Source organism: Nansenia antarctica (genome assembly GCF_963989245.1).
Source record: "Nansenia antarctica genome assembly, chromosome: 3".
Lineage (NCBI taxonomy): Eukaryota > Metazoa > Chordata > Actinopteri > Argentiniformes > Microstomatidae > Nansenia > Nansenia antarctica.
In genome coordinates, this window is record NC_137688.1 from 41010868 (window position 1) to 41082956 (window position 72089).

General features: G+C 45.9%; 2 protein-coding genes across 3 annotated transcripts; one reads left to right on the forward strand and one right to left on the reverse strand.

Annotated features, from left to right (window-relative positions):
* Positions 1 to 6738: 6738 nt before the first annotated feature.
* synrg (synergin, gamma) lies at positions 6739 to 44399 on the forward strand (the record flags this gene model as incomplete). Of its 2 annotated transcripts, XM_080526505.1 has the most annotated exons (22): positions 6739 to 6773; positions 11317 to 11357; positions 12431 to 12561; positions 13486 to 13613; positions 13766 to 13871; positions 14392 to 14503; positions 15418 to 15765; positions 16922 to 17203; positions 18718 to 18798; positions 18967 to 19163; positions 20013 to 20264; positions 20385 to 20524; positions 21642 to 21757; positions 21938 to 22000; positions 23229 to 24170; positions 30157 to 30714; positions 31723 to 31886; positions 32214 to 32267; positions 32497 to 32593; positions 32809 to 32957; positions 37129 to 37239; positions 42566 to 44399. In XM_080526505.1, the coding sequence occupies 22 exons, from the start codon at positions 6739 to 6741 to the stop codon at positions 42695 to 42697; spliced, it is 4239 nt and encodes a 1412-aa protein (XP_080382631.1). In that variant the 3' UTR covers positions 42698 to 44399. The 2 variants fall into 2 exon arrangements, with proteins under 2 accessions (XP_080382631.1, XP_080382632.1); XM_080526506.1 differs by lacking the exons at positions 15418 to 15765; positions 16922 to 17203 and having other exon boundaries at positions 18721 to 18798.
* Positions 44400 to 49537: 5138 nt separating this feature from the next.
* dusp14 (dual specificity phosphatase 14) lies at positions 49538 to 50173 on the reverse strand (the record flags this gene model as incomplete). Its single annotated transcript, XM_080526773.1, has 1 exon — positions 49538 to 50173. The coding sequence occupies one exon, from the start codon at positions 50171 to 50173 to the stop codon at positions 49538 to 49540; it is 636 nt and encodes a 211-aa protein (XP_080382899.1).
* Positions 50174 to 72089: the final 21916 nt, after the last annotated feature.

A 72089-nucleotide genomic window follows, 5' to 3' on the forward strand; every position in this document is an offset into this window, starting at 1 on the left:
TTTCAAGTAAAGATTTTTTTCAAAATGAATGAATGGTGGTCAGTGTTTTCTGTTTTGCTTTCGGATGTATGATATTTCTTTGTAAAGATTATTATTTTTTAATTCCTTCCCTTCCAGGAAGTTAAAATGACTGACCCTCATGTTACCTTTTCTCCTGACTGTGTCCTTATGACACATGTGATGGGAATTTCTATTCTTCAGCAAATAATGTTTATTCAAGCTACGTATCTGATGGAAAAGTGAATTCCCTAGCCCACACCGCGTGACATGTTGTCCCAGTGTGTGTGTGTGTGTGTGTGTGTGTGTGTGTGTGTGTGTAGGTATGTGTGTTGTATGTCTCTCTCTCTGTGTGTGTGTGTGTGTGTGTGTGTGTGTGGGTGTGTGTGTGTGTGTGTGTGTGTGTGTGTGTGTCTGTATCTGAGTGTTTGTGTGTGTCTGTGTGTGTATAAGTCTGTGTGTTTGTTTGTTTGTGTTCTTTGCCAGTCGGATACATTGGTAAAATTATGATTAAAATTAACATTGTTACTCGAATATCAAAAGTCTTATCTACATGGAAATGTAACAAAAATGGAAAATGGGTAGGATACTGTGGGGAATAAATATAAGAATTAGGATAACTTCTCATTTTCAGTTGTCTGCACAGCCATAGTCAGCCAGGGTCAGACAAAATGTGACACGGTCTGGTGAAAATGTCTGCATGCCAGCAAAAAAAAAAAAGCTTCTTTTTGGTCTTTTTTTTTTTCATACTACGAAAGTTTAAGTGTTGAAGAGCCCACTCAATATAACAAACAACAGTTTTAGGATCACTTAATACTTATAAAATGTGAATTGGATTCACTGTATCGTCTACCGTCCTGCTTTGTGGCTACTGGGCTAGTGATACATGGCTTGTAAACAAACTTACGTTTTAGGACGTGTTCAAAGGCAATGACTGTTTGATCATCTAATTATGTGTTTTATCACGTTGTTGCTCGCTCTATCAGCATGTTGTGATATGCTAAACATGCAGTTAGATAATAATTGGGGACTTTTTCCACCAGACCCTGTCACAAATTAATTCAGCTAACGGCCAGGCAAGGAGGCCATGTTGGCACTTTTGAGCACACAAACTGTACAAATTATACAGCAGTCTGGACTTCAACTACCTGATCCCATCCTCTTTGAATCACTGAAGTAATGTAATTGTGTTGTAGCTAGATCCATGTAGCTATGAGGAGCCCATTTTGTTGTCAGAAAAACAATACAAAATAAGCTACAGTATGATTTTCATTGCAATGCTTTTGAGAAAACAGCGATTATTCAACCAGAGTTTAAGTAGACAGCATGAATGTATTGCACGCCATGCAATAGCTGCAGTAGGTGTAGTATTTAAAACTCCTATTGGATTATTATGGTTTAAGTTTATTATGTACAACTTTGCTTACTTCTTAGGACTCTTTTGCTCAAGCAAAATGGCCCCTTTTTAGTGTGCAACTCAAATTCAATTCTCTCAATGAAAGTTTTGTATATAATTTGTTAATGGTGGAAACTTAAATTGCAATCTTTTGCTTTCTCAAATTGGTACTGCTTTTCAGTGGGCATTTGGAGTGAATTATAAGCCATATTACATAATAGACCACTTAACATAAGTGTTAAAACTAAGTACAAGCCATTTCACATGATAGGGGGTTAGGTGCTATAGAGGCTTTACACACTACAGGACCGACACGAATCAAACTGTGCTCCCTTCGATGTCTTCCTTTCACATGGTCCTTTTCAGCACTTACAGCAACTATGGTAGATGCGTAACCATAGCTCGTTTCGGCTCTGTAGTGTAATGTGTGTAATATGTAATGTAATATGTAATATGGGTATTATGATTCACAAACTGAACCAATGTGTTGTGTATTATGTTGTAGAGGGGCCTGTTTTGGAATAGAAAGGAGCGATTGCTTCACAAGTATGACTGCAAATCTGCTTCCCTACCATTTTAAGAAAGATCTGATAAATCTGATTAAGATTACTGTAACAGTTGTGGACATCCATGTCTCTCAACAGGGGCACATTGACATTTCTTCATTGTAACTTTGGTCTGAGCAATTGCTGACAAGTATGGTTTGTGTGTGTGTGTGTGTGTGTGTGTGTGTGTGTGTGTGAGAGAGTGTGTGCGTGCCTGCGTGTGTGTGTGTGGGCGTGTGTGCGTGTGTGCATGTGTGTGTGTGTATGTGCGTGTGTGTGTGTGTGTGTGTGTGTGTGTGTGTGTGTGTGAAATAGCAACACAAATCATTTAGAGGGGTGAAAAAAGACACATGCATTGTGACTCTCTGTATTAGTTGATTTACTATCACAAAAATATAAATCAGCAAACTGCATCTATATCTAAACTTTATTGTTTGTCTCTAACACTGAATCCTTAACATGAGCCTGTGGTTTTGAGTAGTGTGAAAGGACAATCATTGTAATAGTCGTAATGGGACTGTTACTCAGAAGTAGCCTTTTCTGTCCCAAAGGACTGCCCTCCATAGCTACACGAGGAGGAGTCCTGCTGGGGACACCCTTGTAATCCAATGATGTTGCTCTGTTTGGTTATCAATGAGGCCTTTGATTCTAGACCCAGGGAGCCACTAAAGATCTGAACCACTGCTCTTTTATGACTTTTCACTCAAAGAAACACAGGTTAAGAAGAAAGAGTGCTACATTCTCATTTGCATCCATTTGGAAACAAGGAGTGATTCAATGCTATATAGCACTAATTCATCAACTGAATTAAAACGATTACATTAATTAAACTGTTTAATTCTGGGGGGACATTTTGGAGTGTACCATTTAGTGTTCCATATAACATTACCTTTTGTGTTAACTTATGACTCTACATTTGCAGGCGAAATCACAGATTATTTTTGCTCACAGTGCTGTGTGTGCTCATATTGACCATGCTATGGAATGCTGCACATCATCACTGTATGTTTTGCAATATCATTTCAGAGAAAGGAAAGATATACCTGTAAAAGTCTGACTGAAACGGTAGGACAATCTAACTAGCATTCATTTGTTAAACAAATGAAGCTCCATTCTCAGTCCGAGCTTCTATCCTCATTTGTCACCGTGTCTCTGTTATGGAATCTCCATCTAAAGAACACAGGTTAATGACTACCATGGTATTGTCCTATTGGTCGCATTGCTGTCTACAAAGTGGAAAATATACATAACAACATGAAAAGGAAAAGGAAGAGCTAGTGATAGAGGGATGAGAGGAGGAAGGAGAGGAGATTTATTTTAAAGGGGCAATCTGTAATTGGTACATCAATTTTGGGACTTTTAAATGAATGATAATATAGCCATTGACTCTTGAAGAATATACATTATATTATAACTTACCTCATGAGCTTAGATCAACTGTCTTACCCGACTAGAACCGAAAATATAAACTTGTTTTATGCCATTAATTGTAAACAAGGCAATTGTAAACAAACACTGTATAGCTTCAACACATGGCTAAAACTTTCATTTTGATCTCTTAGATGTCAGTCCTTGCATCCATAGCTCTGTCTATGAAAATGAGAGTTACATTTCTCCAGCCCCATCCCTCAGCTGTTTACCCCAAAAGTTGCGGGGAGCTCGCTTTGTTGTTGTATGAATTGCAGGTTGCATCTTTTATATAATGCAATTTTAGGGAACTAACTATGATATTTACAGTACATAAGAACGTGACAAAGAGATGCAGTGCACCAGAGAGTTTTTCATGACCTCCCCAGTAGGTAGTGAAGAGAAGAAGAAGAAGGAATGATTCTTCAGATCCAGTTGGACTCAGAGGTCAACATGAGGAGCGAGCTGGACACGCGAGGAACAGAGGACAACGACAAAGGGACAGAAAGTGGAAGCTGCAGGGTGAATGTGCTCGTGTGTTTAGCAGTCCCAGAAGAATGGGTACTACATCAACTCCAGCTGAGGCCCAAAGGGGTTAATGGATAAGACTGCCCAGCAGGGGTCAGAGGTCGCAAGGCCACGCTCTGCCAGGGCTAATTGGTCACTGCGAACAGAGTTCAAGCCAACCCCTCTGTGGAGAAATACATACACATGTATGCAGCAGCTTGGATAGAGGAGTCTTCCATCAAAAGCCCTTGATCTACGAAAGGCCCTCCATTGTGAACCTTGGACAGACATGGAGATCCAGGCTTTGGTTGTAACAATCAAAAGCCTTCACTTCATGTTACCACCTACACAGACACATTATTAGTATTTTACAGATGCATTTTTACTACAGTTGTTGATTTGTTTTACGTTCACATTTCACGTTTGAGCACTCTTGCTTTTTGTATTTTCTCTTGTTCAGCATCCATCAGAACACATTGGATTAAAAATGAGATTGGCAGACTTTACAGTTGTCCAGCAGGTGGATATACAGTATAATCTGTTCATTGCTGTGAGATTACTTTATTATCTTCAGTGTGCAAGTATATAAAGCAGTATGCCATACTGAATGAAAAAGTAGTTTAGCAGGGCAACACAAAAGGCTCAATTAGCATAGAAAAGTAGGACAAATCCGTCTGGAGAAAGGTCTATTTCAAGCCATAATTTAGCTGAGAGTCTGACAGTTGTCTATACTCTATATCATGAAAGAGGAGAGATAACACAATTGATGTGGAAAAACTAAAATAACTCAATATCAGTGCCATACTAATGAAAGTAGTAACAGTTCAAATTGCAGTACCATTGAAAATTATCAGTATTATCTAGTTGTTTTTTTTACAGAGAAATAACTGCAGATGTATTCATTAGATTAGGTCATAAACCATTAGATTTGATATGTTACATTGTTACGGGCTAAATGAGTCAAATGAGGAGTCCTTTCACAGCCTAAGGGAATCAATCTTACTAGCAGGCCATCAGAGGAATAAGGCTGAATAAGAATGAGAGCCTGTTTTGGCCATTGCTCCTAAATGGGAGTGTAATGAGATGTGGTTCTTCTCCTTGTTCTTTCATGTCAGAGACAGATCATATACAGTATAGAGGAGTCCTGACAGATTACGGTTGCCATGCTGATGCTGTCACAGGCCTAGTTGCTGAAGGGGTTAATGATTTATGGACAATAGGGGGATGCCCAGAGTGGGATGCCCTGGGTTAATGTTCACCTTTCTCACTGGGCCACCTCTGGGGTCTGCCCATTGCCAGCCCAACCCCAGCACCGGGGGACCTGACTGACTCTATTGGCCTCCAGCTAAACCCACCAAACCCAGCAGGGTGCCGGACCCACGGCGGATGTCTGGGGAGCTGCGGAACTCATCCCAGGAGGCCGTGTCCACCTGCGAGACCCACGTTCCAAAGAGCTAAGGAGGAAGGACAGAGTCTGAGAGACCCACACGTTTAGCTGCTCATTCCACGAATGCACGATCCTTACAAGTTGCACCTTGTTCTAAAGGTGACTAATCAGGCTTTCCAACGATATATAAAATACAATACCAATTGGCATTATTAAAGGGGAGGAATAATCGACTGAAATAACGTTTGCTTTTTTCCGTTGAGTTATTTAATGTAACGTATTGCTACATTTCAACTGACTTTGTTTCCAATGAATGTGTAGCCATGTGACTATATAGGTCAAGGTGGATGAGGAGTGCCACTATCTACAACCCACTATACCGCGTCTGGTGGAGGTATCACAGGCAGGGATATCAATGTGATGTATCAATGTGATATATCAACAGGGAGATATCAATGTGGTCATTCCTAGCTGGTGGGTTTGCTCCCTCTGTAGTGCATATGACCTTTCAATGTGTCCATTGAGTAGATTCGGGGCAGAAGATGGGTCTAGGGCAGACCAGATGATGGATCGCAGAGGGGTCTGTCATCCTATGTCTTACACTGCCCTCATTAAGCTGTAAATCTTTCACAACAACACCCACTGAACAATAGGAGAAGGGCTCTTCCCTGTTACTCCACCTTGTCACTGGTGCAACAATGGAGATGCCAGCTGAATCAGTTTATGTGTCTCTGGAACACAATGGCCTCAATACCTCTATCAGCCTGTAAAAATGTTGGACAAATCCTTAGGGGTATAAATGCAGTTGCAATTAAATTCAACAAGCTATAAAAAGATCAATGTATTTGACATGCTGCTAATGTTTTTACTAGGTAAATATAATCTACTAAAATGAGGACTGAATTCCCTTTTCCACTTAGTAAAAGAAGAGTTTGGGGTTTGAGAAAATACCATGTAGTTAACTAGTCAAGAGAACAGGATCAGTAAGAATGTAATAACACAAATACATGAATAATGTATGTTTTCTGACGCATTTTAATAGGCTATCATCTGCAATTGATTATGAGCGATTCTTACTTCCTTTATCTACCCTAGTCAAGTCAGTTTTTCCCATAAAAAAAATCACACACATTTCCCATCAAAAATAAAATACTGGACTGTGCCATTAACCAAATCCTAAAAATATTCCTAATCATAATGAAAGAAAAAATAAATAAAGAAAAAAGATGTAGTTCCTTCAAGCCACTTCTTGATGTGGCTTCCTTTCCTTAAAATGCAATTATCAGGAAAAATTGACAGGTGTAGTCAGTGCCTGCTTACACCTGTCGTCTTGTCTAATGTCTGGTGAAACCAGATCCACGGTAATAATCGGATGTTTGCTGGCAAAATACATTTGAGAGAAGCACAACAGCGACATCTGGTGGATAATAAATATAAATGATCTGGAATATACACACACCGTCACTGGCTTCCGACATCTTCCTGTCCGTGTTGTTACGATGGCTCTACGGCCAGGATCAGGGGGAGGTGGCAGGTATTTCATTGATTTAAAATTAACAATTTAAGAAAGAAGACTCACGATATTCTAGTTTTAACATTCCCATTTAATTGGTCAATATATATGTACTCCCTGGATAGTGAGAAGGGGAATGAGGGTTGCTTTGTAGGCGAGGCAGGGCTTCGTGACGGCTGTGTAGCTAGCTAGCTGGCTGTCAGCGGTGCTGTCAAAGGTGCTCGTTACTGTGGGACTGCTTTGTTGAATGTCGCAAATGATGACAGTTGGCCAACTGATAATTCCCAACGATGATAGCTTACTGTTGCTTACTATAATAGCTTACTAGTGGGCAATACTTATTATGCAGAACTAGCTAACAGTTGCTGGCTAGCTAGCTTTCAGATGCTCATTGCTCCAGTCTAGTCAGCTAGCCTAGCTGCCTGTCCATCGATCTATCTATCTATGTATCCAGCTGCTAACGTTACATCTATGAGATACATCTGTGAAAACAGCATTCCACATTGGGATGGTTAGAGTGATTTGCTTGTCGGTACATTGTTCTGATTAGATACTAATGAAGGGTTCATGATATCAGCCAGATAAGCTAGCTAATGTGGAATGTATGTCGTCATGTCAGCAGATTCAGATGAGCCCAGACTACCGACAGACACACTATTGTCAAGGGGACAATAGTGTGAAAGCTAGCTTAGCCTCCCATGATCTCTTATGACTGGTTATCTAGCTAGTCAAGTCATATGCTGGCTAGTGTCATTTTAGCAGCTGGACAGAGCTAGCTAACACACTCCCCACCTTGGTGACGTCAGGTGTGTGGGATGGATGACGTCAATAGCACTTGAAGGTAGCAGCTGGCAAACTAAATCCACTTCTCCTGAATGTACACTCTCCTCTCCTCTCTCTCATGATGTGAGCAGTGTGAGTGTTAGGCTGTTACAGTATCTCAACCCTCTCTGTTAACAGCACTTGCTTTTCTTAGCTTGTCCTCTCTGAGCTGTCATGTGTGTCCTCCTGACTTTACACTGCTCTGACTTGTGTTTAGAGACTGATGGAGAACCATGTGATTTAGCCAAGGCGGGTTATTTATAGGAGTGTCTAGTTATTTGTGTTGAGCTGTTGATGATGTTGGTGATGTCCAGCAGTGAAGATGAAAAAGGCTAGCCTCATGTTTTTTTAATCAGCGGAACCTCTGCCTGAGCTGAGCAGCTTGAATAATACATGTCTACCTGCTCCCACATCTCTGGTCCGAGCAGCCAATGATATTGATACCGTTTGTGAAACCAAAGAACCATGTATTTCAGATGAGTTTACCTGCCCCGAGCAGGACTAGGAACTTTGGTCGTTGCTGCCTCTTGGACTCATACTGTGTGTGACTTTGACCATTAAATAGTAGAAAGGGAGTTGACTACTGTATTTAGGCTAGGTGCTGTGTGCGTGAAGCCCTAGAGTAACTAGGCCGATATCCGCAAAATAATTCTAGCATTATTAATGCCAGTGGCCCCTGGCCCGAGCAGAGATTACTTTTCTTGCATTGACTGATGCATAGATGATTCACTTACTTAGACAAATGTATTTGTTGTAAGTCGCTTTGGATAAAGGCGTCTGCTAAATGCCAAAAATGTAAATGTAAAAATGTACATGAAATCTGTCATAGGAAACAAAATAGGGTTTGTTTCTTCACACAGCATTGCTGTTATGTATAGCTTAAATCATAATACTGTTCTACAGCATGTTCTTATGGAGCATAGAGGTTCAGTAAAAAGTGTAAGAATATTTAATGCAATCACAAGTCTAATATGTTGATTTGCTCAAGCATGCATGCATGATGACAGGCTCTGACACACAGTGTCAAGGGGATAGGAGCGGGCAGGCAGGAGCTGTGTTTGGCAGGCCGGCCTAGAAATAATGAAACCTATCCTAGACATCAGGAGCCAGAGGCATGCGTCTCCACTTCCCCACTGCTGTCTGGCATAGCACATGCTCAGTTTTCCCACACATGGGACTCTTACACATAAGCGGGAGCTGAGACAGGAGGGCTTTATCAACAGGTGTAGCCTTGCTAACGTTTCTACCGTTGTTCTTTGAGCCACAGGGAGAAACCTTGAATCTAGCATTAATCTTTATTAGAGGTGCATGGGTAGGTGACAATTTGCACTCTAAGATTAATTAACCAAGACAGGCTAAATTGTTATTTAATAGGTTTAGTAAAGTATGATATTAATTTTTCAAAGCCAAGCTGTTTAATCAGAGTTGGGGATTTTGAGCAGCCTCCATGTACACGACGAAGCATAACAACAACCCTAATAGGCCAACTGTTGCCTCCAGACTTTCACTTTTCAGGAATATAATTAATTGTGTCAAAAATGTCTGGATAATTCAAAGTAGAAGTTGAACGAGTTGTACAGAACCATGGTTTTAGCCTAAGTGAGGTGTCAGGTCACTGTGCACTTGAGTTATCCCACATTGAAACAGAGGGAGACTCACTCACAAATGCATTGAATAATTAAGGTTGATTAATCATAGGATCGTTGGAGCTCGTCAATGTTTAATGAGCACTGCTTTTGTTTACACTTGTTTCTAAAGTCTGTGAGAGAAGGCATCCAACATGGCTTAGTGCCACACACAAGTCCTGTTCAGAATAGCCTACATCCCATATCGTTCCATAGGCACTTGTATAGATGATTCTGATTCATAAGCAAGATGGTTTTATGCAACTGCAATGGAATCGTTGCTTTCCTGTTTATGGTTAGGGTCTATCCAATCCTTTTAGATTTACTAAACAGGGTTGTTTCTGGAGACAGAGCACCAGTGTTGAATATGAGAGGCTTCATGCTCTGCTCACTATCAATGGCCAGCCCCCAAGCCTTCCTACAGTATTAGCCCTTGCAATGTTGCTATTGTGAACACACAGGCCTTATACAATGTCCTAGACAGGCCCAACAGCTGGTATCGCTGTTTATCTCCATCGTGTTAATCTGCACTGCTAATCCAGGGCTGCATCTCACTCCAGAGAGCAGTCACCTCATTCACTCTCTTTCACAGATCTCGGCCTACACATGTACTGCCAGCCTAATCAGATCTGTGAAAGGGATTGATGGGAGGGAACAACTTTCTGGAATGAAATGCAGCCCAAGGGTAGTTGTTGTGGTAGTTCTGCCATGAAAACACACAAGAAACAATATACCCTTGTTTGGCAAGTTTAACAAACCATACAACTCTATGCACAAGGACTAGGCTACTCCTAACAATTCTCAGTGAAAAAAACGGATGTGTACGAAGTAGGCTATAATTCATGGTTTGGTAATGGAATTACGCTGAAATCTTTTTGATGTAACCACGTTTCCCAGACATTCTGTTTAAAAACTGTTAGGGGGTAGTGGTGCTTAATGGATAGTGAATTGGACTGGTGATGAGAAGGTCATGAGTTCAAATCCCACCTTGGAGCACCACTATAGTGTGCCCTTGAGTAAGGCACTGAGGCAAGGCAAGTTTATTTGTACAGAATGTCGCTTTGTGTGAAAGTGTCTGCTAAATGGTTAAAATGTATGTAAATGGTAAAAGAAAAAGGGGCATAGGAGGATAGGCCTAAATACACATTTAAAATGTCCAGTGTATACATGCATCAATAGTGTCAGTTTTACCATAGAGTGACCATGGAGACAGGGAGACGGGACTCTGCGTCACAGTCCCACCCCGGCCTTTGTCTCCTCTCCTCCTGACGTCCGCTTCCCTGTGTCTCTCGCCTCATTCACTGACACAGTCCGTTGCCCATGGATACCTCGGACGGTCTCCGTCGTCTCTTTCCCAAAAAGTGTTCTCACTTGGCTAATAGATTCCTAATGATCGGCCTCCATTTGGGCTACCAGGCCACCATCTATTAATTGCAGGGAATGGAAGGACCAATGATGTGAGCCAACTCCCATTGAAATGATAATGTCTTTGCGGAAGTTATTTATTAACCCTCTTGTTAAAACAGAAACACACTGTGTGTGAGAATGTCAAAGGAGCTCATTCCCTGATCAATACATTTTGTTTTGAGCAACAGCCGAGTGTTATTAGATCCATGTTTCTTCCCGCCTGTCAGATTCAGTGTCGGCTGTCAGTGCAGTGTATATATTCATGCATTCCTTGGAAAGCAGTGAGCCAGAACAATAAGGGGCACCCAGCATTCAGATGTGTCAGAACATAAATAAACAGGAATGAGACTGCCTAAGTATTTAGGTTGTCTTTGTGTTGAAATAAGACCAGGCCTAGGCCTAGAGCCCTAGACTCTCCATTCTTTTCAATGCGAGGTTAATGTGCATTACTCCAGTCCACAGTGAATTGATAGCTATTGTGTTGTAAAGGCATGACACATTAATTTCCCCTTACTGAATTATTATGTTACTAGCCCAATCCATACTAGTACCATAATATGGTAGTACCAGTAGTAATAATATCATAATTAATAATAATAATAATAATAATATAATTCATATTATGGGACTGACGGAGAGTGTTTTCACCATATACGATAGGCTACATAGCACTGAGACTTATGACCTGTGTTTTTTCTTTTCTCCTCTAGTTTTATCTATCCTGTTGGAGGGGGCCTGGGAGCGCCACAAGGTGAGTCATGCTTCAGTCAACATCCCCCCCCCCCCCCCCCCCCCCCCCAGGTCCTTCACTCTCCATGCAGTATGTGCTCTGGTTTCCTCAGCAGTTGGATTTAGGCCTAACCTACCAACTGACTGATCGCTATACACACACTCAAGAGACCCAGTTGAAATTCATGCTATGCGCGCTAGATCAAAGTTTCGCAGGTCATTGGAGCATTGTGTCATCCTACATTTTCAGTGCAGCACTGAGGAGATAATTCAACATATACGGTAGGTGATGTCATCACACATGGCCTCATATTCTTTGGAGTGACGCTGTACCAACAACAATACAGTACAGGGCTCTGCCTAACTCTCCGGCATCCTATAGCCTATGCTCTATGGTGTTTGTTTACTTTACAATGACACGCCAATGACAGTCCTGGTAAACAACACACACACGTTTGTAGCACGCCTCCCGTAGGGGTTCGTTAGGGGCATCACCGGTAGGTAGGCACACATATTTTAGTCACACGCTGCATCAGAATGCATGCAGAAGCACTTTGGATGACTGAGCCATTTTTATTCCACCTGGTTAAGGCCTATTATGGAGAATCATCTGGAAGCTCCAGGAGGACAGAACGCACGGAGGTGGTGCCGAGGATCTCTCGCTGTCAGCTAGAGCATCTGTTCATGTACACACATTTAAAAAATATATATAATACAGAGCTCTGAGCTGTCACAGCACTCACGCAAAAACATAACAGACTCCGTCGTCGCTGAGCTGATGTTTCCTCCCTGTCGCTGTTCAGGACATTTGTTTGCAGTAATATCTTACTGCAAATGAGGGAGTTCATACATCATCTCTCGCACTCCTGTGCCTCTTTGTTGGGGAGGCTTTCTCAGACACAGATTAAAACCTCTCAAGTCACACTTGAGATTCTCCCATTTGAGAATGATTGTATTCTATGACTATTGTTTAATCTAGATCTGTGAAACCAGACCACAATAGACTGTACCGTCTGTGCTCTCTCATGTGGACACTTCTCGTGATGCAATGGTCATATGGAATCTCACAAACCTCTGTTGTGTTTTTTTGCACAGGCATGCTACCCATGCAGCAACAGCAGCAGCAACAGGGCTTCCCTATGGTCCAGGTCATGCAGCCCAACATGCAGGGAATGATGGGAATGAACTTTGGAGGTCAGATGCCTCCTGGTGCCATGCCTATGCAGGTGGGTTTGTGTTTGTGTGCTTGTTTCTGTAGTACCCTCTTCTTAGGGGCCTTTAAACACTACAGGGCCGACCCAAACCCTACTGTGGTGGCTCAGATATTTTCCTTTCACGTTGGCTGGTTTAACAACTATGGATGTTTTAAGCACGATAGCCCAGTACAGCTCAGATTGTTTCAGCTTCTTTATTGTAATTAGGGTGTTACTACTCTGGTATACAATTTGCTCTCTTTTTACCTCACTGGGTCTTAGGTCCCCTGAGAATTAAGGACAGACAAAAAAAGAAGGGCAAGAAATAATCTTGCTCCTATTTTCTGTTTCTTGAGAGATTCTTAAGGTGAGTGGAAGCACTGGGCTGAGTGTGCCAGCTCCAAGCTCACCTGAAGAGTGTAGAAAAAGAACAGTTTGCAGGGCATTACCTCATACTTAGTAATCTATTATAAAGCACAACTCCAGCCAACATCTCTCTTTTATCTTGTCTTTCTTGTTTTTCTGCCTTCTACCACACAACATTACATCATCCCTTTTTCTTCTTTTTTGCACCCTTGACTTTGATTGTTTCACCTCCGGTACATAGTCGTATTGATATATTGTCTAGGTGCAGTCTGATGATTGTAGTTATGCCCCCAGACTTTGTTGGTGCAGTGTTGTATTTCTGAGTATTTTCAGAATGAGGGGTTTATCAAACCCTGGAGGCTTCCGAATTCACCTGTTTACAAGACGCTGCTGATGCATAAACAGTACAGCCCGCTAATGGCACTGTCGTCAAGTCTATTAAAATCACTTAGAAATGCATTGGTTTCCTGCTGCTGCTGCGACTGATCATTTAATATTGAATGAAGGGAATGCTGCACATGTTAATGAGTGTGCCGCTGTGTGTCTGTGTGTCGGGGTGTCTGTCTGTGTCTGTGTGTGCTGTCTGTGCAGGGGGGTATGGCTATGGGGATGCAGGCTCCAGGCATGCAGTTCATGGGCCAGCCGCAGTTCATGGGCATGAGGCCCCCGGGGCCCCAGTACACCGCCGACATGCAGAAACAGATGGCTGAGGAGCACCAGTAAGTCATATTTCTGTGTGTGTGTGTGTGTGTGTGTGTGTGTGTGTGTGTTTGTTTGTGTTTATGTACGTGTGTGTGTGTGTGTGTGTGTGTGTGTGTGTGCGCCTGCCTGCCTCTGCTAACTGTGTGTTGTGTGAACGTGTGGCCTGTAGGAAGCGTCTGGAGCAGCAGCAGAGGATGCTGGAGGAGGACCGTAAGAGAAGGCAGTTTGAGGAGCAGAAACAAAAGCTGAGGCTACTGAGCAGCGTGAAACCCAAGGTCAGCCTCATTCTGTCAGCCTTGTCTCCCTGGCTCACTACATATTACATTCAGAAGGAAGGAAGGAAGGAAGCTTCAGTTAAAAACTCACAGGGCCGATTTCACAGACAAGGCGTAAGCCTAATCCTAGACTAAAAAGCATCTTCAATGGACTAGGCATAAGCCTTGTCTGTGAAACCAGCCCGTTGTTTTCTTATCGAATTGACTTGAAGTCATGATGTTTTATTCGTCTATCGGAGGTATTTCAGCCATTTAACTGGTGCTCTTATCCAGAGCGACTTACAACATGTGCATTCATCCCAGTCTGAGTCACGACTGGCGTGTTCATGCATTGTGATAACAACACTGTCCGTCTCCTCCTCCTGAGCACTGATTTGTCCTGTATACCCGTGGTCCTAGCATAGATTTATTTTTCTTAGAATTACTGATGGATAGATGATTCACTTACTTAGACAAATGTATTTGTTGTAAGTCACGTTGGATAAATGTAAACGTGATGTGAATGTGAACGTACACACAGACCGGGGAGAAGAGCCGCGACGACGCGCTGGAGGCCATCAAAGGCAACCTGGACGGTTTCAGCCGAGACGCCAAGATGCACCCCACGCCGTCCTCACACCCCAAGAAGCCAGGTACAGTACTCACAGTACCCTGAACCCCAGCCTCCGCCCCCACCCAGGTACAGTACTCACAGTACCCTGAACCCCAGCCTCGGCTCCGCCCCCACCCCTATCCGAACGCTGCTCTGCTGCCCAACAGCCTGACTGGAAAGCCTTCCCTATGGGAATAACCAGGCAGCCACAGGGCTGCAAGGACAGACAGATGGACAGACCAGCAGCCAGGCAGCCAGGCAGCCAGGCAGCCAGGCAGGCAGACTGACGGACAGGGCAGACAGACGGACAGACGGACTGGTAGAGGGTGACAGCCAGGGGACGCACTCTGTGACATCAGCTGTTGCAATGAACACAACAGCTTGTTTTTTTTTGTCCCTGGGGTTTACTAAGAGTGTGTCACACAGATTTGTCCATTTACCATATTTAGAGAGCAACATAATCCTCTGCTTTCTTTTTTTTCTTTTTTCTTTTCTTTTCGCCTACTGTTGTGTTTGCTGCTTCCCTCATTTTGCCTTTTATTTCTATTTTACAAGCTCCAATATTTGTAATACCTTAACTGTCACAGGTTCTTGATGTGCTACCTACTGTATGTTTCACTTTGTTTTAGACCTTGAACGTTAAACGTGTACAGCCTTTCACTTTTCCTCTTGTCTTGTGCATTACAGAAATAAAATTTTAGCTTAAAACTAACTCAATATTTAAGTATTTAGGTTAGATTGATTATTTTGGTAATTAGTGGACACCATCATATTTATTGCTGCATATGATCCATTGTCCGATCATTTGCCTAGGACGCTATGTAGTCCATTTTCTGATCCTGCACAAAATAGTTGTTATGTTTCACTGTTGTGTTGTGGTGTACTTTATGCATCTTCCACCGTCGCCCTGTGTTGTGTGTCGTTGCCATCATCATTATTTCTCCATTTTTACAGAGTCATCGCCATCCCACTCCTCTGTCACCCCTCACTCCCTCCCCCCTCATCTCCCCCCCGTGGATGATGATGATGAGTTTAGTGACTTTATACAGGGTCCCGGTGTAGACCCCTCCTCCTTCCCCTCATCCTCCTCCTCCTCATCCTCTTCCACCCTTCCCCACCCCTTCCAGCCCCATGCCCAGCCATCGCCCCCCTCTCTCCGGGCAGGTGGTCTATCTGCCAAGCCTTTAGATTTGGCTCCCACACAGAGAACCCCCTCCTCTGCCTCCCTCCCCACTTCTGTGTCCATTCCTACTGCCACACAAAACTCTGCTGTCAACTCCAGCTCCCAATCTGCATTTCAAGGTAACTCCTTCCTTTTCTTTTGCATCAACCTCATAAGTCAGTCTTCATAACCAAGCGTTAACACCAACCGCCACACCCGTTTGGTAGGCATGTTTAACAGTCGTGTCGTTGATGTGATGAGGCCCTAACTCATCGTGTCGTTAGAAACGGGTGCCTCACCCTCTCGTGTCAGTCTTGGCCTACAGTTGACACTGTGCTAGCATGCAGACGCTACGGCAGACAGGCAGATTACCTTAGCCTTTACATAGCACTGCCTACAGTACAATTGGTAAAATACTGAAAAAAAGGTAGGAAAATATTTGAGCGTTTGCCCATCTGGAGTGCCAGATGGGTATTTTCTTTCTTCCCCAAAATATTATTTGAACACCAGGCAATAGGAAGCAGATTGCAGGTCTTTGTGTCCCCTGCCTTGTAATCTCCTGGATCAGGTTGTGTGTTTCCTGCTCTGTAACGGATCCAAGGAGATAAACTCCTCAGAGTCCCTACAGAGTAGAAACACCAACTGGGGAGCCTCACAACTCACTCATTATCCCAATTCTGTTTACATGTATAGTGCAAATATACTTGGCAATAAAAAATTATTCTAATTCTGATACATTCCAAATTTGTTAAGGAGTTTGTGACCTAGCTGTCTCCTATCTGCCTATTAACTAAGCCAATTATCTGAGATGGCACCAAGTTTCTCTTTGATATGTTGCCTCTGACCTGGTAAGGGAGGATCTGTAGAAACTAAGCTGCCTATAGCTCCACCTAGACATTAAACTTGTGTTCACTGAAAATGTGATAATATAATGTCTGAGGCAGTAAATATCTGCACACCAAATGTTCCCTCAATTTTTTCGAATTACAGCACAATGTACATGCCCTGTTCGACCAAAATAGGTTCTACATTAAACCAAAACTCTTTTTGGTGCCATGTAGAACCGTCTCTGTTGAAAGGGTTGTATACAGCACCAAAAATGGTTCTTCAAAGCATTCTCCTACACTACAGGGACAACCACAAGAACCCTTGTGCAATGGTCTAGTTTTCTGTCAAATTAGACATTCACCACACTGTCTTCCGGGAGCCCCCGTACGGTAGAAGCAGTAAGTAAACAGATCCGATGGATGGATGTGTTGCCAAGCACCTGTGTTCCTCGTTTCTCCACCACTCTAGGCCCCTCCCTGGAAGAGAAACTCTTCTCCTCGTGTGATCTAACGGCTAATAAGAAGGCCCACATTAGCTTTAAGTCCCAGCAGCCCCTGGCAGAGTTGGGCCCCAGAGCGAAAGTCTCGGCCCAGTTTCACTCCAGCGACAAAGCACGGAACTGGGCCTGGACTCCACCGGGGGACCTGAGTTCTGCCTTCACCATAGAAACGCCACCCGAGACCCGAGCACCACCGGCCGCAGCCCCCACACAGGCTGCTGACACCCTCCCTCAAACCAGTAACAACGGTGGTGAGAGAGGAAACCATTTGTTATCAGTCGCTCTTTCTATCTCTGTCGAATTAACACACAATCAATGCAGGGCATGTAACCTACTTCATCTATTCTCTACTAAACCCAGATAAAAGAAATACTCTTAACTGTCGATGGTGGAATGCCCTTGTTACTGTTTTCTGATTTTTCCCGGAAACTTTCTGACCGAATTTGGGATTGGACCGAATCTTAGTCTGTTCACTATTTCACTCATTTATGATCTATACTATCTATGACACAAATCATACTAACCTCTATTGGCATCACAGAATGAGGTGAAAAAAAAATCTATTTTCCCTGCTAAGATATTCAAGCATGTGGAATCAAAGAATGACGTAGAAAAATATGCTCTACTACTGTACTACCGATTCAACATACACACACACACACACACACACACACACACACACACACACAAGCTCTAGATATAATTTCCCAGTCTTTGGGCTTACACAGTGGTCCATCTCTGTCTCCCTGGGGGGCTTCAGCATGACTCTCCAGACTTGCTGAGGAGTTGCTCTGCTTCCGCTTGGTCTCTTTTTCTGGGCCAGCACTTTCTCTGCACACCTCAAGCCAAATCTCATTAGATGTTCTGTCTCACGTCGGCCCCTGCCGACACAATGTGGAAATACTCTCTTCCCTCCCGAGGTCGCCTGGGGTAATACCTGCTGACTCAATAAGCCGCCGCTGTGTAACTCTCTTCCGGAGATTGACCTCGCTCTCGTGCATGCAGACTTGCTTGGATTGGGGTTTTAACACGGATGCGCTTGGATAGCCCTGTCCCGCTGGGGGGCCCCGAGGCGCTCCAGATAGGGGCCTGCTTGTGCATATGCCACTTTGCTGCTTTCTGTTTGCACTTGTTTGTTTGTCTTTTCTCCACGCTGCCATCCAGGGAAATGTAGCAGCTCATCACAGAGACCCCGTGCATTGTAATAGTAATTTAAGTGGCCAAGGCGATTTAGACCAGTCTGGTCAGAGGATTATATGCAAAGTAGCTACTAGAGTCAACAATTATGATCCCTATAACGTAGGGGTCTGGCTCAAGGCATTGAGTCTTCCTCCCCAAATGTACCTCATCTCATGTGTCCTCTCTTTTAGCAAGCTGCTTTTAGACCTGCTGAATCAGTATCACATTTCACTTTAGTACACAACGGGGAAAGAACACACCCCTCGGTTACGAAGGAAAGAGATTTAGGTCAATGTCAATGTGTATATACAAGAGTGAGCCTTGGTTTATTTGTTTTTTACAACCCAATTCCTCTCTTCCCTCCCCCTCAGGAGCTGACAGAGTAGTCGGTTATGGCCCAAGAACAGATTCATTGATGCCGAGAAGCCTTACGTCTGCACTGGGCCCCCCAGACGTCAGGTGTAGGACACACTACTCTAGCTGTGGGTTTCCATACAAGCCAGGCTGTGTGGTGACTGAGGGACTGCCAGGAGAGCGTTTTTTGCCATAGGTTGTGTTATCCTAACTGTCTCTGTGTTGCTGATAGCAGGTGTCGGTGTATACCCTCAACAAGAACACATCCAGCCTATGGTGCCTGGCTGGCTCTACAACGACAGCCTCATCCCGGGTAAACAACCACCTGTGTTGACACACATTCCTAGTAATACTCCCTGACGAGAGTAAATTCTACAACTTTTTCAGGTTGCACATTGTATCTTATTATCTAGTTATTATTATTATCTAATTGTATCTTGGTTTCACATAGGCTCTTACTATTCCTCCCATTGTCCTACAGAGATGTTCAAGAAGGTCCTGGAGTTCACCATGACTCCGGGGGGGATCGACACAGCCAAGCTCTACCCCATTCTGATGTCATCGGGTCTTCCGAGAGAGGCATTAGGGCAAATCTGGGCCTCAGCCAATCGCACCACACCTGGCATGCTGACGAAGGAGGAGCTGTACACTGTGCTGGCCCTCATCGGCGTAGCACAGGTAGTCATTTATCTTTTGTTCTTTTTTTTTTTTTTTTTTTTTTTTAAATAGAGATAGGATTCCAGGCCCAGGTGAGTTGAGAATGTGTTGAAACCACTAGGATGTTGGTGCTACAGTTGGGTGAATGTGACTCGAGTTCCCCTCAGCCCTGAGTGTGCCGCCTGCAGGCCTCTTATCTCCCTGTCGCCAGCCCTGTAGCCAGCACCCCTGGGGAGAATGCAAATCTGGAGCCGGCAGCGGTGCACGCCACCGCAGACATGGCGGGAATAATAAGACTTCTTTTGTTATGGAAATAAGTCTTAAGTCTTACGGGAACATCTGCGCTACGAGCTGCATCCTTTTGTAGAGTGATGAGAGGAAAATTCGGAAGCTGTCTTGTGGTGGGTGTTAAAATGGAACTGTAATTAATGATTTAGGCAAACTACTCTGTCTCGGCTTGTGGTGGATGGCATATAGATGATTGGTTTGGAAGGGGGTGGAGGGGGGGGCATACATTCAGACACAAATGCATATTAATTACAACGCACTCACATATGCTGCTGACTCACTTTAACTGCAACCAAGTTGAATCAAGTGTGACCTTTTATAACTTGCTACATCATGATCTCATAGGATTACAAGCACTCATGAATGAATTAAGCTGGTCTCCGGTGTGTATGCTGCGTTCAAGTGCTGCTCGGAAATAGTAAACCTGATATTTTTCTGACTTTTGAAACTCCCACATGGAAGAATCTCAGAATCAACCAATAGGGAGCTCTACGCAAAAAAAGCAGCAAGGAGTTTAGAGTTTCAGAGGACCACTTGAATGAAAGTCGGAAGTCTTATCTTGGGTTATTTTCTCCATTGCAGAGTGGTCTCCCAGCAATGAATGTGGATATTCTGAGCCAGTTCCCGTCTCCCCCAGTACCTAACCTGCCCGCCCTGGCCATGGCCATGGCCCCTCAACACATGCCCCAGCACCAGCACCCGCAGCCCATGATGACCCAGCCCCCGGTCTCCATGCCCATGCCCACCCCAGTGCCAGCCGTCATGGGCATGGCTCCTGGAGCTCCTGCCCAACCTCCTCCCAGCAACTTCATCACTAACTTCCCACCAGTGCAGGTAACCATGTGCCCATGCCTGTTTGTTTCAGGAATCATTCCATGATTGATTGATTGATTGATTTGTGTGTTTGAGTCACTCATGTATTGAGTCGTGTCAATGTCTTGCGGATGTGTTTAGGGAACCAAAGCAGATGATGACGATTTCCAGGACTTCCAGGAGGCTCCCAAGGCTGGAGGGGAGCAGTCGTCCTTCGCTGACTTCCAGGGGGAGTCGGCGGGGAGCTTTCCCTCCACCACACCCTCTCAACACCAGAACAGGTACTGTCCTTACAGTACGGGACTGACTAGCAGCGTTACCAACATGCGTAATGATTGTTGTGTAATGACACCACATGTCACTATCAGTCGCTGATAGTCAGGTCCAGGAATGTAGCAGAGACGAAACACTGTTTTACCTACATTCTTTCATGGTGAATAACGTTCACTCAACTTTGATGAACATTAGTGATTTCATTGAACATTTTCTCATTTTCCAGTGATAAGCCACTTTTTTCCGCAACATCCCTGGTCAAGTTATAACGTATGATACTACTGTCTCCTGACCTATTAGAGTCTTTGGAAACATATAAAAAGGTACATGGTCTCTTAATAGCTTGCAATAGCCCATCCCCCTAGCAAAACAATGATGCAGTGCTTCTCCTAATGAATTCATTTCAATGGACAGCAGACAAGCTCTTTTCGTTATACAACTTTTAAACCTGCAGAGATTCTGTCTGTTCCCAGAGAGACAGAATGGAATGGCAATTATCTGTAGGAAAGACAAAGAGAATGGAGAAATAAAAGATCTCACATCTGAGGGTCATAGTCTCTCTTACAATCCTCTCTCTCCTCTCTCATTCTCTCTCGCTCTAAACAAAACAAACGAACGTCTCATTGTTTCACCACCATATCTCCAATCCCCCAAAGTCTAAGATCGCTTTCTAATTAACAGTAAGACAGAGAAAGCCCATGCTGGATTGTCAGACAGAATTGGCAAGTGTAGCCTTGCAGCTTTTTGAAGAAGCACAAAGCCTGAGCTCTGATTCCCCTAAAGGCTTTAGGTTCCTGTGTCTTATCTGTGGTGCCAGTATGGTGTGAAACCTCTGTGGAATTTCTGTATTGTAGTGTCCAATCAGCTCAGCCAGCTTAAAATGGATTAATTTTAGGAAACCTTTTTCTTTGACCTGGGTCAAAAAGTACTTGAAATACTTTCAAATACTAAGACGGTTTTGCTTTAGTCTATTTGGCATTCCTGATGGGCCAGGGTTTGCACCTTTCATACAATTCCTTGGTTCCATTGTGCCAGTCAAACTCAATCAAGCACAGATTGACCCTGGTATTCTAGTATTGACCCTCTGTGTCCCTTGTTGACTGAAGATGGCTGTTTTCTCTGCAGTGCACCTGCCATGCTGACTCCTGTCTCCGGCTCCTCCTCATCATCCTCTGACAAGTATGCCGTCTTCAAGCAGCTGTCTGTGGAGCAACCTTCAGAGCCCATACCCCCTGTCTCAGGTACCTGTCTACAACCAGTACATACGTACACCCTTTCACTAGTTACATACTGTATGCCGTTAATAGTATAATGGTCTTGTAATAGTCCAAGAGTACACTTACCTGCATGTCAAATAAAGTCCATTCCCATTCCCAAATATTCAAACAAAGCTTAAGGTTTGTTGATCTTGTATGTCCCAGATTCCGGAGACAAGTACAGCGTGTTCAGACAGCTTGAGCCACCTGCTGACAGGAAACCAGGAGGTAAGCAGAACCCTCCCTAGTCCCTAGCACAAAGAACATGCACAAACATTTCCCCCAACACACAGACACCTCTGTTCCCCGGGCAACCCCCATGGTTTCCAGGCCATATGACTTGAGAGGACACGGTGGCCCTCTGAGAAGGTCCCTGTAAACCACTAGAGGAAGGGACACAATGTTTTGAGAAAGTTCCTTTGATGTCCGTTGTTCTTTTTAGGGAGATGGAAATGTGTTTTACCTGTTTAACCTGGCTTGAACATGTTATGCTTATGTATAGTTAGCAGTAAATAATGATAGGAATCCGTTTTTAGATTGACCTCAATCCCCTTTGGGGATTGATAACGTATCTTATTAACCACAGATATTATACACAAATATATGATCATATTACTATGCCCTGTGCTATTATCTGGCACATATTTTGGTGTGCAAGTACACATGCAGCACTGAGCATTGATGTAGGTGTGTTTCCTGCCCCTGTTTCACTAGAACAGTTTGCGATGGGGACAGCTCTCACCACTCCAGTAAGTCTAGTAAGGCTTGCAGTGACCTTTCCTTCCTGCTCTGGGGTTCCTGTTCTCCACCATGAGTCCATTACTTCTCTCTTCTCCAGAATAAAGGAGCAGTGTGAACAGATTCCCTGCTTATAGTCAAATATATGTCTTGCTCCTACACCACAATACTGTCTACCCACTGTTCCTCTGTGGATTTCCATTACTCTGTCAAATGTGTGGTTTAAAAAAGAAAAAGAAAAAAGATCTGTTCTAAAATCATGGCATTGCTGAGACTGGGAAGTCTTTGTAGAATCTAGAGAGAATCTTTCCTCTGAAGTATGGCTTAATCATCGTGTTCCGTCCCAGTTTGGGACTGACAGCTCTGGGCTTGCGGTGGTGCTGTGTGTGCGTGTGCGCGTGTCACTGTAGAACACGTCGCTTTGTTTGTGCAGTGATGTGTGCAGTGTTTTCTTCTCTCACTACTAGTGTGTGTCTCTAGACTCCTGGCCCAGCCCAGTCATTGCTAGTTCACTCGACAGCTTGAAATTCACCACGAGCATCGGCAATGTGACAAAGCCGTAACTAATCCGCTCCTCTCTTTCTTGTAGGATTGTGAAATGAGAAAATCCAGGCTGAGGCGACTGATGCTGTTTTGTGTCATGCCAATGTCCTCTCCTTCTGGCTGCTGTGCTAAATGCTTTTTCCATGCCCTTCAATTGTTCTGTTTTGTTTCACAGGGGAAGGATTTGCCGATTTCAAGTCTGTCAGTGTTGATGATGGCTTCACAGACTTTAAAACCGCCGACAGCATCTCTCCACTAGACCCTCCAGACCAGGCCAAGATCTTTCAGCCAGCCTTCCCTCTTACTTTTTCTAACTCTCAGTCAATACAACAACAACAACAACATCAACCAACAGCTTCTCTTCCTCAGCCCAAACACTCTCTCAACATGGCCGACCTGGATCTCTTCTCCTCTTTGGCTCCCTCGGCCCCCGCTCACGCCCCTGCAGAAACCAAGCCCAGCCCATTCCCCTCCGTGCTCCCCTCGCTGGTGCTCCCCCCAGGTGGAGGGGCTGATGACTTTGGGGACTTTGCCCTCTTTGGCTCTTCCTCCTCTGAGGTTGCCATTGGCCGTGCTGTGGGAGGGGGCGTGGCCACACCTCAGGATGACTTTGCAGACTTCATGGCGTTTGGAAGCTCTGGAGGTGAGCCCAAAGGCGAGGGAAGCATAGGGGCTAGAGGGGAGACCACAGCTCAACAGCACCCCCAACAGGGCTCCGACAAGTATGACGTGTTCAAACAGCTATCTCTGGAGGGGGGCGTGGCCTACGACAACAACAAGGAGAGTGGCGGCGGCTCCTTCTCCTCCCTCAAGAGCGACGCGGACGACTTTGCTGACTTCCAGTCCTCCAAGTTCTGCACAGCACTGGGGGCCTCTGAGAAGAGTCTGGTGGACAAGGTGGCCGCCTTCAAACAGGCCAAGGAAGACTCAGCCTCGGTCAAGTCCCTCGACCTCCCGTCCATCGGGGGCAGCAGCGTGGGCAAGGAGGACTCGGAGGACGCTCTCTCGGTTCAGCTAGACATGAAGCTGTCGGACATGGGCGGAGATCTGAAGCATGTGATGTCTGACAGCTCTTTGGACCTACCGGGCCTCTCGGCCCACCAACCCTCTGCCGCAGGTGAGGAACTAGTGCGCTTGCTCTGGTGAGCAAGGCCCCGCCCAGTCACACACAGAACCAATCATAGGTCTGAAATTAGCCAGCCAGTCCTCCTCAGTGCCCCATAGCGCCACCCATTAAAGGGATGAACCTATTTTCCTGTTTAGGTGAACTATCATCTTAGCCTAAACTGTTCTCATAGGCCAGTAGTGAAAGCTATCCAGTTATCTGTTCTCCACTTTGCTACGCCTACAAAGGCTAAAGGCCAATGCACACGGCGTGCGATTTTGTCGCACGACAACATTCGATTCTCAATTCACACCACCGAAGTGTGTGGGTGTGAATGGAGAATCGAATGTTGTCGTGCGACAAAATCGCATCGCACGCCGTATGCATTGTCTCATTCAAAACAATAGAATCGAATTCGGCGGTGCGACAAAATCGCCACCGTGTGCATTGGCCTTAACAGTTATCAGTGCCCTCTGCCATTGAAATGACATGGCAAAATCTCCTCAGAGAAACTTGGTAAACCTGTCTATTGGAGAGGGTGCTGCTAACTGGTTAGCCTTTCCTGCGCTAGCAAAGTGGAGAACGGAGGACCGGAAAAGCTTTCAACCATCCCTTTAAAGCAGGGCTTTAGTTACTGCTGAATCATGTTCAAACACTCAGACATCACACCACTACATATCTTGTCATCTCATCAGACCCACAACAACATCATTCATTCATTCCCATCCCATCATTAGTCATTTTGAATTAATTTAATATTTATTAAGTATTTATTTATTTATTGTTCATATGGTTATTTTTGTGAATTGATTACATGTTTTGCATTCAACACTCTGCTTTTGTAAAACAGACAATAAGCACAGGTCTCTGCCCCTACATAGACTCATCCAGTTGATGAGAGTGTCAGGAGGGATGCAGTCGTGGTTCAATAGAGAGAATCAAAGTGACTGCTCTTCTGACTGTTGACTTCAGACTGGGTTGAATAATACAGTATTTGAGATACTTTGAGCGATTGCCTGAGCCTGTCTGGAGTGCCAGATCGGGAGGGTTTGCACTTTTAGGACTATTGAATTGGTTCCATTGTGCCAGGCAAACTCAATCAAGCCTTGGTACGTATTCGAAATTATTTGAAATATACAATTTGAGCCTAGGTCTGTTTTTCTGTGCTACTGCAGGCTCACATTCCCAGTCTGTGTGCTCTCTGCACCATTTATCTCACCAACCTTGATTGTGTGTGTTGACATAATGACTGTAAGGGTGAATACTAGGAGCATGTTATAGTGATGGGCTTCTGTACAATCAGTTTTTATTCAGATCACACTGTTGCAGCCTACTGTACCAATGGCTTCCTGGAAGCCAAAGTCTTCCGGAGACCGAGAAGAGCTCGGTCTAGCTTAGAAGAGCAACCTAGCTTAGCACACATTGAAAATGAATTGAAACAAGATACTTATGAGGGAGGAAGGAAAACAGGCACTTTTCAAAATGATTCACTGATAATTTGTTGTTGACCAAATATCATGACCGTTTACATGCAGCTGAGTGCAGCTGTTTCCTAAAGGTGGACAGATTACAGTGTTTTGTGAAAAGAAAAGTCAAAATGATTTGTAACGAATCCTTCATATATCAAAGGCAGAACCCACCTCAGCCCTATATTTTACACCTTAGAGTAGATGGAGCAGTATTATAGACAGCTCACTGTGTGTCTGTACTGTGTGAATGTGTATTGAGTGAGTTTCCCTACTGTGGTTTTCAGAGTAACCATTCAATATTCCTTGGAAAAATAATGTTGTATATCGATCTGGAACAGTACTTCCAGTTACCTTTATTAATCCAGGTAGGTGCCAAACCTGCAGCACTGTCTGCCACTTGGGAAATATAATAAGTCTGTTCATTTAATTCGTCAGCCACAATGGTTTTCTTCATGCACGACAGTTAAAGTACAAAGCACACCGTTCCGAGACTGTCCTCTGGGCCAGCCTGGCCGCCCTGACCCCTCTAATGGAAACTCCAATGTAATATCATTTGACTTCATGTCTAGGCATTGTCCATATCAGCACACACCTCTCCCCTCTGATGGTCATGATTTACCAACCATCTCATCTTCCATCATGTCTCATTCCTCTGTTTACTACATTCAAGGTCTTTCCCTTCCTTCGTGTGCGAACCACATACAAAAGCCCTTAGATGTGCTTAGCCTATATATTTCATATTTCAACACCAGCCAACATATCAGTCCACTGGTTTGTAGCAATTTGGGCAAAAGGGGCATCTAAATCTTATTTATACTAGGAGTTATTCTAAAGTAGAAATGGTAAATGTCGGCTAACGGGGGTTTCAGTATGTGTACAACAGAACAAAGAAACGTTCTGTTTAACTGAAACAGTCTGGCTACTCTCCATTGAGAGAGAAAGACGATAAGCAATGAGAACTGACCCTTGAACTGCAACACAATGGTAGGTGTGATGAAGATAGTGCCCAGCCGAGTGTTGATACATTCCCAAAAGCTGTTGCTGCTGCTGCTCCTCCTTTTCTTTCCTGACCCATGTTTATCCAGTGTTCATGTTTCTTGGAGATCTCTAGAATCCTCTAAAAGCGTAGCAGGCCTCAGCGTGTGAAAACCACCTCATCATGCTTGCACTATGTTCCTTCCTGGACATGTAACCTTAAAGTGGCAATCTGGGACTCTAAAAATAAACCAAGTGGTGTCCTTGCCACCTTTTCTTGTAACCACTCTCAAATAAACAGAACTATGGATAGAATTGGTTCTAAGGACTGAACATCCATGAGGTCAGAAGGATAGTTTTAACAGTGTTTTGAAGCTATACATGGTTTGTTTACAATTATAATTAATTATATTACATATAATAAGTTAGTTATGGCTATCATTATTTAATTTCTTTTATCATTTAAAGTCCAAAATATATATATACCAATCCCAGATTGCCCCTTTAAAGAGACAGTATCTCTTTTTCTGGGCACTTTTTGGGTCAGAAACGGAAGCTTTTTCATTTGTCTTTGATATTCAGGTACGTTTTTATTATGTGTGGGTCCGTGGACAGGCTCTCTGAGAACACACACTGACGTTAGTGTTACCCTCCCCTGCCTTGCTTTTTGCTGCAGTGTGCCTGCCTGTTCAATTTGTGAAATTGACAAGAACATGTTATAGGATGCCATTTTCTGCATAACAGTATAATAGGTTGTTTTTATTGAAGTAAAAAAAGAGAAATGTATACATACAGATTGAATAGTGTATTTTTATTACAGGAAAATTAACTCATTTATTTTGAAACAAGATAGACTTCCTGATATTGTTTGAATGTGTTAATGATTTTAAGTTTTTATTAAGATATTTATAGAATATTTGAGGGTGGTTCTGAATCAAATATTTTTGAGAAATCCTGTCCTACTCACACACAGTGGCTGCACTAAGAGATTTTGCAGATCAGCCTTCCAGATAGCAACTAGAAAAAAAAGGATACTGTCTCTTTAAATCAATTTAAGAGCACCTGTATGGGACATAATAGTATTTTCTAAGTTGTTGCGGCAGTTTTCTTTAACCCTTTGAGTCCTTGAGCAAAGCTGTTTTGTGTAGAATCATATGCAGTAGACACAGAGATTGCAGATGCTCAGTATTGCCAGATCTCTTGATTAGTTTACATTCTAAACACTGGATTTGGTGATCCTTACCTCCCCTTTCACCAGTAGAACGCAATGCCTCTGGGTCCTATTGGTTAGGTTACCTAGTTATTATTTGATTTCAAAAGTCCGTAATTGACATTTTGAGCTTCTTTCATGACAAGAATCACAGAGAAGCATTCAGGTCCTCAAAGGGTTAATCATACCTCCCTCTAACATGTCTTTTAGGTTACCCTCGGCTTAACAACTGTTCTGTATTCAATTATCTTTCAATCAATCTGTTGCTTTCCACCCTATTAGTACAACTACAGTGTGTCTTCTACCGAGATCTACTAATTTTAGTCTGTGAATGTGCCTTCTCATTCTGGTTTCTGCTTCTATATTCTGGGGTTTATTTTTCTTTTTACCTTTTTTCGCTGTTTGTTTTCTTTCTTTCTTTTCTGACTCTGCATGCCCTTGTATTCAAAATGATTAAAAGATAATTTTACAAGTGTTAGTTTGACAAACTTCTTGTAATAATAGACCTCTTTCACAGTATTTTGTGATCTTTCTCTCTTTCTCTCTCTTCCCATGTTGTCGTAATAAATATTACTATTGGTATTGCTGAAATGCTTACCGTCTTATTTTCTCTTTTTCTTATCCTGAGAGGCCATATTATGATCTATCACGAGGCTTACTACACTAGCTCCTTGTCAATTTCACAAATTGTTTTCTTGTGTGCAAGGTTTCTGTCAGGCAGTGCTGTATACTGACCATGTGTATCTCTAGATTTGTGTGGGTGTGTGTGTGTGTGTGTGTGTGTGTGTGTGTTATATATACCGTAAACACTGGTAATCATAAGATTGTTGCAGAAAACAATGAATATAGACTCAGACCTGCTCCACTACTGATAGTACTATTTTATGAAATATGACTCATACATACTGTCCCATGATAATAAACAGTTTGTACTCTAGTCACACATAAATAATAGTGGAATGGAAAGGTGTTTCACTGGGCCTTGTACCATTCACAAACACTCATCTGCCATAACCTAAAGGGATAGTTCACTCTTTGAGGTTTTACCTCATTTTGACTTATCTAGGGTGTTAGCTACAGTACTCCTTACTGTTTCCACTAGCATTGGACATAGGAGCCAGGGTACCCACGCACTTTGGTGCAGTGTGTAACCATCTGACCAACCAGAAAGCTCAGATACAAGATACATGATTGTTTATTAACTGCACAACAGGGGTTGGTGGAATTCTCTCCACAATCTCTATTAGATTTGTTTATCACGTTTCCTTCAAAACATTTGTTGTTTCTCAGTGCAGGACAGGAAACCACCACAATCCATCACAATATAAATACTTAGATCATTGGTTTATGTTTAACATGTTTGTAAATATATAACCAAGATACAGTATGTGTAGAAATATGTAACCAATATACAGTATGCCTATTGTGTTGGCCCTTTGTTAATACAGGTTCACGCAGGATTTGAAAAACGTTTTTTGATGAACTGATAACATAAGGGAAAGTAAAACTGAAGAGACTGAAATGGCCCTTAAGGTGTCTACTCTCACTCACAACCCACAGCATTCAGATCCCGTTCGTCAGGTCAATGTTGGTGTCTCAAGCATTAGAAGTCAAATTATTCATTGACATTAAGGCTATTGGTACTGAGGGAGGGAGGGAGGGAGGGAGGGAGGGAGGGAGTGAGTGTGTGCATTTCTGTGTGCAGATGAGAAAAAAGAAAAAAAAACGTTTTGGGAGCCATATAGAATACTTGGGTTGTACTAGGCTTTGGCTAGTATTACTCTCAAACCAGTATACCACCAGTATACCTTCCCTCCAAAATATCCCAGTATACTGTCAAATCTATTAGAGGACTTTCAACATGACTTGAACTTATAGCAAATGTACAAGTATTTTATCTCTTTCTGGCCATCGGCCCTCAGACAAGAGTAATTGATCATGCCTTGTGACGCTTGTGTGCATGTTCATTTAGGCCAATGTTTATTAAACAAACCTTGGTGGATATAATAATGGCAAAATACAGGTGGAGAGGGTATTGACAGAAGTGACCATCCAAGTGACCCCTTAGGACACGTAAATACTCGCAAAGCTGCTTGTTACAAGCCAAAGCAGCTCCTTTTATATTCACACGCAGAATACATTCTTTTGTGTTTTATTTAAGATTAATATAGCTATTATCACACAACTACTATTTTGAATAAACTTCACATTTTAACACACATTTAGTGTCGATGTGAGTAACAAAGGTCTCATCCATTTGTTAAGGTTGACGAGAAGCACCCGTCATTTCAGCACCTGTGCTATTCCCACTTAGAGCCACCAGTATTTTGTGTTGTCATTGCAGAAGGAGATGACATGAAGTTTGACCCCTTTGGAACGTCCACAGCCAGTAGCCTGGCCAGCTATGATTGGTCAGACAGGGAGGAATGCTCGTCTAGTCAGGCCAGGAAGCCTCTGGGCCTGGACGGAGCAGCGCTTCCCTGCTCAGCAGCAGCACACAGGAGGGAGACGTCGTTCGGTAGCTCCGAGAACATCACCCACGCCTCCCTGGCGAGCGCCACCACCTTCCCCACTGAGGACAGCAGCGGTTCCTCTGAGGGCAAGTTTGAGGCCTTCGCTGACTTTGGCTCTTGTGAACGGGGGGGTGGGGGCCTTGACCAGGAGGATGATTTCGGGGACTTTGCCAGCACCGTGTCGGAGAAATCTGACTCGCCCGCTGCCACGGCAGAGGCGAGCTCCGAGGGCACCCAGGGTGAGGCTTCGGATGACTTTGGGGCCTTCCAGGGGGACAAGCCCAAGTTTGGCAAGTCTGACTTCCTCAAGGCCAGTTCTCAGACGAAGGTCAAGTCCAGTGAGGAGATGATCAAGAACGAACTGGCCACCTTTGATCTTTCTGTCCAAGGTGAGTCACAACGTGTTATTTCCTCTTACCCATTTATTTTGTGAATACCTAGCTACATTATTTCCTGAACCTCAGTGAAGCATATAATCTTGAAATTCCAATGGTTGTCCAGTTAATTATTATCATCCACAAGCCACTGACCCTAATATGATATAGCAGCATTTTCATCACCTCCAACTGGAGCAGCTGTGGCCCCCCAGGCAACCACATGCAGTTTAGCTGTCAAGCAATAGGGGGCAGTGTTAGGACTGCAGCCTCGCCACAGTCAAGACAAGGGAGATGAATTAACACAGCCCACAGCAGAAATTACCGCATTCACTTCCACAGTGTTTATTTTTTTCATTGTGTTTTTTTACTGCTGTTTGCCGGTGTTATGTTTCCCGCATTATTTATGAACGCTTCCTCCAATGTGATAAAAACTCATTTGCCTCATATAGATTTTCCTCCCTGTGTTAAATGTAATTTGTTGGAATGAGAGGGTTTTACTTATCTCCCCAGTGTCCCCATTTGTGTGTGTGTGTGTGTGTGTGTGTGTGTGTGTGTGTGTGTGTATATGTGTGAGAGCTGTCAGGGCGGGGGGAGTATGAGGCATGTCTCTTTGGGGGGGTAGATTACCTGTCTCAGTCCAACACACATCGCTAGGCAGCCTCTGTGGTATAGCAATGTGTTTGTGTAAGTGTGCGTGTGTGTGTTGTGGTGCTGCAGTGTTTGTCTGTGCAAGCCGAGTCACCATGAATTATTCATACCTGCGTTGCCGAACTTGCCGTAGTGTTCTGTATATAATTATCGTTTCTCACAAATTAAGTGTGTGTTGCTTCCCGTCCTTGTCCAGAAAGAATTAGCCACAACAGAATTTGAGCTCAGTAAAAAAAAAAGTATGTAATGGTAAACAAACAGGTGCATATCTCAAATGAGCCATTACTGGTTTGTATAAATGGTCATTTGTGTGTGTGTGTGTGTGTGTGTGTGTGTGTGTGTGGACACTCTCTTTCTCTCTCCTTGCCTAAGGGTCCCACAAGCGCAGTCACAGTTTGGGGGAGAAGGAAATAGGACGCTCGCCCCCCTCCCCCGCCCCAGAGCAGCCCTTCAGAGACCGCTCCAACACCCTTAGTGAGAAGCCTGCCTTGCCTGTCATCAGAGACAAGTACAAGGACCTGACTGGAGAGGTGGAGGTAAGGCTGTGCGTGTGCGTGCGCTATGAAATACTTTCAAATACTTGCTTGCCTGGGGTGCCAGATGGGCGGGATTTGCACTTTTGGGACTACTCCAATGGTTCTATTATTTTGGTTCTAACCCAATCAAGCACAGCTAAGTACTTGAAATTATTCAAATACAGTTTAAACACAGTTCTTTTCTATAGAGTGCTTTGTGATTCTGCAGACATTGGTGTCTGTGGCTTAAAGAAGACTTTATTTGTATTTCTTTGTGATTACTTCTTTATGATTGCACAGTAGTCACAGAAGTACCCATTGTTACAATCTCCAACTGTATTGTTTCAGGAGAGTGAGCGCTATGCATACGAGTGGCAGAGATGTCTGGAGAGTGCTCTTCAGGTAAGATACCCCTGCTCTGTGTGTGTGTGTGTGTGTGTGTGTGTGTGTGTCTGTGTGTGTCTGTGTGTGTCTGTGTGTGTCTGTGTGTGTCTGTGTGTGTGTGTCTGTGTGTGTGTGTGTGTGTGTGTGTGTGTCTGTGTGTGTGTGTGTGTGTGTGTGTGTGTGTCTGTGTGTCTGTGTGTCTGTGTGTGTGTCTGTGTCTGACCTATCCTAATCCTGCTGTCCACAGGTGATCAACAAAGCCAACAACACCCTGAATGGCATCAGTAGCTCCACTGTCTGCACTGAGGTCATCCAGTCGGCACAGGGCATGGAGTACCTGCTGGGTGAGACTGCACACACGCATGCCACATCACCAATGATGTCCAGAGCTTGTAAAAAAAGAGAGAGAGAGAGAGAGGGAGAATTTTTCCACACTGTTTAAAAAATAAATGTTCCACACTGTTTAAAAAATAAATGTTCTACCAGACACTAGAGGGATGTATTTGAAGGAGTAGGTTGAATAGACACATGTTAACTCTGTGTTTGTGTTCTGTGGCAGGCGTGGTGGAGGTGTATCGCGTGACCAAGCGTGTGGAGCTGGGTATCAAGGCCACGGCGGTCTGCTCTGAGAAGCTCCAGCAGCTGCTGAAGGACATCAGCCGAGTGTGGAACAACCTCATGGGCTTCATGTCCTTGGCCAACCTGGCGGTAAGACGCACGCACGCACAAAAGCACACACACACACACACACACACACACAGAGACAGTGGTGTAGGGGTAAAGGAAGAAGTGAGTATACTGTATTTTTTTTAAGGCAAAGCTAACAAACTACAAATTTACAGAAAGACAGTCAGACAGACGAAAGCAGAAAACACAGAGACAACGCCAAATAGCTAAACTAGGGGCCAAAGGCCTTGGTGAACAGGTGGGTTTTGAGGGCTGATTTGAGGTGTCCAGGGTAGGGGCGTTGCGGATCACTGTGAGGAAAGAGTTCCAGAGGGTAGGGGGCTGCCACACTGAAGGCTCTGTCACCGAAGGTTTGCAGGTTGGTGCGGGGGGTGGAAAGTAGACCTGTGTCTGAGGACCACAGACTCCGGGATGGGATATGTTGGTGGAGGAGGTCAGATAGGTACTGGGGACGTGGGCATGGAGGGATTTGTAGGTGAGGAGGAGAATTTTGTATAATATTGACCGGAAGCCAGTGGGGGTGATGTGCTCCCAGGGCTTGGTGTGGATGAGAACCCTGGCAGCTCAGTTCTGCACATACTGGAGCCTGTCCAGGGCTTTGCTGGGTACCCTGAACAGGAGTCCATTGCAGTAGTCCAGGCGGGAGGTGACGAAGGCATGGGATAGGGTTTCGGCAACAGAGTTAGAGTGATGGTCGGAGTCTGGCAATGTTTTTGAGGTGGAAGAAGGTGGATTTGGTGAAGGATATGATGTGTGTCTGGAAAGAGAGGGTGGAATCAAGGATGACACCCAGGTTGCGGACTTTGGGAGATGGGGAGATGGAGCAACCGTCAACCCGGAGGAGAAACTTGAGTACAAACTATTATCCTTATTATTATTCCCGCAAGTGCAACACAAGTGCATGTATTGATCTGGTACAATTTAAATCATTGCAAAGGAACCGCGTGTGAACATAGTAACTGTCCACAAGGTCAACTGTCCGTGTTGGGGAAGTTATAAGGATGAGCAAACCCATCGTTTATCTTCAGATTGCTTCCTCACCGTGTGCAGCTTGGAGCCCCTAGGCAGTCTAGTCCTTCACATCAAACACTTCTCTTTATTGGCTGCTGTAATTTTATGCATGTCCACAAATCTACACTCATTAAATCGTGGTTCATTTGCTGTAAACAAATCACTCTTGTGTAGGATAAAGAGATCTGCTTTGCATATTGCGCAAGATACATCATTTTCTATACATAATACAGTACATTGAATTATAAGTGGGTGTACGCAAAATCCTTACCAAGTAAAGTGGGTGTACAGCGTGTGCCTGTGTATGGCCTTGACTACCCTACTGCACACAGACCTACCTCCCCTCCATTTCAGAGGAGAAAGAAGGCAAAGGCCATTGATGTCCCCTGCTGCATTGAGTACAGGTGCTACAGTTGCAGTTGGAGCACTAACGATGATTAGTTCAGGTGTTTAGTGTGATAGTTCAGGTGGTTAGTGTGATAGTTCAGGTGTTTCGTGTGATAGTTCAGGTGTTTAGTGTGATAGTGCAGGTCGTTAGTGTGATAGTTCAGGTGTTTAGTGTGATAGTTCAGGTGGTTAGTGTGATAGTTCAGGTGGTTAGTGTGATAGTTCAGGTGGTTAGTGTGATAGTTCAGGTGTTTAGTGTGATAGTGCAGGTCGTTAGTGTGATAGTTCAGGTGTTTAGTGTGATAGTTCAGGTGTTTAGTGTGATAGTTCAGGTGTTTAGTGTGATAGTTCAGGTCGTTAGTGTGATAGTTCAGGTGTTTAGTGTGATAGTTCAGGTGTTTAGTGTGATAGTTCAGGTGTTTCGTGTGATAGTTCAGGTGTTTAGTGTGTGTGTGTGTGTGTGGAGTCCTCCTCCCTGCTGACTCTCTCTCTCTCCCCCCTCCCTCCCTCCCTCCATCTCTCTCTCTCCCTCTCTGGCATTAACCCAGCCCTGGTCTGTACCGCAGGACTGCCTGCCAGCTGTTTCATGTGACCAGGGGAAAACACACATTGATTCCCTTCTGTTGGCCTCATTTGGGAAGAGATGGAGTGTGGCCAGAATGCTCTCTAGTGTCCACGAGTGTCCATCAGGCTTACTGAGAAAGAGAGAAGCTACACATAGACCTGTGAAGCATGCCTTTATAGCCTGGAAGTGTAACCCCAAGATTATCCCCACTAGGAGGTTCCTGTGAATCAGGAGATGTTGCAATTCCTTTTCTTATGTTTTGTGAAGAGATGATGATTGAATGCCAAAACTGCCAGCTCACAGCACAGCAAATATCTGCAGAACAGCATTGTATTATTTGTCTGAGAAAATGTGATTCTCCTTTGTTGGTAGCAGTACCACATACAGCGCATACATTCATGGTCATCCTCAAATGATCCAATATAAATTAATATGCGAGACCCCCTTGTTTGAAATTCCACTTGATAAAAATAATGTCTACTACGTCACCATTGGGCTGGGCGGGCACTGCAGCATGATCAGATCTCTCGCCAATGCCTCAATGTGGTTTTTCGAACATTCTGATGGTTGTGATGGGTTATGGACTGATTCAACCTTGTTGACAAATGACAATCAATCAATGAAACCTTGATTGTGCTGCCAGTGTTGTAAAGCGTGTCCAGTGTTGTAAAGCATGTGCAGTGTTGTAAAGCGTGTCCAGTGTTGTAAAGCGTGTCCAGTGTTGTAAAGCGTGTCCAGTGTTGTAAAGCGTGTCCAGTGTTGTAAAGCGTGTCCAGTGCTGTTCAAGCGTGTCCAGTGGTGTAAAGTGTGTGGAGTGTTGTAAAGCGTGTCCAGTGCTGTTCAAGCGTGTCCGGTGGTGTAGAGGTATCTGTTGGTGTTAGTAGCTGTACGGACGGGGATGGGGAGTGTCGATTGGTCTCCAGCAGCAGTCTGCTGTGCTGCTTTGTGTGTAGAACAGAGGCTGTGAGTGGAGATGGGCTGGCCTTGTCCCTATGGTTAGACAGACAGGCCTGGGAAGAGAATATTGCTTCTCAAATGCCAGAAGATAATACAGGCTGGCTGTCTCGACTCAAGATAATGTCAGTAGAGAGGAGGAGCGAGAGAGAGGGAGAGAGAAAGAGAGAGGGGGGGGGGGGGGACTGAGTGGGAGCTGTCTGGCCACACTCATCTAGTGTGCAGGTGCATAAGGATCTGCCAAGAGACAAGAACATACACTCATTTAGCACTTTATTAGGAACACTATACTATACTGGGTAGGGCCTCCCATTGTTCTCAAAACAGCCTCAATTCTTCATGGCACTGTCAAGCTGTGAATCTCCCGTTTTACCACATCCCAAAGGTGTTCTATTGGATTAATATCCGGTGACTGGGAAGGCCACTGAAGAACACTGAATTCATTGTCATGTTCATGAAACCAGTTTGAGACGACTTTTGCTTTGTGACATGGTGCATTATCATGCTGGCAGTAACCATTAGAAGATTGGTTCATTGTGGCCATGAAGAGATGCACATGATCAGCAACAATATTCAAATAGGTTGTGGCATTCATCAAGCAATGATTGATTGGTGTTAATGGGCCCAAAGTGTGCCAAGAAAACATTCCCCATAACATTACGCCACCTGAATGAATGAGAAGGTGTACAGGTGTTCCGAAGAAAGTTATCTGAGTGTATACTTTAACTATTCAGTATAATGAATGAATGAATGAATGAATGAATGGTCTTTATTGTCATTGCTATAGTACAGGTACCAAACAATAAAATTTGGGAGGGGTGGCTCCCCTGGTGCTAGGAAAGAAAAAAAAACTAAAAAAACAAGAAGGGAAAGGAGCTGGTTTACATAAATAAAGGCTATGTACACTATCCACTATACTATACAGATAAAACACCGTGCTGTACTTTGTTACACAAAGATTAGATATGATATATATAGATTAGATTAGATGGATATAGATAGATAGATTTTCACTGATTTCAGTCAGTGTATTTAAAAATGTATCTAATAGAGATGTAAACCTGAGCTTTAGTGAGCCAACTAGGATTCTATGGGTTATTCACTGAAGTGTGTGTGTGTGTGTGTGTGTGTGTGTGTGTGTGTGTGTGTGTGTGTGTGTGTGTGTGTGTGTCTGTCTGTCTGTCTGTGTCTGTGTCTGTGTCTGTCTGTGTGTGTGTGTGTGTGTGTGTGTGTGTGTGTGTGTGTGTGTGTCTGTGTCTGTGTCTGTGTCTGCAGCCTGATGAAAGTTCCCTGGACTTCTCCTCCTGCATCCTGAGGCACGGCATCAAGAACGCTAAGGAGCTGGCCTGTGGAGTGTGCCTGCTCAACGTGGACTCACGCAGCAAGGTCTGTCTCACACTCTTAAAGACACTCGCTTACACACACTTACTTCTAGCTACATCGCTAATGCTAACTGTTCAGTCACAAACATTTTCCAATTCATTGTCTGGTGGTTTCATTTTTTGTGCTTCACATATTTTTCCTGTGTTTATGTTATCATGACGCAATCTAAGAGGCAGGGATATAAAAACACAAATGACAATTTATTTGCCTTTTGAACATTTTTCAGAGCAAAGAAGAGAACACTTTCGGACGGCGGTTTAAACGAGTATGAGACCGTGAACTGTCAACAGAATCCCATTTCACTCTCTCCTACTGGGGACTAGGGGGCAAATTCTCCTCTGATTGGCAGACACAATGGGGTGCCAAAATGACGGCATTCACCTCTTCTCATTGTCTACTGCAGAACCTTGCACATGCACAGATGAAGTTAGAAACTACCAGCCAATCCTATTTTCCAATTTACCTCAGAACCGTTTCAGCTCATCTTCATTTATGACTCACATATGGGAGGATGATGAAATAATGATGATGGTAAAATGTAATGATGATAACTTGGAGCGCTTAGGGAAGAGTGAGTAGACAATAAGGGAGAGAGAAGAGATGGGGGGGAAAGAGAAGAGAAGGGGGGAGAGAAGAAGATGAAAGACAGAGAAGTAAAAGAGACTGGAAGGGAGAGGAGGAAAGCTGTCACTTTGGCACCTTGGGTTGGGCTGGGGCATTGTGGGATGGTTTCTGGAGGGTCAGTGAAGTGTGGAGCTTCACTCTTCAGCCAGTTATCAAAACTCTTTCCTATGATTGCCTCCTCCTCAAAACTCATGGAAAGACTTTTGAGATCATAGCCCTTTCTCAATAGTCAGGAAATCTGTCCTCTCCTCGATTCCTCCACCCTCAGTTCCTCTGTCATCCAGAAACCGATGAGTGGTCGCCATATTTACGAGCATATCCATTGTCCAACAAGTGGATTCCTCCCTGTCCTCACATCCTCAAGCCTGTGAAATGATACAAGCCGGTATTCTCATGTGGAAGAGTTTGAAGGTATTCTGCTTACCTAACAAACCCACACCCCCTTTACTAGAAAAGTTTGAATGTTGGCGCGCAGGCTTCGACAGAATCGCCAGTCCATTCTTATCTCTGATCATATGTAAGTTAATCATGTAGATTCAAGATCAACAAATTGCATCGCGAAATACATAATGCATTCATTACTTTCATAAATACGAATGAATAAAACCTTTATTACAGCCAAAAGTGACGTTTTATATTGAGTTCAGTAGCGGATGAGAAATGACATGAATATAATTTGCACTAACTGTTAGTATTTCAGTGCAGTTGTTAGTAGGCAGTGTTCAACACACATCATCTGTATTTATTTGGTCATTTCAATAGGCGCATCCCATGTGGAAAAGAATCGTGCCAGGAAATCTAATGTTTTACGAGCTCATCTCCTCTCACCCTCACGTCCTAATTCACTCTCCTCGATTCCTCTCCTCGTTTCCTCTCCTCGTTTCCCTGTTACGTCTTCAGTAGGACGTGAGTGGAGTCAGTTGGAGAGGACGTGAGGAATCGATTTTCAAACTTATTGAGAAAGGGCTTATGAAAAGGCGTATCTCCTTCCATGCCTTCATCTGAACAGTGCACCTTTCACTTCACTACATACTGTACTGCCTAAACCTAACCCAACACTTCTCTACTACAGTAGTTCTCCCATCCACATCTGTGTGTTTCATAACCTTCCGTCTTATTGTTTGACTAGGGTTTCATGTCTCATGTTTCATGTCATTTTTATTATGATGATAACAATATTTTCACTCGTCAGAGCCCTGGTCATCAGGAACTTTGAGTCATATCGGGGGATTGTTATTGTAGTATGGCTTGTCTGTACGGTCTGGAGGGCGAGATAGCTTTGATTGTTTCCTACGTCCCCTGTATCATATAGCCAGAGTCTGATTGATGGAGGAGGCAGAGAAGGATGGCTGAGGGATGAGAGAGGCAGAGAGGATGAGAGAGGCAGAGAGGGATGGGAGAGACAGAGAGGATGGCTGAGGGATGGGAGAGGCAGAGAGGATGGGAGATGCAGAGGATGAGAGAGGCAGAGAGGATGGGAAAGGCAGAGAGGATGAGAGAGGCAGAGAGGATGGGAGAGGCAGAGAGGATGGCTGAGGGATGGGAGAGGCAGAGAGGATGGCTGAGGGATGCGACTCTGAGCTCAGAGCAGATGTGTCTTACACATCAGTCATGAGCGAGGAGCACAGGTGCTAATAGATCTGCCGGGAGAAAGCTCCTCTCTGTGTCTCTCTGGTTTCCTCTTTCTTTCTTTCTCTCTCTCTCTCGCTCCCTTCCTCACCTTCTGTCTTACTCTTTCTCTCTCCCGTAGTCTCTCATCCTCTCTCATCCTCTCTCGTGTGAAGGGAGCCAGCCAGAAATTAATCAGTTTTTTTTTCTGCATCTGCGTGCCCCTGACATCAGATTAATAACCTACCTTTTAATTACATTTTTGTCTGGGGTGCATTTGTAAGAAAGCATAAAAAACCAAATGAAGATAGCATAGCGTACGCTCCGAGGATAATGAAATCAGAGAAACCTTTCCAATATAGCAGTCAGTGGCACTGGTAATGGTATTGTCCTTCAGAGAAGACCTTCCAACCAAAGAAGGAAGACATGACATCTGCAGACATCACTGGGAGAATATCAGAAGTGTTCCCTCTCTCCTCACCTCATTCTATAAACCCATTGGAAGTGAAGCTGCAGTTGTAGAAATCACAGATCTTCACCTCCGATGTTTTTCAAGAAGGAGGTGAGGAGAGGATGCAAGGAATAGAGGACACACTTTTAAGATTCACCTACTGTCTCTGATTCAGCCCTCCCCCCCCCCCTCTATCATCCCATGAAAGGGCAGAGATGGAATTACACAAATACATTGAAAAAGGGATGGGCAACAGACAGCATCCAGATCTCAACACTGTGGGACTTTACCACACAGCTGGTGGAATTAGGGCATGTCACTTGAAAACATTTAGGGGGTAGTGGTGGTCTAGTGGATAGTGAGTTGGACTGGTGATCGGAAGATTGTGAGTTCATATCCCGCCTGACACACCACCACTAGTGTGCCCTTAGCGGGAATGTTCCTGGAATCTGTAATTGTAAATCGCTTTGGATTAAAAGCGTCTGCTAAATGGCAAATTCTATTTCCAACCTGTGATGATTTGAGGTTAGCTAGCATGTATTAGTATTCTCTCCAAATGATACATTATACACTGGCCTTTGTACGTTTTGGGACAATAATGGTGAGGATTATTTTCTTTTACAAGAATACATTATCAGCACAAAGTACTCATACATGTCAGATTGTGAAATACCTCAAGGATTTGGAGTGATTATTCAGTTTAATTTAAGTCATTGCTTTCTTTGCAAATCTGCCAGAAATGTTAAGACATTTTCACAGCAGTGCCAGCCTGTTACGGGTTTTGCATAATTAATTTTGCTCTTGCGTTTCAAATCTCAAAATGTATTGCAGAGTCTGAGAAGTTGTTGCGAAGTTGCCCATCCCTGGACAGTATTGCAGAAGCACAATTACTGTAGGAAGATAGGGTGATGGCAGTAGGGGGTGGTACCTTGCATTCTTTCACTTTTGGGCTCTTGGAATATTCTGGAAAAGAGGTGCTCTTTGTCTTTCTCTGTACACCAAATGTACAAGCTGTCTCACTCTTCAGTCACTGTGTAGTTTGCTTACTAGGGAGCAGACCTTTCTGATACCTCTTGTGCTACTTGCAGGCACTGGCTAAAGACAATGACAAGAGGTTAAGGGTAAATATGTTTCACTTATTTGACTCAATGGCAAGCAGTAGAGTAGACTGTAGCCTCCCCTTAGATAACAGGTACTGTGTACTGTATGCACCTTCCATTAACAGCTGGTGGCTCTGTAGCAATCAGCACCCATTGTTTCCTAATGGAAGGGCATTAACCTTTAAACACAATTACAGAGGTCCCCTATGATTGATCACGCTGACCTTTTTATTTGTTTTATTCGTCCACCTGTTTCTAATGAACTCTGAATCTCTCACACGCACATCTCTCTAGCAGGGGTTATTGTATGTCTCTTGTGGTGTATGGTGTTTGTCTTGTGTAACCATTATTCTGCCTTCTTCGCAAAGGCTCTCACTTGAAAAAGAGATGTACATCTCAATGTGACTGTTCCAGCTTAAATAAAGGATGAATAAATATAGAAATGCCTGTTGACAATAGATAGGTTGTTTGATAGGTAACTAAATGTAGTTGAATACTATGCTATTTATGGTAGAGTGGGGAGAGAGAGGAAGGTGCCATGGTGGGAGAGCGAAGGCTAGAGGAGGAGGAGAGAGTGAAAGAGAAAGGAGAGGGACAAATGAGCTAAAAGAATACATTATGCCAATGAAATCTGAGTGTGCGAGAAATGGAGAGGATGTGAGTGTGTGTTTCAGTTTGTGTGAGAAAGGCTCAACAGATGTGATCATTACCTGTGGTAAATTGTTTGTGTGTGTGTGTGTGTGTGTGTGTGTGTGTGTGTGTGTGTGTGTCTGTCTGTGTGTGTGTGTCTGTCTGTGTCTGTCTGTCTGTCATTCTGTCTCTGTGTGTCTCTCTGTCTCTGTGTGTACATACTGTATGCATGCATCTCTCTGTGTGGGAGGATATGATTCACCACACATGACTCATCTCTCATTCTAGCTAAGGCTCTAATATTTCACCAGGGATGCAATCTCTAAGTGCATAACACATACACATTAGCATCTCTATCGCATATGCAGCGCTTACAGCTGGGTCCATCGACATGCAAGCTCACATCACAGCTTTCTTCCGTGCTTAGTTCACCAAGTTCATTTTCTCAACAGCTATATAAAGATGTTATGTGGGAGAGCCATTCAGTTATCTCAATAAATTAGATTTTTTAAAAACGTGTCGAGGACACAGAGTGAGCACAAAGTCTTGACATTCACAAAGCATTGTGCCAAACATGACTCATATCGTCATAGCAGCAGGATTCATTGACCTCTGTTTGTAATGCTATAGTGGCTATGTAGGGCAGCCTCCACTCTGTGCTTTTTCGCGTTAGTCTCAAAGGGGAATAATTTAACCCAGCTCCTGTTGGCCATTTGTTAAAGTAGCATCCTTATCAACTGGACTGCATATAATAGTAATAACAATAGTGACAATCTTTATTTATGTAGCAAGTAAAATACATTAAAAAAATTAAATAAACTCGAAGCACAAAAAAAGGTACATCAGAACGGAATTCATCAGGTCAGTCTGTCTCATCACTGTTCACTCCCCCTTGTTTCCCCCCGTCGACCCCCAGGCGTTCAACTCAGAGACGGACAACTTCAAGCTGCTCTACGGGGGGCACCAGTACCATGCCAGCTGTGCCAACTTCTGGATTAACTGCGTGGAGCCCAAACCTCCAGGCCTCATTTTACCCGACCTGCTCTGAACCCCCCACCCCCCACGCACACACACACACACACACACACACACACACACACACACACACACACACACACACACACACACAATGGTCACTGCTGCCATGGCAACAAGCGCAAAGGTAATCAACACTGGAGAGGTGAAGGAGTTGGGGTTCGCCACCATCTGCACACTGGATATGCTCTGGCCGTAGGCTGCGAGGGAGCACACAGAAACGACTTCTGAAGTCACTGGAATCCTCTTCCTCTTATTTATTTGTCATTCCTCCCTCTCAGAGGTGCTCACTGCGGGCTCTGCTCTTAAACTGAGGCAGTAGCTCGTCAAGTGCAAATCTGCTTGTTTGTACAAATTCATTTAGGCATCTTCAAAGCCTTGTCTTTAAAATAATGATACTGTAATAATCCTGTATAAATGTCATTGTTGCTTTTTCCCCTTTACCTCGTCCCATATAGATTGGTTAAAAAAGGTCATCCTTTTAACATTGATATGTATGTAACTTTATGTGGCAGACAGTCAACAAACAGTATTGAGATGTATGATAAATAGTAATTAGTTAATAATAGTTGATGACATAGAAAGGGAACACAGAATAATTCTGTATCCATTTCAGAGGAGCCAAACATACTGAAAAGTAAATTGGTATGTAAAATGAGTCTCGCAACATATTTCGTATTTCACCCTTTTACATGCAAGCCCCTGAAAAACCATAACAACTGTGCAATATTACACTGATGTCTTGAACTTGGTGACAAATTCAAATATAAATATCTTTAGTTTTCCTTGATGTCACTTGTCGCTTTGTTTCTCTTGAATGCTTTTGCTTCAGAAAAAAAAAAAGAGAGACTGTTCTTGTCTGCCTTTTTTACTCTCTTTGTACTTATGTCATCAGGGCTGTGTATGTTATTGCTGGAATTGAATCACTTTGATGGTCAGGTCTGTAAAAGGATAGTGTATGGGTGTTAAAGTTTTAATTGATTTGTTTTTTGAAAGTCTTTAATGAAACATTAAAAGCTTCAGTGCTGTGTTGAAAGGCAGTGATATTTACCAATTTAAGTATTGTGTGACATTGACTGCTTTTGAATGTCTTTTTGTATTTTTTGATTGCTTTATCATAATGAAGATTACTGTGGTATTTGGAAACATTTGGTGGCACTGGGACATGAAAGGGAGTCTTATTTATCAATAGTTGGTTATGGGTTTGTTTGTGTTTTCGTCATGCTGTGCCAGTGTATTTACTCTGCTGGTGATGTTTTTTGCAGATGTCAAGTCTTGAATGAAGTCAACTGTGATTATTAACTATACAATTGCAGCAGCACTTGTGGATTACAGTATTGCAGCATTGTAATTGTACAAATGACTAACTGTAATGTGAAGTGATGACATTTACATTAATACAATATTTATGCATAAATTAAGCACTTGACTTGGTCGTTAATAAGTCTATCAATTAATGCATTACAAGCTATTGTAAGATCCTAGGGCTATTGGTCTATGTGTTGGTGGTTTTAATTACTTCATTGGTTAAAGGGGTTATTCGTCCGTTACGCCAATTAATCACCTGCAGTGAAGTGTTGAAATTAAAATGCCACGCTGGCTGATCCCCATCTACCAATCAAATGGTAGAGCCCATGAGGTGTCATTAGCATTGTCTCTCCTCCCGTGTGCAGGTGTGTTCGCTTTCCAACATCCACTTTATCTCTACCGTTCCCTAATTGAACATCCTGCTGAAAATGAATTCCTCTCTCCACACACGCTTGTCATAAGCCTCTTGGATTACAGAACATTCCAAACGCCTGAAATCTATTACTAAGCAAGGCTGCGTAGATTTGAAATGGAGGGCCGTCTCTCTCTGTCCCCTTGCCTGTCCTCTTCATGCCTATTGTCTGCAGTGCTACAGTATGTCTCAAACCATCACCCCAGGGGGATAGCACGAGAGGGATAGGAGTGATGCCATACTGTATTGACCATACTGTATTCTCTAGACCCAGGGCAAGGCCATATCACATGCCCTTTGTCATTCACTGTATTGATTAAAGGCAACTTTTTCCACACCTGAGGCTGAAATAATTGCCCGTAACCTTCTCTCAAGTGACAATTTTTTCCTACTTTGATGTCCTTAGTAAAAACCTCTTTTCATATTTTTCATACACATACAGTATATCACTTTGCATACTAGTCTTGAGAGCAAGTGTTCAAGTGATTCAAGTGAAGTGCAAGCACTGTCATTGTAGTCTAAGCTGGAGATGTGTTTTTGAATGTACAAGATCTGGCTAGCAGGGTATCCGCGGTGTCTTGAAAAGTATTAAAAGTTGATAAATCAATTTTGGGAAAATCAAGACCCGTAATAAGTATTAAAAAGTCTTATCACGATTTTATGAGGTCTTGAATTTTGTAGGTATTTTTCTGAATTAGACTCTGTCCAAAGAGTTTGAGTCCTAAAAACTTTTAGTAAAAGTTCGTGAATTTATTAGTTTTATAAAAAAAAACAGAAATTCTGTTGTATGATAGTGGTCTAGTGAGTCTATTGCAAACTAAAACTGTTAAGTTAAAGGTGTCACTGATGTAAACGGTTACAGCTCGAAGTGGCGGTGAGGTCTGGAAAAATATTGACAAGGACTTTAAAAAGTAAAGTAAAAAGGTATTGAAATTAACCTCTAGATTCCAGTATATACCCTGGGCACAAACTGATGTTGCAAAAGGTCAAAACTATAGCTGCATTTACTTCACTGTGTTTAAATTAGTCCTCTTGCTCTTTTATATTTGACCTACTCCACATTTTCATAGCCTTATCGTAACATGTTTTTTTTTTCTGAATAAAAGTCTGAAAAAAATTATTTCTGAATATAAGTCAGAAAAAAAATATTTCAGAATAAAAGTCTGAATTTTTTCTTAACCTTATTTTTCAGATACTCAGATGTTTAGCTCTGTGTGTTGTAACTTTATAGTTAGTTAGACAGTTAAAATAGATTGATTCATATGTTACATGATTGATTCACAGTTAAAATAGATTGAATAATATGTTACATGATTGATTCACAGTTAAAAGAGATTGATTAATATGTAACATGATTGATTCACAGTTAAGAGATTGATAAATAATGTTACATGATTGATTGACAGAAGTACATTTCTGTTGTATTAGCTAAGAAGAAGAAAAACTGCAGGTTCCAGAATGTCTTGTAGAAAGACGTCAATTTGACAGTTTGTTGTTTTTGAGAAATGTGAATTTACATTTCTCATTGAATTGAAAGTGAATATCTAATAGCTCGTTTTATTGAAAAAGAAAGTGATCACAAGTGTATGTCAGCAGATTTGTATATAAAGAACCTTTCGCTTGATATCACCAGTCCTAGCCATCATTTCAGAAGGTAGAAATACTACACTGTGACTCGTAATGTTGTATGTATGTAATGTTAAGGGGCCTTTAACTTCATCAAACATCTAGCATAACAGTGCCCCCTGTTTTCACAATTATAGTTCCAAATGGACATGGACATACTGTAGCCTGTCAGTCCTTCAATTCCATACATTACATCTCTCTTTTTCTCTTTATTTTTTTTGGTTCTCCAGTGATTTTTGCAGCGATTGATTACTGTGCCCAAGTGTTGATTCACTGTTAATATTCATCACTTACAGCACCACTGCCCTTGGTGATGGTTACCAAGGTTACTATAGTTTTCATTTTCTGCCAAGTTATTGTCATACAAAGTGCATCCTCATGCCGCCCCCCCCAACACACACACACACACACACACACACACACACACACACACACACACACACACACACGCACACACACACACACACAAACACCCACCCACACTTCTCTTCCTGTATGGTGATTGATTGCTTTAGAAAGCAATATCACGTCCTTTGTTCCATCCATTGTGGCGCAAGCATTATTATTATTTATATCTGACATTCAGACATCAGACATTAACATTGGAAATATGTACCGACACCAGAAGAAATAAAAGTTGTAGAAGTGGCTCCCTCCAACGTATTCAAATGAAGTGTGACAAGAATTGTCTTACACCAGATAGTGTGACTGTCCACATTGATAGTTGTGGTTCAGGTGACACAGTTAGTGCCAGAATGACACCTGTTTCATGACATTGGTGTGACAGGTTAAATCTAACAGCATCCATTGTTGTGTTCAGTGCACCACCACCCTCATCACACTACAGGACTGACAGAGCTGGCCTGATTATGCATCAACCATCGTGGCTGCGACAGTGCTGGAAAGGACATGGAAAGGGAAATACCCAAGCCAGCACATTCTAGTTCATGTTAGGCCCGTGTAGTGTAGAAATCCGCTTATCAGTTCAAGGCAACTTAGTCAAGCATCAGGCTGTGCGCCCATTTACCATCCCTGTATCCCTCGTCAGAGGATGCTGCTGCCTAATGACACCCCATCCGAGTGCATCACTGCAGTTGGTTCTGCATGGCCTGCCCTGCTGCCCAGTGTACTGCCTCTGATGTTCAGGGTGATGCAAATCGCTCTGCTTAGTGGTTTGCTGATTAATGCTAACACCCTGTGGCTGGCTGGTGACGGATGTGTTTACTCTCAAGGGGCATGAATATGCCCTAGGAATCAGACGCGCACACACACACACACACACACACACACACATACACATACAGCTCCAGTCCATTGGGGGGAGGCAAGGCTGGTGCGGAACATGTAATTTGGGCCCATCGCTCCTCGTGTTTTTCCATCATGCTTGGCCTGTCCTCTGATGGGGTCTGTGGGTAATGGTGTTTATTGTGTTGTAGGCCATTGTGGAGGTCCCTCCGCAGCATGGCCATAAGACAAATAGCACTCATCACTGTCTGGCCAGTGCTCTGTGGCCACACCAAATGAAAATGAATGATAGAATGTTGCTTTGACATCTGAAGACACCTCTGGGGGGAAAAATGGTTCTGTGGAACATCAATAGTGTTTTGTTAAAGGGGCCAGTGGACCTGTAGCCCTTTCTGAAAGCCTCTCTCTCCCTCTATTAAAGATGAGTCATACTGTAGTAAAAAAAGAAAAGAAAGAAAGAGTAACACCTTGTCTGTGTGTTCTAAATTCAGCCATAACATTCGAAAAATATTTTATAGAAATGTCTGCATGTTTTGTGTTGCAAGAAAAAGAAAACACAGATTTATCATCTTAAGCTTTAGAAGCCCAGTTCTTGTTTAACTGTTGGCTCTGCAGGATAGCAGCACTCTAATAGAGTGAAACATCAATCAAATGTGAGGAATTCTGCAATTATTCTAAACTGATTGAACTGTTAATCTCAATTATCGGGTTTATCTGGTCTTTATATTCCATGCTCCAACAAATAATGTTGAGAAACTATTTGTCTTTCACATTAAGCCATATCACATTCTCATGGTCAGTTGCAATTGTACTGTGACTGGCTTTACTACACTATGGATGTACTATTGACAATTATCAATACACTTTTAATGTATCTGGAGTTGGATTTGAGTGTTACACTACCTCATTAACTTTTCATATTTCCAGGGCATTGAATAAACTGACAATACTGCATTTAATAATTTATTTTATTTTGTTATTCATTTCCAACACAAACTATTGCATGAACTAACTGGTTACATTTGTATAATCATTGCCTGTCGCAATAAATCAGACGTCATGTAAGCTTGGCTTATAACTTATATTTGTTACAAGGGCATTGCTCTCTTGCTACAGTCATATTTGCAATAATATAATTAAAAAGCTTACAGACTTCTTCCAAATTGCAAAAAAAAGAGGAAGGTTTGTCAATGAAAGTACACCAGTTGTTTAGTTGTTCAGTGTCTAGCTGTATTCTGTCTACGACACCTTCCACTTAAACTTTAATACGAGGCAAAAATATGGAAGTAGAAAGTGTGTTTCTTCCAAGCCACTCAGCATGGTCTTCCTGTTCTTCATAGTGGCTGACACCATTTTAAAACAGCATAATATTGCACAATATTAGTACTAGTACAGTATATTCCCTGTGGTAAATAGGGACATTGTTTAAACCTAAATGTCTAGTTAGAACTGTGCATATACAGTCATAACAGCTTTAAATACTGATTTAAGGTGTACCATAACCCTAATCCATATAGTTTTATCATTTTGTAATATATATCACAAGGTTATAATCATTTGTCTACATTTTATTTCTGTACAGTTATAAGTATTTTAAATGCTACCATAAACTGAGAGCAGAGTGCTGCCCCTCACATGAAAGACAACGGCAAAAACTGGCACACAATACCATCACATGACGTTACGTCGGGGGAAAGGACTTCAGCGAGTCACGCTGCTGCTGTCAGAGTTGCTGAATCAAGCACCACCCACACTCTCCCACAGTGCTCCAGTGGAGTCCAGGGAAAGTCAGGCCAAACAGGTAACAGAGTGCAGCTGCCATCACAGTAGGAGTGTTTCATCTCCTTTTGGTGTCTGTCTGGCATCTTTGTGGTCCCGTCACTCCATTGGATCCTGAGGATGCTGGGGCTTGGAGTGGCCTTTGCTCCCTCTCAGAGACAGACAGACGGACAGACGCATGGGGGGTTGGATGCAGTGCTGTGTAAGGCAGCAGCACCGGTCGTCAGTCTGCAGTGTCGTGACTGATTTGACTCACCTCCCTCCATCACCAATGCACCAGTATTCATTAATTAAGCTTCACATAGACAGACACTCACACGCATCTCACTTTGCATCTCTGGCTGTGGGGACATGCATGAACCGCTGCAGCCCGGAAGGGGGAAAGGACTGGATTGCAACAGAGTGGACCATCAGCCTTGCTCTGCTCTGCTCTGCCCTCCTGTCTCCTTCCCTTCCCCTCCTCGGCGAGGACACAGCCCTCCTCTACAGGCCCCAGTAGGGAGCCAGGCTCCTGCGGTCCCGCTCGTACACGTCAGGTATGACCCCGTAGGGCGTCTGCACCATTTTCACAGAGTTCCTGCCGAACAGCTTCCTCTCGTACTCGATGAGCTGGCGCCAGAACCCCCCGTTGGGTCGGATGACGGGCCGGCGGGCCTTAACCCAGGCGTGGGCCTCGGCCAGAGACACACGGTGGTACTTCATGAGGTAGGCCAGGCACAGAGAGGCCGAGCGGCTCACCCCCGCAGCGCAGTGCACCAGCACCGCCCCCCGCTTCCGGCCCACGCTGTGGATCTTATCGGCCACGCTGTCGAAGTACAGGGAGAGGGGTGAGTGGGGCATGTCAGCCAGGGGTACCTTCACATACTCTACGTGGGGCCAGTTGAAGTTGGGCAGCTCGATGGTGGCGTTGACCACACAGGTGATGCCCTTGGACAGGAGTAGGCTGCGGTTGGAGGCCACGTTGCCCCTGCTCAGGAAGAGGTTGGGGGTGATCTGGGCGATGCCCCCCAGAAGGCTGCCACTCTCCTGGAGCAGCCTAGGCACGGCCGTGGGCACCACAGGGTTCCGGTGGGGGTGGTGGTGATGTTGGTGGTAAAAGCCTTGACTCCGGGAACCCATTGAGGAATAGAGTGGGTGTGAGAGTGAGTGAGACAGTCTGTCAGACAGAACAGGCAGAAGGAATAGCAGGGAGATTCTTCAGTAGCCAGAGGTCATGGTGCAGATGTAGGAGAACAAGATAGCATGAGATTCACCTGAAACAATAAGGACAGAGATCCCAATTTAAGAGCAAATGGGGGTAAATGTTTTTTTACTTTCATTAACGATGAGCACTTACACTGGCAAACATACATCAGTTGGGAGACTGCCATCAAAGCTATTTGCGATAACTCAATAATGGGATGACTAGATAATGGCATTAGACTCTTTACGGATGACATTGTGCAGCGACAGTGCGGTGACAGTATCTGGCAAATGTTTCCCCAAGTCACCCTTCTGTCAGTAGCCTATAGGGAGATGTGAAGACTGTATGGCTGGAACCCAGTAGCTGTGCCAGAACGTTGTTGGAAAGGCTTGATTACTGAACTTAAGCCAAGCCAGTCCACGAGTGATGAGGCATCCGAGGTAACTCCCTTTCTTTGATAACGCCCTAGGGTGTATATAGAGGTGAGTGCCAGACACGTCACGTATTGCAAATACAAGGCTAACGATATACACTCCAGAGAAAAAGGTTCTACCTAGAATCAAAAAGGGCTCTTCGCTTGTCAATGTGTGAGAACCCTAACTGTTTTGGGTCCTGTGTAGAACCTTTTTGAGGGGGTTCCATGTACTGTACAGGTAGAACCAGAGTTTAAACAACTGAACAAAGACACAGTTTATTCACATTTCAAATACACGGGGGGACTTTTACTGTGACTGGAAACTGGATAGAGGATTCCAGTCATTGCCATAAATGTTGGCTAAATGGTCCAAATCGACTAAATAGGACTCTCTCTTTGACTCCCCCTCTCCTAAGAGTGAGAGATCACACATAATTCCCCCTCACAATAATGGCAGGACGGCTCTGGCGCCTCTGTGTTACTGGGTAGTCCTGGGCACTGGTACTGGTACCAGCTGAGCACCCTAGCCGCAGGTGGCATTGTGTCACTCCTGCTGTTGCCCATCCCCATCTAACCACCCTCCCTGGACCTACTGCATGCTGAGATCTCTCCTGCTGCCATATGGGCATAAGCCCCCTGGAGGCAGGCAGGCAGGCACACACAAACACACACACACACACACACACACACACACACACGCTGTGCTCATCTACAGCTCCTGCATACAGATTACATCTCTCCATTCTCTGATGGTTAAGACGCTTCATTATTCATCTGCATTTATATTGAAGTGATCTGGGGAGAACCCAGAGCTGGAGGCACTACCTCACACACTGTTGCACTTCTCCTTGTGCGTCATCCACACCTTGTGAACATGCCAGGGGGTGGGAAGGTGGGGGCTGTCTCTCCCTCCTCTGCCAGTCTGGTTAACAAGCCACACAAGATCAAATCAAAAGCATTAAATATGAATTAAATCTGCCGTCTGCACACAAAACACCTGCACACCCCCAGTGTCACCCTCAACCTTGATGTAGCCGCTCCCTGAGGCACTGTTTGTGACACACTCACACAGATGCACACACATGGATGTACAAGCACACACACACACACACACACACACACACACACACACACACACACACACACACACACACACACACACACACACACACACACACAGAGGAGGAAAACATCACAATACCACTAACCAGGACAGATGGAGCCTGTTGTCTACCAGAGAATTTGGTTTTAATGCCAGTGACAAAAATATCCTTCTGCTTCAGTGCACAGGAACGCCAATCTCCCCAAGGACTGGGGCTGCTTTCTCATCAATAAACCTATCTGCCCCAGTGTGAGCAAGTTGTCTGTCTCCCTTATCCCTCTCTCCCCAGGACTGAACCACAGCCAGCCTCCCATTCTCCACAGACGATAGCCATGGAATCCCATGTTCCCTAGCTGCCAATCACTGTGCACCTTGCCTGTTCAGACATGAAATGGTTGTCATGGACGCATAGGTCATAGGTGCAGCTGACTCTACCTTCTTTCCCATACACCGTTACCGTTGGTGATAAAACCTCATACATCTGCAGTGACAGCACTACTTGAGCTGGTGTCTAAATATGGATATCTACAGTATGGTTTAGAATTGCCGTGGATTCCCTCAGAGCGAATGGGGCTATATGGTGATACTAACAACACGATATATGACTGTTATTTATGTAAGTAAGAGAATTACATATAAACAGTTATTACTGCTTTTCTTGAATCGACCACATCCAAGAGACATTGAAAATCATGTTAATGTGCATTTTTCGCAAACCACCCCTTTAATGGGAATAAAAGGACAGCATACACTATTTGACACTGATTGGAGACTATAAGCTTGTGCATAGTTAAAGGGAGCGTCCATTACTGAGGAACACACAAACTATAGGCTATATTTTAACTGCGTAAAAAAACTGTCTTAGCGCAAATGCAGGCGCTGCCGGGGGGGCACTGACGCTGAAGAGATTTGTCTGACATATTAGTGCGATTTTCATAGCCAGATTTCTTCAGCGCACATGACGGTCTTGACTTACTTATTGACATGAACACGCCTCTATTTACCGCTACTCCTCCCAAATTCCCAATAACCTTTGTTTGGACTTCAGCACCAGCTGAAAATAGAGCCCTTTCTGTCTTTGCTGCAGTGGTCACCTAATGGCCAGAATGGGACTGTCTGGACAGCCAAAACAGCAGGGTGGTAGACACAATGAAAGAACGGGAAGCGAGGCACTCAAATCCCTGGCCCTTCCAAAGTGCTGATGTGCTATGGCACTGCCTCTGCTGACATTCGCTCCATCCACATGGCTATTTATACCCAGCCTGGGCAGAGGCATTGAGTGAGGGAGCCTAGAGAGGAGGAGAGCGGAGGAGGCTGCAGAGGCTGTCATACCACACACAAAAACCTACTGTTTGGTGAAAAGAGAGGTTGCATTGTCAATCAAATTGCCTCTGCAGTTTATTCCTCCAGAAATATGTTAGATGAGAGATGGAGCAGTTTGGCATTTATTTCCAGTGTGAACACTAAACATCCATCATCTCCCTTCAAGATGCCATGCTCTCTCACCTGACTAGAGGGCTGTCATGTGGCTAGGTCTGCCCACTGAGGTGGGGGTCAATTCCATTTCAATTACATCAATTCAGGAGGTGAATTGAACTCTAATTAGATCATTGAGATAAGGCTTTTCATTTTCAATTATATTTCAATAGATTTTAATCTATACAGTATCTATACAGTATGTTCCAATAACAGTCAGCACTTCTCCAGGGTTCTTTATTTATATTCTACAAATAAAATGAAAATTAAAAGCTTTGGAAGTTTCAAATCACTTAGGCCCTAGTGCATTTGCATTTAAAACATGCAGCATCATCACTCAGTGCACGTTTCAGTCCCTGTCAACATCACACATTCTCTGATGCACATCTCCGCTCTCCACCCAGCATGGGGGGGATTCCACAGCGGTCCGGTTCCATGGTTCCAATTCCTCTAGCACCAATCAAGAAAGGTGAGCCACCTGTGGAGAAACCGGATCCATCCGGACTACGGGCCCCTCTCCCACACCAAATGTGGAACCAGAGAACCCAATCTGACACGCACACTCATGCTGCTGGCTAAGCAGCTCATCGACACGCACCAGACATGAAGTGTTTGAAAACACTGGAAATACCTGGATCAACAGGTGGGTGTGGGATTGCAACAGAGAGATGTGATGTAAGCAGTATGCTGAGTGCTCTCACAATGCAGACCATACTCATTCACCCAGTCAGTGTTCCCTGAGAATGACTCGGCAGACTAGACAACAATCACAACCAACAGGAGCTGTGAGAGGTCTGTTTGTCCAGTGGTATATAACCCCCTAAACGGTCAGGTATACATCTAGCCTGGCTAATAAGCCAAACTATTTAGCCATTGCTTGCGAGCTCCATTACTGCAAAAATATCAAGTGATCTGGCACGCCAGGTTAGTATACATCTACCTAACAGAGGAGGAACCATTCCACTGATGAGTGAACCTTCTCTGAATAACCCGAATGGGTAGAAGGTGGTGGTCAATGAATTCTCAAGACACAGGACCGGGCTAGGCTGTCTGTCCTGTCTGAGACCAGTGGCACCTCCCTGCAACACCACACAACTGGGTGCTGCTCCCTCACACAGCCAATGTGTCGCCTCGCTGTGGAAGCTGGCGTAGAACTGTGTCAACACACAGGGATGACAGTCCAGCCCAGGGGCACTGGGTTATTATAACTGCTTACCCAGGTAGTGAAGTCGAAAGCCTAGGAGGTCCTACAGGAGCAGATGATTCAAAGACAGAAATGTGCACTGTACGAAAGATACATTTTCTTGTTTGAGGAAAGAAAAACACTTTTTCTTTGCTTATGACCGAAGAACAATAGGCATTCTATAGGCCATTCTGGCTCTTGCGACCTGGTCTGAACACGGCTTACTTACTTACGTATACAGTATCAGAGCATGTACAGCAGAGTGCAAGAAGCCTACAGTAAATTGCAATGTGGAAAAGACGCAATGTGTCATGGATGGTTGATTTGAGTGTAAGCCCACTTTCATTCATAATGAAGATCGGGCTGTTACTGAATGAAGTATAATAATAATAATCCTTTTGTATGAATGAATGAGCACTGTGTGTGTGTGTGTGTGTGTGTGTGTGTGTGTGTGTGCGTGCGTGTGTGTGTGTGTGTGTGTGTGTGTGTGTGTGTGTGTGTGTGTGTGCGCGTGTGCGTGCGTGCGTGCGTGCGCGCGTCTGTGTGTGTCTTTGTGTGACAGTCAAGTGATTAACAAAATCAATCAGCACAGAACACAAGCCATTTATTTCACGATTAGACAATAGTATTAATTCTAAATCAATTGACAATTAATGTTGGGTAGATTACTGTTGAGCTTTACGTCTTCTTTTGCATATGTAGCATATTTAATAATATCACGGAAATGATAGTGTAGGTATGCCTACAAAAACATATGCATTGCATCTCGATATGAAGTGACACCTGCTTTGAGTAAGCAACTTGGCTGTCTGTCGCTCATCTCTAGCAGGCAAAGTACTGTAACACAATCTCTATAGAAAATCAGAAAAACATTATGTGAGTTTTACCCAACAGATATTCACCAACAAAAAATCACCAACATTCATCATTACTCAATACAAAACGAATAAGGCTTAACTTACCAAATCACTTCGGCTGAGCTGGTGATTTTTCAAGCGCGTTGACAACAACTCACCACTTCACGCATACGATTGCTGAGTCAAACTCTAAACATTTACGTAACGCAGAGAATTCACACAATCGAATGCATATTATGGGAAATAATAAATGATGATAGTGATTAATACGGAAACAAAATAACTATTTTTCAAATCAGTAAAGGAGAACTCCATGCGCCTGAAATGTCTACGACAGTACGCTCGCAGCAACGGTTTAGCACTGGGGCACATGAACAATAATTCGGTGCTGAAGAAAGAGCCAACGCGGTACATTGAAGCGCCTCCCCTCCGAACAACTCAGATAGGCTACATGTTGATGGTCAATACAAAACGTAGAAACTAAAGGAAGCGAACCAAATTAAGCATTATCAACCGACAATCTTATTGTCATGCTCAAATGTTCTGAGAAATATTACGTGTTGTTGTTACAAGTTGTATGGCCATTAATCTCACTCACACATTCCACATTCGTCATTGAGGGGAGATTAAATAACCCTAACGCAAAATGTCAATCTATATTGCACAAATATGGTAATGCTATCTTATAATTGCTGATGGCCTTTCTATTTAGTTCACACATCTCAATTAGTTGATCGTGTACAGTGCATGGACAGTGTGATGCACATTCATCAATGTTAGGGTGCATAATCACAAACAATAATTTGATAGCCTACAGTCTTTTTTTCTAACTAACATTTATTCCAAAATGTGTTTCACTCTAAAAAAGCTGGTCATATGCCTCAAGAAAAAAAACCCTAATATGTCCCTAATATACAACGTGCCACTAATAAATGAAGATACTATAGGCTACTATTAAATCAGTACTTCTTCGATGTCATGTCATATGACATGGTCACAGAGGACATACAACTATACAACTAGGCAGTTATGTATGGGGAATTCCTCTTTAAACACAAATGTCACAGCTACAGGTCAATGTTCTGCCATGCTCTTTTATCAGGGTGCACTATGTACTGCTGGCACAGTTATGCCACGTCTGTTTATAGAACCGCAGGCATTCTTGAACTTGATACTTTAAGGACAGAGACACAATGCAATGAGTTTCCAGGAGTCAAAGAAAACAAAGACAGAAAAGGTCAGACAGGAACACTTGATATCTTTTTGCCAGAATCAAACATGTGGCTGTCTAGAGTGCTCTTGGACCGTTACCAAATCCTGGGAATGGTCTGTGTGCTGCTCACCTTACAGGTCTCTTCATTTACCAAGCTCAGAGATAGAACCAGAGGAGACAATAGGCAGGATGGTCCTATGCACTATAGTGCAACAAATAAAATGAATAAGGACATGTAGCATCTCAAGCGTAAACAAACCATCTCTTGAATGTCTGTAGGGTGTCTGGCAAAGACAAGGTTTTTAATCAAATTGTCACCACAGGAGCTTGAATTAAGATATCCCCCCCTCTAAATGATGGTATTCATTATTAAGAAACAGAGACAATGAGATACAGTACAGAATGCTAGTTCTATTGGTACAGTTATTTGTTTAGTGCACTTGCGTGTCCCTTATCCCAGTGTCTAGCCTGTGAGTAATCACCACTCTGAATGGGCAGGCACAGCTCAAGCTGTGCTCGGGAAGTCGTCTGGGTGTGTTGACCATACATGACCCCTGGCAGCCTTACCGCTGCACCAAGACCTTGGGGAAAAAGTTGCCACTGCAGGGTCCATAAAGCCTCAATCATAAAGTCTAACCCCCATACACAACCATTATCTGAGCTGCTGCTTGGCAAAGTCAATGATATTTAAAAGAGATCCTGAGGGGGATATTATCCTATCCATAAACCTGTAGTCCCTGGCTCCGAGTCACTCCTAATTAAGTTCCATGATGATAATCACCGAACTCAATCAAGTGAAAACAAACAATGTTTGTACCTGGCTGTGCAACCAAAACTATGATGATGATGATGATGATGATGATGATGTAGCTGGCTGCTGCCTCGGTGGGCTGGGGGGAGAAGCAAGGAATGGAAATATAATACAGTATATAAACTATACTGTATATATAGTATGGATCATAATGGTTATGGAGAGCCACAGTACTGTAGGTTCTTGTCCCAGCTCAGCACTGACACACCTGATTCCGCTAAATCACGACTTTGAAGATCAGTTGATTATTTCAATCAGGTGTGATAGTACTAGGCTGGAACCAAAACCTGGACTCACTGCGGCTCTCCAACACCAGGATTAAAGTATCACTGATATAAATAGTATAGTACGATATGCAGAAACAAGGAGATCGATTTTTCATGCTAGCCATAATGTCAGTGTTGATCACAAAACCACCAGATAACCACATAAGGGGGAGAGCAACTTGTGAGAGTGAAGGAAAGAGTAAACGTGTAGACTTTGAGCGGAGTGAGTCACATCACCTGAATATAATTTGTCGCGCGCGTCAACGTGTTGCACGCTACAGAGGCTGTCCTGATATGGTTCATCAGCTGGCACACCAAGACAAACCACAACAGATGGAACTTCCACAACAGATGGAATGTCCGTTAACATGCCTGACAGCCTGGTCGCACACAGCCTTTTGACGGACTCAGCTGATTAGGACACCCAAACTGATTATAGTATGAGAGATCTGTTATTCACCTCAACTCCCGCATGCGCGCGCCATGGGCAATTAGGATGTGGTGTAACATGTAGTAGGTGGACGGGGGGGAAGAGGGGGAGGGGAGGAGGACAACATTGCAAAGAGGACAACATTGCAAAGGGAGAGAGAGAAAGAGAGAGAGGCTGGCGGCACATCATAGAGGGAGTGTGTGTGTGTGTGTGTGTGTGTGTGTGTGTGTGTGTGTGTGTGTGTGCGTGTGCTGGAGGCTGTAGGGACAGGGACTGGAATGAGACTGAAATGTCAGATGAGTCACAGGCATTCCAGTGAGATGGTGGGGCTGTTTAATAAGGGTTCCACAGCCTGCAAATGGAGGTTGAACATTTACAGTGACACCGTCACCCTAACAACAAGCACCTGCAGCCTCATTTCAATGAGCTGCCTGAACTGAATGGTCGGGCGGTGCAGTTGACCTGACTGCCACTCAAAGAGATATACACATGAGCTGTAGGGCGCTCTGGGGTCACCATGACTTGACTAAAAAGGTTGCCCAGCTCCTGGGTCTCAAAGAATTCACAGGCATATTTTCACACTGTAGTATGTGGCTTAGTTATTGTCAATAATGACTGGTTATAACTGCTACATAACAGCTCTTTGTGTCTTGAATGTACCGTTTATCAACAGAGCCTGCCATGTGAGGTACCTCAATCAAACTAATAACTCAAGAACACATTCCGTGGCATTTGAGCCAGGTTCTTTCTAATTAAATCACTCCAGAAGAATGTAGAACATGACAGCTAACTAATTCAAGTGCCTCTGTGCGAGAGCTGGAGCAGAAATAGGACTGTTGTGCCAGAAGCATTGGCCAGGGCTAAGAGAGACCTGTCTTTCCCTCTGAAAGCATTAGTACTGCTCTCTCCCAGCCCCACTCAGAATCAGACCCCTACACCCTCCATGCCAAAGGAGCCTGCTTCAGTTGAATGGTTTACCCAGAGAGGCTGGGGGGTACTAGCCTTGGGACTGGTTGATTAGATTAGATTAGATTCAACTTTATTGTCATCACAGAGTACAAGTACTATACAATGAAATGCAGTTTAGCATCTAACCAGAAGTGCAAATAGTGATACAAAACATGATATAAATAAACATGACAATGACAGTGATAGGTAAGTGTGCAATATACTGTATGTGCAGAGGTAGTAAACATCAGTTTAGTTCAGAGGTATATTCAGTTATGAGCTATGTACAGTTTGTTGTGAATCCCTCATCGGCTCCGCCCCCTCCTGCCTCGTTGGCGCTCGTTGAGCCTCATCAGGCTCAAGTGGAGACAGCTGGGTCCAGTTATCAACTCAGGAGGAGGCAGCCCTATAAGAAGCCCCAGAAACCTTCCTCCGACGCTTGATTATTTTGACCCATGTGGTTAGTAGTTTGGCTCTCCCCGTTGTCTATTCTCGTTCAAGTAGTTTCTCTTCAGAGTTTTGTTTGTTTGTTGTTTTGCTAACCGTAGTTGTTTTCTTTGTTGATCCTCGCTCCCCAAAGGAACCTGCCTCCCCCTGCCTAGACCTCCTGCCTGCCTATCGACTGCGTCTCCTGCCTATGTCCCTGCCTGCCTAACGACCACCCCTCCTGCCTATGCCCCTGCCTGCCTACCGCCTACTCCTCCTGCCTAACCCCCTGCCTGCCTGCCGCCTACTCCTCCTGCCTACCCCCCCCGTCTGCCTGCCTGCCGACTATTCCCCCTCTCTGCTCTGGACTGGTTAGTACACGTACATATTTTCAACACTTCACTCATCTACATATCTACACCACACTAGTTTTGCACGCTAGACACTCACACCCAGACACATAGAGTACAGTTCCACTCACACCTCATTTACATTATCCAGTTCTCTGGCATCCACACATTCCCCCCACTTAGGCCCCGTTAGAGTAGGGTTATTCTTTGGTCCATCATTTTAATAAATCCTTTTATTATTAGTTTGCCTCTTGTGTCCGTCTGTTCTGGGGTTCTGCCACACTTGACTCTTTTGCTAGTGCTACCATAACAGAATAATCAAGCCCAAAATGAGTCAAGGCAGCACCTCGGGGCAGACGCCCGCAGTTAAGCCCAACCCAGTGTCCCATTCAGTTGACGAGCTTGTTTCCGCCCACGCGGCCGAGCTCGCGTCCCTCCAGGCGGAGTTGTGTAAGGCTTTCCCCTCCGTTCAGGGTAACATCGCTGAGCTCCAGAAGTCGTCCACCTCCGCCTCAGCTGCTCTCGCCTCCCTTGTTGTCCAGATGGGCACTCTTGTCTCTGCGGTGGCTTCCATCCAGCTGAGGCTGAACACGCTCCCTGGAGGAGCTGCAGTCCCTGCTCCCCCTGCTGATTCACCGGGGGTTCCAGCCCCCCCAGGGCGAGCTCCCGCCCAACCCGAGCCCAACCTGGTTACCCCTCGACCCTTTGGAGGGAACTTTGATCTGGGCAGAGGGTTCCTGACCCAGTGTGAACTTTTTTTTGCTTTCCAACCGTCCAAGTATGGGTCAGAAGAGGCTAAAGTAGCCTTCGTTATGTCCCTCCTGGTGGACAAGGCTCTAGACTGGGCCATAGCCGTGGTGGGCAGAGACCCACATCTTGCCCAGGACTACGAGGCGTTCCGCCGGGAGTTTTCCTTTTTGTTTGACCACCCCTCTGACGGCGCGGACGCCGCCTCCAGGATGCTGGAACTCCGGCAAGGCTCCAGGACCGTCGCGGACTACACCTTAGAGTTCCGGATCCTCGCCGCCGACAGCGGGTGGGGAGACATAGCGCTCCTTTGCGCCTACCGGCGGGGTCTGAGTGAGGCGGTGAAGGACCTTATCGTCCGGGACCGCCCAGGCTCCCTTCAAGAACTGGTCACCTTGTCCCTACAAATGGATGAGCGCCTGCGGGAGCGCCGCCAGGAGCGCAGCCAACGCGCCGTGGGGCCCCCTCACTCGGTCCCCAGCCGCACGTCCTCTCTCCCCCGTTTTGCGGCCGCCCACTCGGCCCTGCCCCCTCGGGTTCCCATGCTCTCCCCAGCCCCGTCCACCTCTGAGTCAGCGGAGGAGCCCATGCAGGTCGGCCGGTCCCGCCTCTCTCAGGAAGAGAGAGAGCAGAGAATGCGGGGCGGGCTGTGCCTGTATTGCGGAAGACCCGGACACGTCCTCCGAACCTGCCCGGCGCGGCCAAAAGACCCGGCTCGCTAAAAGAGGGGTTTTTGGTGAGCCGTGCCTCGATCCCCCAACCCATCAAGAACCACAACCGGCTGTTCCCAGCCACCCTCTCCTGGGGTGAGGAGTCCATTTCTGCCGGCGCCCTCATTGACTCCGGGGCCGACGAGTGCTTGATGGACATCACCCTCGCTCGTCAGGCCGGCATCCCGCTCGTTCCCCTCGACCATGCCTTGTTCCCCCAAGCCATCGATGGGAGGCCCTTAGGTAGGATCACGCATAGCACTGAATCCCTCACCCTCACCATGTCCGGTAATCACGTCGAGACGGCACGTTTTCTTGTCCTCCACGCCCCCACTGCACCCCTAGTATTAGGTAGGCCGTGGTTGGAGAGACACGATCCCCACATCTCCTGGACCACTGGACGGATTTTGGGCTGGAGCATCCCCTGTCATGCCAACTGCCTACGCTCCGCCCTCTCTCCGTCCAGCGGTCCCAGGCCCGTAGTCTCTCCCCCGGACCTCACTGGTGTCCCCTCTACGTATCTTGACCTGGCCATGGTGTTTAGTAAGGACCGCGCCCTTTCACTTCCTCCTCACCGGCCGTATGATTGTCCCATCAACCTCCTTCCCGGGGCAGCCCTTCCCAAGGGTCGTCTCTACAACCTCTCGGTCCCGGAGAAGGAGGCGATGCGCAATTATATAGCCGAGTCCCTAGCCTCGGGTGTAATTCGACCATCGTCTTCCCCCCTCGCGGCGGGCTTCTTCTTTGTGGCGAAGAAGGATGGTGGCCTGAGGCCCTGTATAGATTTTCGTAGTTTAAACACCATCACTGTTAAGAATAAATACCCACTCCCCCTTATGAGTTCCACTTTCGAGCCACTCACTCACGCCCGGGTGTTCACTAAACTTGACCTCCGCAACGCCTACCATCTGGTTAGGGTCAAGGAGGGGGACGAGTGGAAGACCGGGTTCAACACCCACCTCGGTCACTTCGAGTACCTGGTCATGCCCTTTGGCCTGTCCAATGCCCCCGGAGTCTTCCAGGAGCTGGTCAATGACGTGCTGAGGGACATGATAAATGTTTTCGTGGTAGTTTACCTGGATGATATCCTGATCTTTTCCCCGACCATGGAGGAACACCACCAACACGTGCGCCTGGTCCTACAACGGCTCCTGGAGAATCGTCTCTTCGTCAAGGCGGAGAAATGCGTCTTCCACTCCTCCTCTGTGACGTACCTGGGTAACGTCGTGGAGGAAGGGCAAATGCGCGCCGACCCGGCTAAGATTAAGGCGGTGGCAGAGTGGCCACGACCCACCGACCGAACACAACTCCGGCGCTTCCTCGGGTTCGCCGGGTTTACCCGGCGGTTCATCAAGGGGTTTAGCCAGGTGGCGGCCCCTCTCACTGCTTGTACCTCCACTGTTCGCCCGTTCTCTTGGACCCCTGAGGCTGAGGCGGCCTTCTCCACCCTGAAGGGCCTCTTTACGACCGCGCCGGTGTTGGCCCACCCGGATCCAGCCAGGCAGTTCATCGTGGAGGTAGACGCTTCAGACACGGGCGTCGGGGCCGTTCTCACCCAGCGGTCGGAGGAGGACCAGAAGGTCCACCCGTGTGCCTACTACTCTCGCCGGTTTGACCCTGCCGAGAGGAACTACGATGTGGGCAACAAGGAGTTGCTGGCCATCCACGCTGCCCTCGGAGAGTGGAGGCACTGGCTGGAGGGGGCTAAGCTGCCGTTCCTAGTGTGGTCTGACCACAAGAACTTGACCTATATGAGGACGGCAAAAAGGCTTAACCCTAGACAGGCACGCTGGGCCCTGTTCTTCAGCCGATTCGACTTCACCCTCACCTACCGCCCGGGGTCAAAGAACGTCAGGGCGGACGCCCTCTCCCGGCTGTTCCCGGGGGAGTCCCCGGATATGCCGGTGACCCAAGACACCATCCTCCCCCCTACCCGGGTGGTAGGTGTCGTCACCTGGGCCATCGAGTCGGTGGTCAGACAGGCCCAGCGTGCCGAGCCGGACCCAGGTACCGGACCCCGGCACAGACTTTTTGTTCCCTCCACTGTCCGGCCGCAAGTGCTAGAGTGGGGGCACTCTAGTCACTTTGCCTGCCACCCTGGCTCCCACCGGACAGCGGAGTTTATCAGCCGACGTTTTTGGTGGCCCACACTCCGGGGGGACGTTAAGGAGTTTGTGGGTGCCTGCACCATCTGCTCCCGAAGTAAGGCCTCCCATCGTCCTCCTTCGGGCCTCCTATGTCCCCTCCCTATCCCCGGTCGTCCTTGGTCCCACATCGCTTTAGACTTCGTTACGGGGCTCCCCTTATCCAAGGGCAAGGACACCATCCTAACCATTGTGGACAGGTTTTCCAAGGCTGTCCACTTTGTCGCCCTTCCCAAGCTCCCCTCCGCGGCCGAGACTGCTGACCTCCTCACGCTCCATGTGGTGAGGCTTCACGGCATTCCCCACAACATTGTGTCCGACCGGGGCCCCCAGTTCATCTCCAAGGTGTGGCAGGCCTTCTGTAAGGGAATTGGGGCCTCGGTCAGCCTCACCTCTGGATACCATCCGCAGTCCAACGGACAGGCCGAGCGGACCAACCAGGCCCTGGAGGCAGCCCTGCGTTGTGTCACCACCAGCAACCCCGCCTCCTGGGCCAAGTACCTACCATGGGTGGAGTATGCCATCAACACCATGGAGAGCTCCGCCACGGGTATGTCCCCTTTTGAATGCTCCTTGGGCTATCAACCTCCTCTCTTTCCCCAACAGGAGCTGGAGGTGGCAGTCCCGTCCACCAGGGTCCACCTCCGCCGGTGTCGGCGCATCTGGAGGACCACCCGGACCGCTCTGCTGCGGGCCACTGAGCGGTCCCGTCGCTGTGCCGACCGGCGGAGGGTGCCAGCCCCGGCCTATCGTCCCGGCCAGAAGGTCTGGCTGTTGGCCCGGGACCTGCCCCTCCAGACCGCCCAGACCTCCTCCCGTAAGCTAAATCCCCGTTATGTGGGGCCCTACACTATTGACCGGATTATTAACCCTGCAGCGGTTCGATTAAACCTTCCCCCTGCTCTCAAGGTCCACCCAGTATTTCACGTGTCCCTCCTCAAGCCTGTTTCCACTAGCCCCCTGTCCCCCCCCGTTCCAGCCCCCCCACCTCCCCGGGTCCTGAAGGATGGCGACCAGGTGTGGACGGTTGACCGCCTACTGGCTGTCCGCCGTAGGGGACGGGGGTTCCAGTATCTGGTGGACTGGGTGGGTTACGGCCCCGAAGACAGGAGCTGGGTGCCCCCGTCCTACCTCGCCGACCCCACACTCCTGGAGGATTTCTATCAGGCCCACCCGGACGCTCCAGGACGGTCGTCAGGTGCCTCCCCTAAGGGGGGGGGTACTGTTGTGAATCCCTCATCGGCTCCGCCCCCTCCTGCCTCGTTGGCGCTCGTTGAGCCTCATCAGGCTCAAGTGGAGACAGCTGGGTCCAGTTATCAACTCAGGAGGAGGCAGCCCTATAAGAAGCCCCAGAAACCTTCCTCCGACGCTTGATTATTTTGACCCATGTGGTTAGTAGTTTGGCTCTCCCCGTTGTCTATTCTCGTTCAAGTAGTTTCTCTTCAGAGTTTTGTTTGTTTGTTGTTTTGCTAACCGTAGTTGTTTTCTTTGTTGATCCTCGCTCCCCAAAGGAACCTGCCTCCCCCTGCCTAGACCTCCTGCCTGCCTATCGACTACGTCTCCTGCCTATGTCCCTGCCTGCCTAACGACCACCCCTCCTGCCTATGCCCCTGCCTGCCTACCGCCTACTCCTCCTGCCTAACCCCCTGCCTGCCTGCCGCCTACTCCTCCTGCCTACCCCCCCGTCTGCCTGCCTGCCGACTATTCCCCCTCTCTGCTCTGGACTGGTTAGTACACGTACATATTTTCAACACTTCACTCATCTACATATCTACACCACACTAGTTTTGCACGCTAGACACTCACACCCAGACACATAGAGTACAGTTCCACTCACACCTCATTTACATTATCCAGTTCTCTGGCATCCACACATTCCCCCCACTTAGGCCCCGTTAGAGTAGGGTTATTCTTTGGTCCATCAATTTAATAAATCCTTTTATTATTAGTTTGCCTCTTGTGTCCGTCTGTTCTGGGGTTCTGCCACACTTGACTCTTTTGCTAGTGCTACCATAACACAGTTATGAGCTATGTGTTATGTTTAATAACGGAGACTGAAACTCAGAGCTCAAGTCGGAGCTTACTCCATTTATTCAACAACGTGTTAACCACATAACGTAAGTCGTCATAACACAAAACAGAACACGGCACTGTAGTGAAGTCCAAACTGTCGTAAAAGTCCAGACGTAACATTTCCCCCCCCCTCACACAACCTAGGTGTGATACTCAGTCATGAAATCACGCAAGTGTTCGGGCCTGTTGCGTGCTCGAACCAGACGTGGCTCTGGTGCAGCCACAGCCACTGGTGGCGGCTCCACGCCTTGGGGCTGAGCCTGGTAGGCCGGGGTTGCTGCTTCATCCAACCGTGCGGCTGGCAAGACTGTGGAAGAGGCCACACCCAGCCCTGCGCCAGGGGGAGACTGCACCTTACGCAGGCGGGTAGCATGCCAGCGAGTGCCGTCGGCGAGCCTAAATGAGGCCGGGCCAAGCTGTTTGCTGACCTGGACAGGGTCAGACCAAAACGACTGGAGTTTGTTGTCCCGATGAGGTCGTCGGATCCTGACCCAGTCTGACACAGCAATGACAGGTGGCCTAGCACGTCTGGCCCTGTCGAAACGATCCTTCATCAAGCGCTGGCGTTTGGTGACTGTGGCTTGAACTGGATGGACCGGGGGCTGAGCTAGTGTAGGGCGGAGCCTATCGAGAGGCAGCTGGAGCTCCCGCCCCAGCATGAGGGAGGCTGGGGAGACTCCTGTAGTGGCGTGTCGGGTGGCCCGATAATGCAACAGCGTCTGGAGGAGGCTGGTGGTGAGTGTGCACCCTTGTGCCAGGTGGGCCCTGATGCCATTTTTCAGTGATTGGTTCAGCCGTTCCACCCCCCCGTTCGCAGCAGGGTGGTAGAACGCTGTGCGAATGTGGTGGATCCCTTTACCCACCAGATAGGAGGACAGTTCATGGGAAATCATTTGAGGACCGTTGTCAGTCGTGATCCTCTTGGGCAGGCCCCAACGTGCAAACAGAGCGTCCAGAATGTCGATCAGCACCTTTAATGTGACCGAGCCCAGAGGTGTCACCTCTGGCCACTTAGAGTGGAGGTCGTAGGTCACAACGAGAAAACGCTGGTGATGTGGTACCCCATGCAGCTCGCCGCAGATATCAAGTTGCAGGTGCTCCCAGGGTTGAGACGGCCAGTCCAACGGCTGCATGGGCGGGGGTGGAGCTGGAGCCCTGGTCTTACCACTAAGGAGACAGGCTGTGCAGTCCTTGACCAGTGTTTCGAGTTCCCTGTCGATGCCTGGCCACCACACAACATCACGACAGTGCTGTTTGAGCCTGACTATGCCCAGGTGACCCTCGTGCGCCATAGCAAGGATACGCGCCCGAAGGACACCTGGGACCACAGTGCAGAACCAGCGAGCGACACAGGTGTCATTCCAAACCGACAACTCCTCCCTGATCCTGGAGTAAGTGAGTAGCTCATCAGGTACTCTTGCCGGCCACCCCTGCGTGATGTAGGTCGAGAGTGTAGAGAGGATGGGGTCATCGGCTGAGGCATCCCGGAGCTCTTTCAGCGACACCGTCTCCTGAAGGGGTGTGTGGAGGAGCTGGACGAGGTCATGCTCAGCCTGGTCCCGTCCGGGGGTCAAGGTTGGGGCTGTGGGTGGGCTGGGGATTGAGCGTGATAGCAAGTCGGCTACCACGTTGTCTCGTCCTGGCGTGAACTGTAGCCGATAATTGTACTGCTGCAGGCGGTCGGCCCAACGGTGGAGGCCGAGTGGCTTGTGACCGGTGCCAGACGTGGCCAGGAGGATGATGAGGGCCTGGTGGTCTGTCCTCAGTGTGAATAAACGTCCATAGAGGTACATGTGCCAGCGCTCACATGCCCAGAGGCATGCTAGGGCCTCCCGCTCCCCCACCGAGTACTTCTGTTCCGTGGGGCTGAGAGCACGGGAGGCGAAGGCGATCGGTCTCTCCACCCCCCCTTGCAGCTGGGACATCACAGCACCAATGGCTGTGGCAGAGGCGTCGCACGTGACAAGAGTGGGGCTGGCCAGGTCGAAATACGCCAGGACCGGTGGCGAGGTGAGTTGGGACTTCAGGAGGCGTACGGGGTCTGAGCAGGCAGACGTCCAGAGCAGGGTTTCCGTTAACCGGTAATTCCCGGACTTTGTCCGGTAAAATTTGTCGAAGTCCGACAAATTGAAAACTCGTCGGACAAAATGTCCGGTGAAAATAATTCCCTCTAAGCACAATTTGAATACAATTCGCTAAAGTTCACATTTTGTATTCAAATTGGCTTTGGGCCACCATTCTCAGCTGAGCACCAAACACACACACACAACACTGTCCGAGAGAGAAGGACCCGCCCCCTCCAGCCAGCCTATAGGCTAACCAAAGGGGGCGGGTCCTTCTCTCTCGGGCAGTGCCGCGCGTGCACGAGTGTGTGTGTGTCCGGTGCCCAGCTGAAAATGGTGGCCCGAAGCGGAAAGCCTTAACTTTATCGCACAATAACAAGGATAACAAACGAAACGGACAACATTTACACTAAGATGGAGACAAACTTCAGCGATATGATCTAACAGCCGGTTTTCAGGACGACATACAGACCCGTATGAGCTTACAGGGCTATCCCCTAAGTATGATTTGACAGGCAGCTAAACGAAATGCCTTCCCAACCAGCGAGACCTGGGGGGTGTTCTATCAACGTCGCCAAAGGAAAACCAAGGCCTACTTCGCCAAGTCCCGCGAGACTCTTAAAAAGATCCAGGCATATCTTGATAGATCTCGCGAGACTTGTCAAAACAAGCCCAGACTTTCCTCCAGCGACGTCGATGGAACACCCCCCTGGTTATAGAAATGACGTTGTTTTATTGATAAAAATAAAGAAAAAGGGTAAAACTGGAAAGAGAAAATAGAAAACTCACATTAATCCCAAACAATTTAACAAACTTCAGTTAACGTAATGTGGAGTCCGTTCATTGATCGATGCTGTCTGTTCAGTTCCCAGTGAGGCGCCCGTTCAGCGCTGGACCCGTTCAGCGCTGGATTTGACGCATGGCATAGCGCGCATGCGTCAAATCATGTTATATTATTATATAGCTCGCATCTAATCGTATCGGATGAGAAATAGACATTAAATGGCATATATAGGCCGCTACACAACAGTAATCACCGCGACAAACAGCTATATTAGATTTGAAGAAAAAAAAATATGATTTTGGATTTTTTTTTTTTTATTATATTTTAATATGATGACCGGAATATATCACGTTTGTCCGGTAAATCGAATTCTTCCCGGACACGATGTCCGACGGCAAATTTTTCTAACGGAAACCCTGGTCCAGAGCCAGGGCTCGTCATGCTTCAGCAGCTTCCGCAGTGGTGTGGTTGTGGCCGAGTACTGTGGCAGGAAACAGAGGTAGTACGCAGTCATGCCTAGGAAGGAGGCCACCTGAGCGGCTGTGGTGGGCTCCGGGACATGATGGATCATCAGCTGAGAGACGGAACCCCACGAAGTCAATGGCTGAGGTGGCGAAGACACACTTCTCACCATTGAGTGTGAGGTGATGCTTGGCCAATGCACTGAACACACTGTGGAGACGCTCGTCGTGGCTCTCGACGGTGGCCCCGTGAACCACGATGTCATCAAGATAGATGGCCACACCTGGGATCCCAGCGAAGATGGAGGCCATGATCTTTTGGAAGCAGCTGGGGGCGGAGCTTAAGCCAAAAGCCATGCGTTTGTAGCGGAAAACCCCTCTGTGAGTGATGAACGCTGTGAGGTTGCGGCTCTCGGGGTGTAGTGGCACTTGGAGGTAACCCTGACGGAGGTCCAGTTTAGAGAACACGCTGGACCCGTAGAACTGGGCGGTGAGCTCCTCTATCGTTGGCAGGGGGTATTTGTCGGGGATGATAGCCTTGTTTACCGCTCTCAGATCCACGCAGATGCGCAGCCCCCCAGACTTCTTCTTCGCCACCACCAGGTTGGAGATCCAAGGCGATGCATTCACCTGCTCAATGATGTCGCTATCGAGCATGCTCTGTAGTTGAGAGGAGATGTCATCGCGGAGAGCCAGGGGGGAGCGGCCGAGGGGTTGTATAACAGGCATCACTGTAGGATCTAACAGAGGCTGGTGGGCAAAAGTGTCGAGGCAGCCCACACCGCTGAACAGCGCAGGCCACTGTTGCTGCCAGGGGATGGAAACGGTGTGAATCTCTGAGCCAGCTGTGTCTAGCAGGGTGAAACCGAGGGCGTTGAACAGGTCGAGGCCTAGCAGGTTGGTCCCGTGGCGTGCAACATTGAACCTGAAGGCCGGCAGTGTCCTCTCCCCGTACTTCACAGGCAGCTGAAAAGAGCCCACAATGTCAATCTCAGAGTTGGCATAGCCACGCAGGGTGGTGGAGGGCAATCCCAGGGGCACATGGGAGAAAAACTGTGTATAGGTCGTCAAGTTCAGAAGGGACACTGTGGCTCCAGTGTCTAGGAGGAGCGGCAGAGTGACATCACCAACCATCAACGAGCATGTTTTGAATGGCGCTCGTTCTGAGCTGACATTATGGATGACTGTGGTAGGTGACTGGGAAGCTCTAACTGGGGCAGACCTACAGACTTTGTGAAAATGGTTTAGTTTCCCGCAGTTGGAGCAGGTTTTACCACAGGCCGGGCATGTCTGAGCTCTTGAATTATGTGCAGAAGAGCCACAATTCCCACACGGCTGGTGTGGCTGGTCGCGTGACCGAGAGGCCAGTAAAATGCTCTCCCCGCCGCTGGCTGCACTCACGTGGAGGAGGGGCACCTGTAGGCTGTGCGCGCCCGCTGCCGGTGAGCTGGGAGAGGCTGAAAAACTAACTGCACATTCCAAGGCTGTTTCAACCTGGACCGCTATGTTCAGAGCTGCTGCTAATGTAAGTTCATCATTTTCCAGTAACAGTTTTTCCCTAATCTTGTCACAGTTCGTGTGTAAGATGAGTTGGTCTCTTATCATTTCGTTCTGTAATGTCCCGAACTTGCATAAGCTCGCCAAACCCCGCAGATCAGCCACGTACTGTGTCACTGTCTCACCTGTACGTTGGTGTCTTCGTCTGAATATTACGCGGCGGAGAAGAGCGCTTTGTGGAGGGGCGAAGTGTTGCTTCAATAGTTCCACAGCGTCTGTGTATTTCGCCGCGGTGCCGAGAGTTCCGAACACGCGCTGACCCTCCGCTCCTAAACAGTGTCGCAGCAGCGCACATTTCCTCTTGTCGGATATGTCCTCCAAGCCGGCAGCTAGGATATATGTCTCGAAAGAGGAATTCCAGCGGTTCCACGGAATCGGTGGTTCTGCCGGGACTGCTAGGAAAGGAGAGGGTGGTGGCAGAGAACAATCATCCATCCTCGTCGCCAATGTTATGTTTAATAACGGAGACTGATACTGAGCTCAAGTCGGAGCTTACTCCATTTATTCAACAACGTGTTAACCACATAACGTAAGTCGTCATAACACAAAACAGAACACGGCACTGTAGTGAAGTCCAAACTGTCGTAAAAGTCCAGACGTAACACTATGTACAGGGTAGCTTGTACAGTGTGGTAGCTTATGCACAGTATGTAATGTACAAATGTACAATATACAGTATGCGCAAAGTAGTATTGTAAACAACAGTATTGCAAAGGTTATACATTAACCAGGGATTTGCAGCCATCCTAGTATTGTCATTGTCATTGTCAATGTCATTGTATCACAGGGTGGGGTGGGGGGGTACTGAGGATCATAGTCAAGTGTGTGTGTGGGGGGGGAAATAGTTCAGCAGGGTGTGTGGATGGGGGGATTGTTTATCAGAGTGATAGCTCTGTGAAAGAAGCTGTTCTGTAGCCTGCTGGTACTTCATGAGTCTCTTAGATGGTGGGGGGTCAAACAGACCATGGTTGGGGTGCGAGGTATCATTGATGATGCTTGGTGACCAGCTTGGAGGAGATGATGGTGTTGAAAGCTGAGCTGAAATCAGGGACGGGGAGCGTTAAAAGTTTTCTGTATACAGACAACTGTAAAACTGTACCTTGAACCAAAAAAGCTTCTCTGGCTGGTTCCTATGGAAGAACCAAGAATCTGTTTGGCACCTTGTACTGTAGAACACTTTTGAGTTCCATGTAGAACCACAGAGACAATGGGGAAAACCATTTTCTTCCTAGGAGTGTGTAGGTGGGTACTGTATGTCTCTAGTGGGGCAGTTCAGATATAATCAGACACTACTCTTTTTCACTGACAATACTTCCATAAATGATTATTCCTGTAAAAATGAACTGTACTGTACATCTCCCACCTGATCCATCACCATCCTATTTCTGTCACAAATAGCCTTTTCACATTCCCAGCGTGAGAGAGCCACTGCAGATTGTCCTGAAGTTTATTTTAGTCTACCATTGGCACATCCTCCCCTTTGGCAGGGAGGTAGTAAGACGAGGCGGCATTATAGAAAAGTGTTTTGTGATCAGTCAGTGATGGAGTCTTAGGGAGTGGGTTAAATAAAGCTGTGCTGCCACTGGTCCTGCAGACACCTCCATCTCCCCAGCGCTTGCTGTGACAACATCAGAGCAGGAGGCTGCAGGGGTGCAGCATGGAGCCTCCCTATCACTGTGATGTGGACAACTCTTACATCAAACAAAACACAGATCCACCACTACTGCATAAGGAAAACCAGACTGGCCCTGTCGATTGCCAGAGGATCCCAGAGCACCAAAGGAGATTGCATGCTTTGGTGTTGTGGTGCGTTCACGTTCAGTAGACTACGCCCAT